At 37.0% G+C, this 72,089-nt stretch overlaps 4 protein-coding genes across 4 annotated transcripts; all 4 read left to right on the forward strand.

Annotated features, from left to right (window-relative positions):
* Window positions 1-2,695: 2,695 nt before the first annotated feature.
* LOC110288754 (olfactory receptor 4C3D-like) lies at window positions 2,696-3,637 on the forward strand. The gene has a single exon (XM_021155017.1). It carries the CDS (start codon window positions 2,696-2,698, stop codon window positions 3,635-3,637), a length of 942 nt encoding a protein of 313 aa, XP_021010676.1.
* Window positions 3,638-16,668: 13,031 nt separating this feature from the next.
* On the forward strand, window positions 16,669-17,586 carry LOC110290459 (olfactory receptor 4C6-like). The gene has a single exon (XM_021157006.1). The coding sequence runs from the start codon at window positions 16,669-16,671 to the stop codon at window positions 17,584-17,586; it is 918 nt and encodes a 305-aa protein (XP_021012665.1).
* Window positions 17,587-28,743: 11,157 nt separating this feature from the next.
* Window positions 28,744-29,679, forward strand: LOC110285797 (olfactory receptor 4C15-like). Its single transcript, XM_021152218.3, has one exon. It carries the CDS (start codon window positions 28,744-28,746, stop codon window positions 29,677-29,679), a length of 936 nt encoding a protein of 311 aa, XP_021007877.1.
* A 28,234-nt stretch (window positions 29,680-57,913) lies between these two features.
* Window positions 57,914-58,885, forward strand: LOC110289642 (olfactory receptor 4C15-like). Its single transcript, XM_021155935.2, has one exon. It carries the CDS (start codon window positions 57,914-57,916, stop codon window positions 58,883-58,885), a length of 972 nt encoding a protein of 323 aa, XP_021011594.1.
* Window positions 58,886-72,089: the final 13,204 nt, after the last annotated feature.

The raw sequence follows: 72,089 nt of genomic DNA on the forward strand, positions 1-72,089 counted from the left end.
CTTGTGATATTCCTACTTCCATACCCCAAGTGCTAGGATTGAAGATGTGCAATATCCTGGTAGGATAAAGCACCTCACTGAAAGTTATACAGTATTCCAGGTTATATACAATCTTTATACACATTTTTGCAATGTCTGATAGTTCATATGATTTCTAATTACCTCTAGTCTTTGATAATTACAAATAAAATATTTCTATAAAATATTCATTTTTAAAAATATTTATTCTATGTTTTTAAGATTAGTATTTAAAAGTTTTAGAATAAAGGTGAAACAATTTCTGTTTCTCCAAGTAAGTGGTTTTCAACCTTCCTAATGCTGTGACCCTTTAATATAGTTCAACATGTTGTAGTGACATAAAATTAGTCACTACATAAAATTAGTCCAGTCATAAAATTATTTTGTTGTTACTTCATAACTATAATTTTTACTGTTATGAATTGTAATGTAAATATTTGATGTTCAGGATATCTGATACATGATTTCACAGGGGAGATCATGACTCACAGGGTGAGAACCACTGTTTTAAACAGCTGCAAAGATCATTGTATCACTTTTAATATGTTTCTTGTCCTCTCTCTGGACCTGTGGAAGACTCTCAGTAAGAGATCCATTGATGCTCCCCCATGTCCTCACAAATATATGAAAATTTTATCTTGAATAATAAAAGCTAAAGTCTCTTATCCATTTAATATAGAAAATATGAAATTCATTTGTCATTGATATGCTTTCTTTTCACTTCTGTAGAAATCTATGTCTGCAAACTAGAATGTATTTCCTATGTTCAATGGTTAATATTGTTAATCCAGAAGTAATATATGGTGTATGATATTGATGGTTAGTGAAGAACTGAGAATGCATGAATTAAAAATACATAGAAAAAGGGGTGATAAATCTTTTCCTACATAGATGAACTGTGAAGACAGACAACATGTTAGGATAGGGACTAGTGCAGGCTTTCAATATAAACATTTATAGTCTTCATATAGACAAACACACACACACACACACACACATCTAACATACGTTTACTGAGTAACTACCTGATTGATAATTGTTTACAGTAATGTTCATTTATGTATGTTATCTTACATAGTACTCAATTTCAGTCTCTATTTTAAAGTTCTATCTTAAAAGCTTTTAATGAAGTAAAGACTTTATGAATTTAAAAACCTAAATAAAGTTGTTTTTCCCATCTATTGAAACTGTTTATTTATTGATGAAGATTATGCTAAATTGATTGTCCAATATGAAATATATATATAAACACATATGTGCATATAATGCTTTATACTTATACTTTATAGACAAAAGTGTTTGTTTATATGCTTATATATATATGTATGTATATATAGTACATGTATATATCCCATATATTTGCATATAAAATTCTGTATGTGTGTGAATGAAAAACAGCATTTAAGGCAAAGAGCCCATGATAAAAATGTTTATGGGGAAAATAAATGTTGAAGGGTAAACAATATTTATAGCCAATATTTAATTATCTGAAAAGTGAATAACACACTATTTCTTAATTTCTTAAAAAGAATTAGCATTGTTGTAACCTTTAAATATCTTAAAAATATTAAATGCATTTTGACTGTAAAAGATTCATTATATTTATCATAGAGTTTGTAGCATGGAAAAATGACTGCATGGCTGAAGGCGATTTGGTCCTTTGATCCATGGATAAAATTCTGTAAAGTATGAAGGTTCATCATGTATTTTCTCATCATGCAATATGTTGTAGACTTTAAAGATTTTATGCTCGATGCTATACTAACATAATGAGGAAATAGGTATATATAACATATGTGTATGGTTGAAGTTATGGACTAAATATTTTCTATTTTTACATCTTCCTAAAGTTCCTGCTTACCAGAGATAATTTATCATTATGTTTATAAAAACATTAGCGTTTCTTTATTCTTTAGAATTTTGTCCATCAATACAATGAAACATTATAACCCACTAGGTCCAATTAGTGTGATCATTTATGTATGATTGTAGGACCATCCACTGCAGCAAGGGAAATATTAATTTAAATGTGGCCATGCATTAAAAAATAATAATTCTCTTTCCTCTAGCTACAATTGACAATACATTCCTGATTGGAATGCCAACCTCTTTCTTGTATGGTAGTCATGTTCCTTTTTGAAATTTTGCAGGTTTTTGTAGGTAAACCTGGCTGCAGTAACTTAGTGAGTGTAATCGTCATTTAACCATGTCTTTCTTTCACTGTAGCATATTTGTGATCCGATGTAAATTCAGTAAGCAAGAATAGTATTTACATGGATGAGCACTTTTTGTTTATGAAATATGTCTCATCACATGAAAGGACACAGACTTAGGGGAGAGCTCAGACACACTGAGCATGAGAGCAACCCAGAAACATCACTTGCACTTTAGAAATGGAAATGTCTATGTATAGATCACCCTTTTCTCTATAAATTAAATAGTAATTATTGCCTTATAGATGTGTTATATCTGATAGTATTAGTATATGAAGAGACCATAATAAGGAGATAATAAAGAATGGGAGCAGCTACTGGGTTAAAGGATTACAAAGTGTGCTCCACAGTTGCCGAAAGCCCTGTTGGTGTAGTGTGAACATCAGACTACGTGCATTTAAGATTAATGGCCTGTCTTTATGTTTTTATAGGAGCTCAGTACTTGGGAAGGCTTTATATCCTGAATGGAGCTCTACAGTCCTCCCAGTAATGTGACTGAATTTGTTCTCCTGGGTCTCACACAGAATCCACGCTTGCAAAACATACTGTTCATTGTCTTCTTGTTTGTTTTCCTATTTACCGTGTTGGCGAATCTGCTCATTGTCCTCACCATCTCCTTCAGCCCCACGCTTTCAGCTCCAATGTACTTCTTTCTCACTTACTTGTCCTTTATAGATGCCTTCTACACTTCTGTTACCACCCCCAAAATGATTATTGACCTCCTCTACCAGAGGAGGACAATATCCTTGGCTGGATGTCTGACTCAGCTCTTTGTGGAGCATTTCCTGGGAGGATCAGAGATTATCCTCCTCATTGTTATGGCCTATGACCGCTACGTGGCCATATGCAAACCTCTGCATTATATGACCATTATGCGTCAAGGCCTCTGCAGACTCCTGGTGGTTGTAGCCTGGATTGGAGGGATCTTACATGCCACCATGCAAATATTTTTTATGATTAATCTGCCCTTCTGTGGCCCCAATGTCATTGACCACTTCATGTGTGATCTCTTCCCATTGTTGAAACTTGCCTGCAGAGACACACATAAGCTGGGCATCATAGTGGCCGCCAACAGTGGGGCTATGTGCTTTCTCATCTTTACCATGCTTCTCATCTCATACATAGTTATCCTGCGATCCTTGAAGTCTCATAGTTCTGAAGGGAGACGCAAAGCTCTTTCCACGTGTGGCTCTCATTTCACTGTGGTGGTTCTCTTCTTTGTCCCTTGCATATTTACTTACATGCGCCCTGTGACTACCTACCCAGTGGACAAGCTGGTGACTGTGTTTTTTGCAATTCTCACTCCCATGTTAAATCCCATCATTTACACAGCAAGAAACACGGAGGTGAAGAACGCTATTAAGAATCTACTGAAGAGGCAAGTCACTTACCCTGTCCTAAAATGACAAGAAGGTGGTGACGTGTGGAAGAGACTTAACAAATTTCACATATAGCAAAGAGAAAACTTCCCACAATTGAATTTTTTTTGAGCACTTAATGACTAGACCTTCTTTGTGTCTTCAGTACTTCTAAATGTGTGTTTTCAAGGCTTCAAATTGATGTCTACAGATTCTAGATTTCCAACAGAAAACACCAACTATAGTTTTAATGATTCTGGAGTATGTTTTTCTCTAGAGACTCACCATTACATATTTAATTGCTTCATTCATTTGTTACTTGGGTGACACTGGCTTTTCTGCAGATCTTTAAATAAATTTTCCATAGCCTGGTAATACCAAAAATAGATAAATGGAAACTAGACCTTTGAGGAATAAAAGCAACCTTGCTGCCTTTTGCCTTATTTATTAACTTCATTTGAATCTAGTATTATTTATATCACGATGATAAAAAGTAGTACAAGGAAGTATATAAGAGGAAGAAATGAGTTCTAATGTGTCTTTTCTTCCCCTAGGACAAAATCTAAAGCAGAACATTTTAAATTACTCTTAATTTCCTCTTATTTTCTTAAGTATTTTCATAGCTCATAGTTTGTCTTGAATATAAAGGATAGGTATTTGTCTTCCTTATCAGTACTGGAGTAAGTATTGTAGTGACCTGAGCAAATATTCTTCCATTTCATCATACACATTATGCCCAATAATATTTTTCATGGTATTACTCAATATGCATGATTCATATGTTTTTATTAAATATGTTATCATCTGTCAGACTCATTCACTTGGGTAGATTGTATAAGCCAGGTTCTAAACTGATTGTTTTAAAGACAGTATATCCATCTTATAAAGAAGAAAATAGAGGCTGAAAAAGCTACAAGATTTTTTTTTCTCAAATCCCACATCAAATCTGCTGCAGGATTCAAATCTAGTTTTTAACTCTCAGTTCTCCATTTGCCAATAGAGGTCAAAACATAATAATTTTTGTTTGTTAATACCTAAAAATAAGGAATTGTTACATATTCTTAGTGATTCACTTTGCCCTGGGAGGAAGATGGTTTTCTGTTTTGCATTTATTTTTGTTGTTGTCATTGTTGTATTGTCTCTCCTCACTTGTGGCAATATAGTTTAGCATCACAACTCCTTAATGCCCATGGATATCACCAGGTTGTTCCATATTACTACAAAAAAAAAAACAAACCCTCTGTGAACCCAAGATTTTTTCACTGTCACATCCCCATCCATGCTTCCCACAAATATCCCCCTCAATGAGATATTTCATACAGTAATGCTGGATCTTGCAATACATGTTTTTGGAGTATGACTATCTGGTTTATCTTAGTTTTTTAATATATCAAATTCATTAGGAAAATGACATTTTCCTACAAAAATTGAGCACTCTGGGGATATGACACAGTCAGCACTTTATGTAATAAAATACAATCTTCTAGTGAGAATTAAACATATCAACAGACTTTAAAGTAAATGACTTGTGGTTTACTTACTTAGTCTTACGATTTGATAAGAATTATGAAAACCCAGGAATAAGGAGCAGTTTTGAGAAAATATCTTGAATTCTAAGACAGATGAATGATTTCAAGTTGAAAACCAAGGTCAATGACTGTGTCATGGGAGATATATCAGTTTCTTACCAGGTAAGTGAGGGGTTGAACTGCACAAATTATAAGCACAGTCAGAAAGTAAAAAATAAAAATGAGAAACAAATAAAAAACAAACAGAAATTCAGAAGAGATGTAAGCAAGCCAGACATCCTAAGAAGACAGATTTTTGCTGACTTGAAAATAGTTTTTAAAGAATATTAAGATGTCTCTTAGTTCCTCAAGTACATTTCAAAGACTGCTGCCATATGATTATATGTAGTGAAAAAATAACATGGTCAGGTCTAGGGAGTAACGGTATGGGAAAGAGAGATCGTAACATTTGGGATACATTAAGGAATGACATTTTTTAGACAGAAAGGCCAGTTAAGAGGAATAGAGTTGCCAGGGGATAGGAGGGGAAATAACCAAAAGTAATTATGTAAATACAACCACAATGCATTTTATACAAATGTGTGTGTGTGTGTCAAAAATAAAAAAAAATAACATAAAAGAAAATGTGGTATTTTTTTGTAATTCTTCAAAGAGAAATAATATTGGCACTTGATGTATATTTCAATAATATTAAAAGGTAAAAGTATAAGTGAATAGAAAGAAAATGTTAATACTAGATACTTGCTAGGTAACTAAGGTAAAAAAAAAAGAGACAGTCATTTTCTATTATCCATTTTCATTTGGACATAATGATATGTGGACATTCTGTTCATGAGGACCATAACAGTTTTGGAATAAATAAATGAATGAGTTCTACTATGATATATCAATTTTGATTGTTTTGTTGAGTGTTAACTTGGCCTTGTTCCAGTTTATTCTGCCTCTGGGAAAGTCCTCATCAATGCAGAGGTAGATGGGAAATTAGTTATAACGTAATTAGGTCAGTGGAGACATGGCCACATAGAAATGTGATTGAAATGGAGCAAATAGGCACATCTTAGAGATCTGTGTCCTAGCAAATTACATTCTGACCTTTGTTCCCACAAGTCCATTACCTAAGAGACAATATGCTAATAATATTCCTTCTAAAATATGGTCTAGAGACAATTTACTAGGGAAGATCAAAATAGAACCAAATAGGAGGCACAGTATCATGAATGATTTTTGAAAGATATTTTGTTAGCTTCCTTTTGAAAAAAATCTACATTGAAAATTTCTGGTCCTTTCCAACCCACAAGTTTTTTCCTATGCAGGTACTGGGATACTTATGGCATCTGCCAATCTTCCCTTGAAGCCATTAGAAACTATACTGCTGACAATATCACTTCCTTGTGATGGCTGCATTGTCTGCATGCTTTTCTTTGGAAAGGTTGGTTTGATAACATCACTGCTGATGCTGGACTCTTGGTCAAAGTGGCCTTAGACAACTTACCTGCATAGTCTATGCTTTTTATGTGATTGGATCATCAAGTGAGTGGTTCTTGAAGTCACAAATTGATGACAAACTGAAGCTTGTGGTGCTTTAAAATGGCTTGATAAACATCATGACAATTACTTTGAGATGTGACACTTAAAATTATTGCAATAACTAAATTGCCAAGTATAATTATATTTGATATGTGTGAGGAATGTACCTGATTTGTTTGTTTGCATGACTGTGGTCTCAGAATGGAGAAGACTGAGCAGCAAGGTTCTTTTAAGCTAAATTTATAAAGACTGTGATGGTGGCAGTGGGTCAACATTAAACAAATAGGCCAAGGTGGGATTCAGCTCGTGAATTTTGCTACATAATGTCTATGTACTGGAGTATTAAATATGTGATGTACTAATTGAGATATCTGAAGCAAGCTAACCAGGAGATAAACAGCCAAATTCTAATGTGACACTTTTTAAATTTTTAATTTTTTAATTTTTAATTAAAATATAGTTGCATAATTTTCCCTTCTCCTCCTTAGCCTTTCTCATGTTCTTCATCTCCTTTGTTCCCTTTCGAATTCACACCTTTTCTTTAGTAGTTGTTACACATATATGGATTAAATTTAAATAATTATAATGTATATAGCACAGCATTAGACATTTAATGGAAAGTAAAATTAATCATCTTTAAACACTTTTACATGGAGATAGCATTTTAAAAATTAATTAAATATGGAATCTGTGATGGTGTATGCAACATATTCCCAGGATAACCATGATGAAGGGAGTCTTGCAGAAGAGGGGAAGAATGGAAAAAATAAGGGTAATGGATTTGTTAACAGATGACTAAATTATCAGAGGCAGCAGAAAATTGTGAAACTCACAATGGAAAAGGTCATTATGAATAATTGAATACTGATCTTGAAACATTCTTTGATATTGATGAAAGCACTAAAAAGAATGACAGGATCCTTAGAGGAGTACAGATTGTGCTATAGATTCATTCAGTAAAGGTATTTAGTTGAGTTTTATGACTTCTCAAAGTCTTATTTATTGTTTCTCAAAATCATATGATAATAACTTTTATCTCATATAACCTTTTGCTTTTTTTTTTTTTTTTGAGTAAGGTACTCACTATACATCCCAGACTTGCCTTCAACTCATAATCCTCTTGCCTCAGATTCAACAAGGCTGAAATTACATGTGTATGCCATCATCCACAGCTATCCATTACAGTTATAGAGAAATTTAAAAAATAACTATATAGATTTTAGTACTGCATCTTTAATCATCCCCTGACTCACGTTGATTCTGATGGCTATCACTGGCTCTGTTTCTGGAGGACTGACAATCGAGTTGTCAGTAAGGAGCTTCTAAGACTAGGAGAACTAAGTTTGCTCACTCTGAAATCACAGTGTTTCTCACTGCATGACGGCCAGCTGTGTGGTGCTGCAGTATGTATGTGCATATGTGTATGTATGTATATGTGTGTTATGTGTATGTATATATGTATGTGGGGACATTATAAAGGTAGAAAAGAAACTATGAAGAAGGAAAAGGGTTTTAGGGAAGTGAGATGAAAAATACAGTATAGCCCAGCCGGAGGACAGAGACCTGCCCTGCAGAGAGCGCCATCTTGGCTCAGGGACTCCGCCGAACTTAGTCTACAGGTTAGAGTGAGGACCACAGAGGCAGACAGCTTCTGGGACAGGCGGGAGCCACAGAGCCGCTGAGGCAGCACCCTTTTGGGGCCGCAGACATCCGGCACCCTCCCAGTTGGAGGACAGTGACCTGCCCTGCAGGGAACGCCATCTTGGCTCCGGGACTCCGCCGAGCTTAGTCTCTACAGGTCAGAGTGGGGACCACGGGGGCAGACGGCTTCTGGGACAGGCGGGAGCCACAGAGCTGCTGAGGCAGCACCCTTTAGGGGCCGCAGACATCCGGCACCCTCCCAGCCGGAGAACAGTGACCTGCCCTGCAGGGAGCGCCATCTTGGCTCCGGGACTCCGCCGAACTTAGTCTGTACAGGTCAGAGTGAGGACCACAGAGGCAGACAGCTTCTGGGACAGGCGGGAGCCACAGAACCGCTGAGGCAGCACCCTTTTGGGGCCGCAGACATCCGACACCCTCCCAGCCGGAGAACAGTGACCTGCCCTGCAGGGAGCGCCATCTTGGCTCCGGGACCCCGCCGAACTTAGTCTGTACAGGTCTGCTGACAGAGGATACTCAGAATCCCCAGAAGAACAACCTCTGAACAGAGACAACTATAACAACTCCAGAGATTACCAGATGGCGAGAGGTAAAGGTAAGAATCTTACTAACAGAAACCAAGACCACTCACCATCATCAGGACCCAGCACTCCCACTTCGCCCAGTCCAGGGCACCCCAACACACCTGAAAAACTAGACCTGGATTTAAAAGCATATCTCATGATGATGGTAGAGGACATCAAGAAGGACTTTAAAGAACTACAGGAGAACATGGCTAAAGAGTTACAAGTCCTTAAAGAAAAACAGGAAAACACAACCAAACTGGTAGAAGTCCTTAAAGAGAAACAGGAAAACACATCCAATCAGATGATGGAAATGAACAAAACCATACTAGACCTAAAAAGGGAAGTAGACACAATAAAGAAAACCCAAAATGAGGCAACACTGGAGATAGAAACCCTAGGAAAGAAATCTGGAACCATAGATGCAAGCATCAGCAACAGAATACAAGAGATGGAAGAGAGAATCTCAGGGGCAGAAGATTCCATAGAGAACATGGGCACAACAATCAAGGAAAATGGAAAATGCAAAAAGATCCTAACTCAAAACATCCAGGAAATACAGGACACAATGAGAAGACCAAACCTACGGATAATAGGAGTGGATGAGAATGAAGATTTTCAACTCAAAGGACCAGCAAACATCTTCAACAAAATTATAGAAGAAAACTTCCCAAATCTAAAGAAAGAGATGCCCATGAACATACAAGAAGCCTACAGAACTCCAAATAGGCTGGACCAGAAAAGAAATACCTCCCGACACATAATAATCAGAACAACAAATGCACTAAATAAAGATAGAATACTAAAAGCAGTAAGAGAAAAAGGCCAAGTAACATATAAAGGCAAGCCTATCAGAATTACACCAGATTTTTCACCAGAGACTATGAAAGCTAGAAGATCCTGGACAGATGTTATACAGACACTAAAAGAACACAAATTCCAGCCCAAGCTACTATACCCAGCCAAACTCTCAATTAACATAGATGGAGAAACCAAAGTATTCCACAACAAAGCCAAATTCACACATTATCTCTCCACGAATCCAGCCCTTCAAAGGATAATAACAGAAAAAAACCAATACAAGGACAGGAACCACGCCCTAGAAACAACAAGAAGGTAATCCCTCAACAAACCTAAAAGAAGACAGCCACAAGAACAGAATGCCAACTTTAACAACAAAAATAACAGGAAACAACAATTACTTTTCCTTAATATCTCTTAATATCAATGGACTCAACTCCCCGATAAAAAGACATAGACTAACAAACTGGCTACACAAACAAGACCCAACATTTTGCTGCTTACAAGAAACTCATCTCAGAGAAAAAGATAGACACTACCTCAGAATGAAAGGCTGGAAAACAATTTTCCAAGCAAATGGTCTGAAGAAACAAGCTGGAGTAGCCATTCTAATATCAGATAAGATTGACTTCCAACCCAAAGTCATCAAAAAAGACAGGGAGGGGCACTTCATACTCATCAAAGGTAAAATCCTCCAAGAGGAACTATCAATCCTGAATATCTATGCTCCAAATACAAAGGCAGCCTCATTCATTAAAGAAACTTTAGTAAATCTCAAAGCACACATTGCACCTCATACAATAATAGTGGGAGACTTCAACACACCACTTTCACCAATGGACAGATCATGGAAACAGAAACTAAACAGGGACACAGTGAAACTAACAGAAGTTATGGATCAAATGGATCTGGCAGATATCTACAGAACATTTTACCCTAAAACAAAAGGATACACCTTCTTCTCAGCACCTCATGGTACCTTCTCCAAAATTGACCACGTAATTGGGCACAAAACAGACCTCAACAGATACAAAAACATTGAAATTGTCCCATGCATCCTATCAGATCACCATGGACTAAGGCTGATCTTCAATAACAAAATAAATAATAGAAAGCCAACCTTCACGTGGAAACTGAACAACACTCTTCTCAATGATACCTTGGTCAAGGAAGGAATAAAGAAAGAAATTAAGGACTTTTTAGAGTTCAATGAAAATGAAGCCACAACATACCCAAACTTATGGGACGCAATGAAAGCATTTCTAAGAGGAAAACTCATAGCTCTGAGTGCCTCCAAAAGGAAACTAGAAAGAGCACACATTAGCAGCTTGACAACACACCTAAAAGCACTAGAACAAAAGGAAGCAAATTCACCCAAGAGGAGTAGACGGCAGGAAATAATCAAACTCAGGGGTGAAATCAACCAAGTGGAAACAAGAAAAACTATTCAAAGAATCAACCAATCAAGGAGCTGGTTCTTTGAGAAAATCAACAAGATAGATAAACCCTTAGCCAGACACACTAGAGGGCACAGGGAAAGCATCCTAATTAACAAAATCAGAAATGAAAAAGGAGACATAACAACAGATCCTGAATACATCCAAAACACCATCAGATCCTTCTACCAAAGGCTATACTCAACAAAACTGGAGAACCTGGATGAAATGGAGAAGTTCCTAGACAGATACCAGGTACCAAAGTTGAATCAAGATCAGGTTAATGATCTAAACAGCCCTATATCCCCCAAAGAAATAGAAGCAGTCATTAATAGTCTCCCAACCAAAAAAAGCCCAGGACCAGATGGGTTTAGTGCAGAGTTCTATCAGACCTTCAAAGAAGATCTAATCCCAGTTCTTCACAAACTATTCCACAAAATAGAAACAGAAGGTACTCTACCCAACTCATTCTATGAAGCCACAATTACTCTGATACCTAAACCACAAAAAGACCCAACAAAGATAGAAAACTTCAGACCAATATCCCTTATGAATATTGATGCAAAAATCCTCAATAAAATTCTTGCTAACCGAATCCAAGAACACATCAAAACAATCATCCATCCTGACCAAGTAGGTTTCATCCCAGGGATGCAGGGATGGTTCAATATACGGAAATCCATCAACGTAATCCAGTATATAAACAAACTCAAAGACAAAAACCACATGGTCATCTCGTTAGATGCGGAAAAAGCATTTGACAAGATCCAACACCCATTCATGATAAAAGTCTTGGAAAGATCAGGAATTCAAGGCCCATACCTAAACATGATAAAAGCAATCTACAGCAAACCAGTAGCCAACATCAAAGTAAATGGTGAGAAGCTTGAAGCAATCCCTCTAAAATCAGGGACTAGACAAGGCTGTCCACTTTCTCCATACCTATTCAACATTGTACTTGAAGTCCTAGCCAGAGCAATTCGACAACAAAAGGAGATCAAAGGGATACAAATTGGAAAAGATGAAGTCAAAATATCACTTTTTGCAGATGATATGATAGTATATATAAGTGACCCTAAAAATTCCACCAGAGAACTCCTAAGCCTGATAAACAGCTTCGGTGAAGTAGCTGGATATAAAATTAACTCAAACAAATCAATGGCCTTTCTCTACACAAAGAATAAACAGGCTGAGAAAGAAATTAGGGAAACAACACCCTTCTCAATAGTCACAAATAATATAAAATATCTTGGCGTGACTCTAACTAAGGAAGTGAAAGATCTGTATAATAAAAACTTCAAGTCTCTGAAGAAAGAAATTATAGAAGATCTCAGAAGATGGAAAGATCTCCCATGCTCATGGATTGGCAGGATCAACATTGTAAAAATGGCTATCTTGCCAAAAGCAATCTACAGATTCAATGCAATCCCCATCAAAATTCCAAATGAATTCTTCAACGAATTAGAAAGTGCAATCTGCAAATTCATCTGGAATAACAAAAAACCTAGGATAGCAAAAACTCTTCTCAAGGATAAAAGAACCTCTGGTGGAATCACCATGCCGGACCTAAAGCTCTACTACAGAGCAATTGTGATAAAAACTGCATGGTACTGGTATAGTGACAGACAAATAGACCAATGGAATAGAATTGAAGACCCAGAAATGAACCCACACACCTACGGTCACTTGATCTTCGACAAGGGAGCTAAAAACATCCAGTGGAAGAAAGACAGCATTTTCAACAAATGGTGCTGGCACAACTGGTTGTTAACATGTAGAAGAATGCGAATCGATCCATTCCTATCTCCTTGTACTAAGGTCAAGTCTAAGTGGATCAAGGAACTTCACATAAAACCAGAGACACTGAAACTTATAGAGGAGAAAGTGGGGAAAAGCCTTGAAGATATGGGCACAGGGGAAAAATTCCTGAATAGAACAGTAATGGCTTGTGCTGTAAGATCGAGAATTGACAAGTGGGACCTCATGAAACTACAAAGCTTCTGCAAGGCTAAAGACACCATCAATAAGACAAAAAAACCACCAACAGATTGGGAAAGGATCTTCACCTATCCTAAATCAGATAAGGGACTAATATCCAATATATATAAAGAACTCAAGAAGGTGGACTCCAGAAAGTCAAATAACCCCATTAAAAAATGGGGCTCAGAACTGAACAAAGAATTCTCGCCTGAGGAATACCGAATGGCAGAGAAACACCTGAAAAAAATGTTCAACATCCTTAATCATCAGGGAAATGCAAATCAAAACAACCCTGAGATTCCACCTCACACCAGTCAGAATGGCTAAGATCAAAAATTCAGGTGACAGCAGTTGCTGGCGAGGATGTGGAGAAAGAGGAACACTCCTCCATTGTTGGTGGGATTGCAAGCTTGTACAACCACTCTGGAAATCAGTCTGGCGGTTCCTCAGAAAATTGGACATAGTACTACCGGAGGATCCAGCAATACCTCTCCTGGGCATATATCCAGAAGATGTCCCAACCGGTAAAAAGGACACATGTTCCACTATGTTCATAGCAGCCCTATTTATAATAGCCAGAAGCTGGAAAGAACCCAGATGTCCCTCAACAGAGGAATGGATACAGAAATTATGGTACATTTACACAATGGAGTACTACTCAGCTATTAAAAAGAATGAATTTATGAAATTCCTAGCCAAATGGATGGACCTGGAGGGCATCATCTTGAGTGAAGTAACACAATCACAAAAGAACTCACACAATATGTATTCACTGATAAGTGGATATTAGCCCAAAACTTAGGATACCCAAGATTTAAGATACAATTTGCTAAACGCATGAAACTCAAGAAGAATGAAGACCAAAGTGTGGACACTGTGCACCTTCTCAGAATTGGGAACAAAACACCCAGGGAAGGAGTTACAGAGACAAAGTTCGTAGCGGTGATGAAAGGATGGACCATTTAGAGACTGCCGTATCCAGGGATCCATCCCATAATCAACTTCTAAACGCTGACACCATTGCATACACTAGCAAGATTTTGCTGAAAGGACCCAAATATAGCTGTCTCTTGTGAGACGATGCCGGGGCCTAGCAAACACAGGAGTGGATGTTCACAGTCAGCTATTGGATGTATCACAGGGCTCCCAATGGAGAAGCTAGAGTAAGTACCCAAGGAGCTAAAGGGATCTGCAACCCTATTGTTGGAACAACATGATGTACAAACTAGAACCCCGGAGCTCTTGTCTCTAGCTGCATATGTATCGAAAGATGGCCTAGTCAGCCATCAATGGAAAGAGAGGCCCATTTCACTTGCAAACTTTATATGTCCCAATATAGGGGAATGCCAGGGCCAAAAGAATGGGAATGGGTGGGTAGGGAAGTGGGGGGCGCTATGGGGGACTTTTGGGATAGTATTGGAAATGTAATTGAGGAAAATATGTAATAAAAATATAAAAAAAAAAAAGAAAATATTTGGAGATGTATCTTGTTATTAATGGTAGATTAAGATGTTTGTGTCCATGGTTGTGCGGTACTATGGACAACAACTTAGGAAACAATTTGTAGATCAGAAAGGAATACTCTTAGTAATTGATATATGAATTTCTTGTGGTCAGTGAAGAAGAACAATGGCAGCCCTACTAGTACTTCCTGACATGGCTCTCCTAGAACTGGACAGGTGATCAAGGTGTTCAAAAATATTTTCCATCAAATTCCTGATTGGATTTAATAAAAACATTGATGATCAGTAGACGTATACCTTGAGGATTAAAAGTAGAAATGAATTTCTTGAGTCCAGCTTCTTGAGCTCTTTGTCTATATTGGATATTAGTCCCCTATCAGATTTAGGATTGGCAAAAATCTTTTCCCAATCTGCAGGTGGCCTTTTTGTCTTATTGACAGTGTCTTTTGCCTTATTGAAGCTTTGCAATTTTATGATGTCCCATTTATCAATTCTTGATCTTACAGCACAAGTCATTGCTGTTCTGTTCAGGAATTTTTACCATGTGCCCATATCTTTGAGGCTTTTCCCACTTTCTCCTCTATAAATTTCAGTGTCTCTGGTTTTATGTGGAGTTCTTTGATCCACTTCGACTTGAGCTCGTGTCTCTAGCTGCATATGTAGCCGAAGTTGGCCTAGTCGTCCATCATTGGGAAGAGAGGCCCTTAGGTTTTGCACACTTTATATGCCCCAGTAGAGGGGAATGCCAGGGCTAAGAAGTGAGAGTGGGTGGGTAGGAGAGCAGGGCCGGGGAAGGGGGGGGAGGGTATAAGGAACTTTCAGGATAGCATTTGAAATGTAAATAAAGAAAACATCTAATAAAAAAGTAGAAATGACTGATAGATTTTTATATAAGTGATTAGATTTATGACAGTTCTAAAATTTATATAAGATTACTATTTTAAGGCTAATAATAAACTAATTGTGCTTTCTTTATTAACCACAAATAACAGCCTGTCAATAAAAAGAAAATGGCAGAGAAAATTACATGACTTTTTTTTAATAACTTCTTAATCTGTAACAAGGTGCTTACTTATGAACATATGTGGGTTCCTAGGAATGATTTGTTTTCCCCTTCATGTGTAATATGTAAATTGTATTTCAAGTAAAGGTATTTGGGAACATACATATTAAAAATAATCATTCATTAAAAGAAAGTTGAATGCAATCACATTGTAATGTTTATGTAATTTGAAATATTTTACTGGGATATATAAGCAGTGGAAGAAAAAGTAAAAAAAAAAATACAGTATAGAATTATACATAACACTAAAATAGAAAGAACACTAGTGAGGGGAAGTGAGAGAAAATGACAGTTTAGAAAGAAGCTTTTTAGTTGGACTTTATACTTATAGTCCTTAAGAAATAAAAATTCTTCAGATATGACCTTAGGATACACTCTTATAAATTTGTGTACACAATATTGTTTATTATATAATATTTATTGTTCTATATAAATATATAAGCTTTTATACTTTCTAAATTCTTGAGTGTATTTAGTGACAAATGAAGATCAACAGTCTGTCTGCAAGTTTTCCAAAAGTAGATACCTAGGGAAGAGCTGTATGGAGACAGTTGATTTTGGAAAGCAGAAAATAAAGCGGTTGAAGAGAGTGAGACAGGGAAAGAAAAATGTAAGCCTCAGATTGTGATAAACAGGTTACCTTTCATCAGTGGACTCAATTACACTACTATCAGACTTCCACAAAGGTGTTAATAGTACATTTTTTAGAACTGTGTATGCACAAGAATGATGAAGCAAGAATTCTTGTCACAGAATCAAGCATGATAACCGAAAATTAGAGTTATGCCTGGGAGAGGATGTACTGTTGTGGGATTTGGGCAAAAGCTGCCTTCAGACTTTGTTGTTAGTAGCTTAAATTTAGGCTTTGTGATAAAATCACACATGATAGTATGCATAGTCAGTTGAAAAAGAGCAAGATTAGGAAGATTAGAAACAGCACGCAGCAATGTCTATTACATACAATATTTACTAATTAAAAATAATACTCTTTCTTTTTTTTTAAATAAATTACAGATTCTCCAGTTTAGAATTCCATGTTTTTTACCAGCTCACATCAAATGGAGAATGCAAACAATGTCACTGAATTCATTCTTTTGAGCATTACCAAGATTCCAGAGCTGAGAATACTATTCTCTGCTTTGTTTCTTATCATATATGCGGCCACACTTTTGGGAAACCTACTGATCATTGTAACTGTAAAAGTGAGTCTGAATCTGAGGTCTCCCATGTATTTTTTCCTCATTTCCTTGTCCCTTTTGGATGTCATCTACTCTTCAGTCACTGCTCCCAAGTTGATTGTAGACTCTCTTTCTGAGAACACTACCATCTCCCTAGAAGGCTGCATGACCCAGCTCTTTGCTGAACACTTTTTTGGTGGGGTAGAGATCATCCTTCTCATCGTGATGGCCTATGACCGCTATGTGGCTATCTGTAAACCTCTACACTACATGACCATTGTTAGTCCTCGAGTATGCTGGCTGATGGTGGGAGGTGCTTGGGTGGGAGGATTTGCTCACGCAACCATCCAGCTGCTCTTTATGTACCAAATACCTTTCTGTGGTCCCAATGTCATTGATCATGTGATCTGTGACTTGTTCCTGTTGTTGCAACTAGCCTGCATGGACACCCATATCCTAGATCTCTTAGTTGTTCTCAACAGTGGGGTAATGTGTGTGACCATTTTCCTTATTCTCATCACTTCCTATGGAGTAATCCTCTGTTCCCTAAAGTCTTCCAGCTCTGAAGGAAGGCGGAAAGCTCTCTCCACATGTAGCTCTCACTTCACAGTGGTTGTGTTGTTCTTTGTACCTTGTATCATCTTGTACATGAGGCCTGTGGTCACTTATCCTATAGATAATGCAATGGCTCTGTGTGCTACAATCTTTGAACCAATGTTAAATCCTTTAATCTATAGCTTGAGAAATGCAGAAGTGAAACATGCTCTGAGGAAACTGTGGATGAAAAGGGGACCTTGAATGTTACTGATATGCGAAGGAACAAATATTAGTATGTTTTTATTTTCATATAAACTCTCACTTTAAAAGAGAGGTATTTCCTGATTTTCTTTAGCTGTTTATTTATTACAAATGTCTGCATTAAGTTTATATGTTTAAAATTCAGAATTAGAAATTTACTTTAGAAATGTTACTTAGAATATTAGAGTAGAACATGAAATGAGGAATTATTTTTCTGTCTGCCTGTTCTGATCTCTAACCTTGTCACAGCAGGGATTGTGTTTTCCCTTCATGCTGTAACCCAAGTAAATGGAACTAGAAGTCTAGCTACCTATTATATGCTTCCTAAATATTGCTGGGTGAATATAAATCTCAAAGAAAATTAAGGTACTAAATGTTTGAAGATAAAGAAGAAAGAAGTGAGCAGGATGAACATATACAAGCAATTTAGGACTTAGAATTTCTTAGGAGTGCATGTTTTTATATTTTGTGTTTTGAGGCAGTTTCTGTTTATTAGAAAGCTATTTTAATATAGTGACTTTGTCATTTTTGTTGTTTTTTGTTTATATATATATATATATATATATATATATATATATATATAAACAAACATGTGATATATATATCACATGTCTGTGGTATGCACATATGAACATGTATGCTTGCATGGTCAGGCATGAAGTGCCTTTCCATATGGATCTCCACCTTCCTTTTACTGAATCCAAAAGTACTGGTTTGATGACTATAGCCAGCCAGCTTTTTGGGATTCAATAGCATCCCTACCATGCTTTTTTGTAGATTCCAGAGACCTGAACTGTGGTCTTTCTCCTTGTGCAGCAGGAACTTGAACCTCTGAACAATTTCCCAAGGTTCTCTTGCCATTCTTTAGTGAAATAATTCAGGTCATTTCAAGTTTATGAAATATGTTTTAAAAGTGTGTGTTTCAGTTTTGAAATATTATATTCTCTACAAAACAAGAACAACTCTATAGAGCTATATATAAAACCTCTATAGTTTATTTGCATGGCTATGCTAGATGTAATTTTGCTATTACATTCAGAATTTTGAATTCCTAAACCAATGCAAGTTTGTTTCTTAAATATTTTTGCTATGAAAATCCCAGAAATATATTAATGGAATTTTAAACTGTCGCCCTTAAAAAGGTGAATAGTAAATCTGAGGGTTCTGACATGAGTTAAGGTTCTGTTATCCTAAAATATAAGTATAATATATGCAATAACATTAACTACAGGGTCAACTATAATATTCAAATAAACCATTTATATCATTTTTTCATTTTTAACTAATGATATTTACAGTCAACCATTATCTAGGTATAAAAAAAATCAACTCTAGTCTACAACTAAAATTTTTGCTCTTTCATTTTATTATGATTTGTTAGGTTTGAAGTTTTGGAAACTCTCCTGAGCAGCTATGTTAAAGTAGTGGCTGTGGTGATGTTCTCCTTCACTTTGGGACCTTATGTTTTAGTTAATGAAGCAGATGATTTGTAAAAATAAATAGCAGAGATGTCTTAGAGAAATAAATAGTTTTCAGATAACTTCATAGGAAGTAAATAATTAATTATAGGAATCATCTGGTCTTTCCTTAGGGAATTTTAAGCTGAGAGCCAAATAAAGAGACCACTCCTAAGCAAGCGAGTGGGAAGAGCACTCTGGACAAAACAAAAAAACAGGAAAAGTGGTTTATATTCGAGCCTGAAGTGAAGTTGGTATCAGTATTGAGTGCTAAGGAGAGGCAGCATGGGAAGGGGTGAGGCCCTGATGAATTTTTTTTTATCCTTAAGTTCAGTAAAAATCAGAGTTATCAGGGGCTGGTGAGATGGCTCAGTGGGTAAGAGCACCCGACTGCTCTTCCGAAGGTCCAGAGTTCAAATCCCAGCAACCACATGGTGGCTCACAACCATCCGCAAAGAGATCTGGCGCCCTCTTCTGGAGTGTCTGAAGACAGCTACAGTGTACTTACATATAATAAATAAATCTTTAAAAAAAAAATCAGAGTTATCAAAGATACCTTCTCAGTATACAACTGAAATCCAAACCCAACACGGACTTTGATGGCTTGAAAAGCCGGGGATCAAAATCTTTGCACATTGCTTGCCTTTTATGTATTAACAATTAGAATGGTATTTCATGTCTTGTATCAATAATTTAGCATAAATATATACATTTAAATTTCATCATCCTGATTCACTTCAAAGAGAGTGGTCTTAATAGTATGAAAACTTCATCTAGAAACAACTTTATGTAGAATATTTTTCTTGGTTCAATTATAAAATTAAAAATAGTTGAAGAAAAATAGTGAGATCCTTAACCTAACTTTTTAAAAATATTCTTTATAACTTTTACAATAACAGAGTAGGTCGAGAAATTTTCAACTATACTGTTAAGAACTGCTGGGTTACAGACATTGTAAAAGTTTAAAAATGTTTTCTTGCCAATGTTTTATAGATTTCCCTAACTTTACTCCTTCTAATAATCTTGATCCCTGAAGTAATTAATGAATTCCTTAAAAAATCATATGATTATTGTTTAGAACATGAAAAATGTAATAATATTCATGGTATTATTGGGAGATTTTTTTTGTTCTATATTATTCACATACTGATTACTGTGTCTAATATCTGGTTGCAGTCCAGATGTTGGCATTGTCAAGCATCTCCCGTGTCAATGGTGTGTAAAAATTGTTTTCCATCATCTCTGATTGGTTACTAAAGATCTGATCAGCCAATAGCTGGACAGCAGAGGAGGAGGGAAGATACCTGATCTCAGTGAGGGGGTCTCAGGTGGAAAGTGGCCAAGGCAATTCACCATGAGCAATACTGCACGAAGATTTGCCATGAGCTTCTGGCCATGAGAGAGTTGAAGAGAACACGAATTGAACAGGAACATCCAGGGAAAGATGAATATGGCAAGTAACAAGGCACATGGCTCGGTAGTAGGCAGTCTAATCAAGGTCAATTAAGGTTAGAATGGATGAGTATCTGCCAAGCTATAGTGCCTGAAGCCTTTCAATAAAAATATCTGACCTCCATGTTATTATTCAGAGTAAGGGCAGGCATATAAAAGTCCTGATGGTATAAACTGATAGTAAGTTAAGAGTACACACTCACTTTAAGTGGAAGTAGAGTGTCTATGTAACAATAACCTGCAAAGGTTAAACTTAGTAGCACCATGTAAACTTGCTTCGTAAATCACTGAGTAGTCAGCTCTAACATTTGAACCTCAGCAGGACACTCAGATATCTTTTTAATATTTTAAGTCAGACTTCAACACACATTTTTAATATGCAGTGTAAATAGCTAAAATCTTAACATTTAACCAAACTGTGACATACATAATATTGCTATCTGGTTATCTTTCTAAATGTCTCTATTACAACTTACTTCTCAATGTCTTTCTCAATACATATGGTACCTTTTACGTCCTCTTACTGGTTAAGCATGCTCTTGCTCTAGGACTTTCTAGGACTTTCTTTGGGCCATTCTCCAAACTGTCTTTGTGGTTAACTTAGTGTGTTTTAAGTGGCATGAAGACCCAACATGTCATAGATTTTTGTCCTCATACCTGAGTATGAGGAACTGTTTTCTTTGGAGAACTCTTGTATTATTTTATAAGTGCTTCTTTAGTGTGAGGAGCTGGGCAGTGTCTTCTGGAGCATTATTACTGAGTTCTAGTGCATGGGCTTTATGGTAGTTTGAACATGTTTGGACCCGGGAGTGACAATATTTTTAGGTGTGGCCTTGTTAGAATAGGTGTGGCCTTCTTGGAGGAAGTTTGTCCTTATCAGGCTAGGCAATGAGGCCCTCCTCCTAACCACATGGGAGCTATTCTTCTAGTGGCCTTCTGATGAAGATGTAGAACTCTCAGCTCTTCCTATGCCATCCCTGCCTGGACACTACCATGCTCCTGCCTTGATAATAATAGAGTGAGCTTCTGAACCTGTAAGCCAGACCCCATTAATTGAATGTTGTTCTTACAAGAGTTGCCTTGGCCATGGTGCCTGTTCACAGCAGGAAACCCTAACTAAGATAGACCTCATCAAAAAATTGTCACATTGATGGGTATTGATACACAGAAAATTGTATCAGTTCCTATAGACAGCATCTTATTTAAGGAATGTAGCTTAGTATAATGGCTTCCATTTTGCTTATTTAATTAGATATTTTATAAAATCATACTAGACCAGTAGTGAAAATGGCATCAACATGGTGATTTTCTGTGATTAAAAGATATGTTTAAAGTTCTGAGATACAAAAGTCCCCTGCTGACTGTTGGCATTGACCATGTACGTTGGACCTAGTGCAAGTCCACCTTTTAGTACTTTGACTGAAGCGCCAGATATTACAGCACAACACCTATTCTAAGTAGTGGTGTGCTTCCTTTGTCACTTGTTCTTCCATGTGATACCTATGAAGCTCATAACAATCTGTCAGAAGTCTATACTAAGTATTAGGTGGTTCTGAGGTTGTCTGGAATTATCACCTTCAAGTTCATTCAATGCTATTGCTCTGAAATTCTGACTTCCACATTTCCCACCAAATGAATGAGTATGTTTTCTTGTTTCCATTGGATGTAACGGTGTGATCACCTTCATTGATCTTAAGTTTCTGTGAAAGGTCTTAAACTGCATAGCTAAGATGACTAGATCTTCATTCTTTCTTCTATGTAAGTTTCAGGGTAGGGGAAGGCAGGGATTTGAGCTCTGCCAGAGTAAGACTCAATGTATGAGTGTTGTGATTATGGTCTAAGTTCCTGGGAAGACGTGGTCTAAAGATAGGTAGTCTATACTGTACAATGAAATTCCAAGTGATAAAATTCACAAGACTACAGAAATGTTGTTCATACTTGCTTGTATAGTTCTTACTGTTTGTAAAATAAATACTTTAATATGAAAGAATTAAATTGTCTTGTGGAGAGTCACTGAAAGCTGGTGAAGATGGCAAGCCTCATCTGAAAGCAGCATCAATAGTGATGATGTAATGTGAAAGAAACATAGGCATCAGAAGAAATGTAGGCACTGCAACAGGGAAAAGTTCTGTGGGGAAGATAACAAAGGCTTCCTAGGCCTGAAGAAAACATGTTTTGCATTCGCTGAAGGGATAGTTCATAAGTACTTATGTCATAATTTATATACACAAGTTTTTGAAAATTTGTTATTCCTCCTCTCCTTTACTTCTCTACAATGATAAAATATTTTCATATAGGAACTGATAAGGAAGTCCTAAAATTTATATAGACACCTATGTATGAAAAATATCATAGTAATAATAACATGTGAGCATAATAATGGAGGACTAGATTTGTTAATCAGCAAAGCACAACTTAAAACTCTACATGAAAATTTTTATCATTGGCTAAGTAATAAGAATTCTATATAACAAAATAAATTACAGAGGAGTGAGAATATTTCTCTGTGGAATCTTGCTATGTATTTTTTCATGACATAAATGATGGTGAGAGATTTTCAGTTAGTGGGAAAGTGTTGGTATTGGATAAAGTTTAAAATAATTAATGGCTCTCTCTTCACTTACAGTTTCTTAAAGCCTACCCATGGCTCCTTTCTTCTCTGAGTTTATATATTCTGATTTGAACTTCAAAATTCGTCTTTTTTCTATACCTGAACAAAGTAGTATTTCTTTTATTTACTTACACTACTTCTTTGTTGTTGAAATGATAATTACCACAATTCCCCTATTTTTTATATACTCTAAACCCTCCTATACACTACTCAATGTTCTCATTCAAATTCATGGTTTCTTTTTAATCATTAATTGTTATTTTTACACATATGTACACATATATGTGTATATAATAAACATATAATTATATATACATATATATGAATACATATAATACATAAATACATATATACACACATATATATGTATACATATATATATACATATGTATACATATTATACATATATTCCTAAACACACACTTCCACCAACATGACACCAATTAGTCATATATTCTGAATTCTATCAGAAAAGGTAAAAATAATTGCTAAGTTATTGCATTTTGTTTTAAATTCAAAGAGTTTCTGGGAAGAAAACCATTGCATTCTTCACAATCAATAGATATTAATGGTATAAATATGTGTTTCATTCTTTGATAAGCATTCTACTGTCTCAGAAAATCCGGTTTTTGTTGTTGTCGGTTGTGGTAGATGCAATATTCTCTCAGAATTAAGCTATTACATTTGGAAGCATCTTCAATTTAAAATCAGAGGTTCAGAGAAAAGAAAAAAGTTCTCTGATCCTATGGGAATACAGAAATAGAAATTTAGAAATAAGTGAGGAAGTAACACTCAAATTTATATCATGGAAAATCAGGGTCGTGGAAAATTTCCAACACCTGAGGTGGGTGGGGCTACTTGTTCTTAAATCCCATGGAAAAAAGTCTTTAAATTTCAGTTGAATATCAAGAAGGAAAGTTTTGTTTCTTTTGTTTCTCCTGGATACCATGTTACAGAGAGCACATGAGGGGCAGTGTTTTGCTGAAGATGCCCCTCTTTTTTGCCCAAGATGAGAAGAAAAAATTAGAAGGAGCCTTAGAGTTGGACCAGAAACTGAATAGACCCATTCATATAAAACAGGAGAGTGTCATCACTGGAATTGATTGATACAAGTGAGGCTTATAATTATTTTATTCAATTTTCAAAAAGGATTTAAAATTAGGCTATAGTGCTTAATTTGTGAGTTCTATGTTCAATGGCGTGAGTCAAAATTAAAACAACACACATGAAACTTATAGGATAGGGTGTTATGCATAATAGGCATCCAGTAAAAACTCAGTCATTAAAAAAATACTAATCATAATTTTGAAGTGCAGTGCAAACCAGCCATTCTTAGAGGATTAATGACGTTAATACTGTATTTAAATTTTATCTATAAATTAAATCCAAATCAGTTAAAATGCAATAAGCACATGCTTTATTTTACCTCACCAATAGAATTATTTTAAAATATTCTCTAACTCTTCCTCATTTTTAATGTTAAATAGTGACTTTTCAGAGAATGTCCATAAAGTCTACAGAATCCTGATGTAGAGCCACAGAATGCTGTCCTCTTTTTACTTAATACTACACAACATGGAATTTACTATACCCACAAATCAACTCCACAAGAACAGACATTAAGGTAAGAAGCATGACACATGTCCCAGAGTGGAGTATTCCAAGTTAAATGTATCTACTTACTCTCCCTAAGTGTCTTTGATGTTTGTGAATAATGCTAGGTTCTTGTCTTAGAATCCTCAGGAACACCTGAAGCCCTGCACTGTGTTAATGTTAGCCATGGCTTAGTGTTTCCCTTAAAAGAGATGAATTAACAAAACAACAAGAGAGGCAGGAGGTATCTTCTGGAATGAACAGCAGTGGAAACACAGAAATGTTATCACAGCCATCCTTTCCAGAGACAGTAAGATTATGAAGATTATAACTTTTGGGGCAATTATCAGAGCATCTGTGAAATCCAAGAGAATGTACTGAAGTTGGAAGTGGACATGTTTCCCACATAATTATATAAACATGTGTTCTTACCTGGATGAGTGAGAAATACATATTTAATATATGTGATCATCTTCCTATGCTTATTTTAGGCAGCTTTCCTTTTTACTAATATCTGTAGCATACAATTTCCTATTCTATTGTTTCCCTAACTCACCTCATGTTTTTATGACTTTAGGTCTGAGTTTATTAATATTAATATTCTTAATATATTTATGCTTCTAGAAGTATTTGCTCATAAGATTTATAAGATAATTTAACAAATTCATCAATTTTGTTGCAATTTAAGAGTTATAATTGAAGACAGCATAATTTTTAGAGAGCAAATTTTATTATATGACAATTTTATTTTTTACATAGAAGCTGCTTAAAAATCATACTGACATCAATATTTTCTATTTAATATTGATATATGTTTTGTCAAATGTGGTTACAATACCTGTCAGGATTTTACAGGTCTCTGAGCTTGATCTGTATTACTGTCTCTATTTTATATTAGAGGACATAGAATATTATAGTTTGTTCACTGACAATGGCTGCCATATAAGCAAGCTCACATTGCTAGGTATTTGATAGAAGAAACTAAAATTTTTTTAAATTAACTTTTATTTTGAATACCTTTAAATTGACTAAACATGCTAAGGAAGTAGGTGGTAAAATTATTCAATTAGTATAAGTTCTTTGTTCCTTTTACTGTCACTTTGATTTTCTTGATACAATAAAGCCATCTGGAAGAGGTGGTCTGAGGGTGTTGTCATTTATCTCTGTGTGTAAGGACAGGTATTTAGATTATTGTTTGTGAATGTGGTGGTTTAATGAAGCAGTCTTTTCCACTCCTGAAGGAAACTTCTTTTTTCAAAAGACTGAGACCAGAACAGAAAAACCACAACCAACTGAAACATTGAGTTGTGGAGACATGTATGTGTAAATATATCCATAAAACACTCACACACCTAAGGCTCAGTTAATATTTCTAAAGAGTGGGTGGAAAGATTGGAAGAACCAGAAATTCAGAGAGTTTGATGTGCAATTGTGTCTCCAAATAATTTCTGAACTAACACCCATAGGTCTCACCGACATTACTGCCTAACCATGAACTGAACAACAATGACACCAGTAGACATGCCAAAGTTGACAAAGTCCATGAGGCCTCAATCTTACATAAAGTACTGCAGACAACTAAAGAATGCTAAAAGTGGAAGAAATAGTCTTCCCCAGGGGAGAGCACACAAATACTGTTAATCAAATACCGAATGGTCAACCAGAAATGTACATGCTGCTAACATACAAAGAATGTTATATTTAGAAATATAGTTCATATACATACTTGCATATAACAACAATTAATCATTATAGTGACCATGAATTTTAAAGAGAGTAAGGAATAGTATATTGGAAAGTTTGAAAGGAGGAAAAAGGAGGGAGAGATGTTGTAATTATATTATAAATATATTATATATAATTATATATATATATATATAAACATATAAAAAGACTGGTAAATGTTTTAGCAGTAGAATGCAGTCTTTCTGATTGTAGGGTGTGTGCTCACTCCTCAACACTGTCTTCTCCTGATATTCTGACTGTATTGATGATATAACTTTTCCCATTCCCTTAAGAAAGAATTGAGCTACATTCTTATCAAGTTCATCCGAAGAAATGTGATATGAGTCTTTGAGAGGTTTAAGAACCTTAAGTAATATGCTCTAAGCCAGAGGACAATAGCAAAACCTGTATTGGGTATGCCAGCAAGAATCAGGAGCTGAACATTTCATATTTTACCCCATTCTTCTTCCTGCTTTAGCCCTATTCAGACCCTGAGTCATTTATTGGCATACTTCTCTCTATGAAAACTATCTGCCACAATTGTTTAACGTTTGTTTAATCTTCTTGTCCTTGGTGATAATTTATAAGTAGTTTTGGGATTCATAGTACAGACACCCAGAAGTGAATTGGAGATCTGAGGACAAAAGCTAATGTACAATTTACATACTTGCTGGTTTTGTTCATAGTTACATGATTTCTGTTAACTATAAGTAGAATTCATAAACTGGGGTGATTTTTAAATATTTTACATAGAATTCTTTTGTTTACTTATTTTTAACAAACAGGTACAAGCATATAATTATATTCACATGCACCTGCTTCTAAATTGATACATATCAGTAACACATATAAGGAGAACTTGATAATTATTTTCATCTCTGTGCACAAGTGGAAATGAATGGAAAAATTATTCTGTGGGTAAGGCATTTTCCTAGATTATCTGATAACTAAGTTTGAAAATGACACAGTTACCTCAGGGAATGTTGTTTTGCTTTTAAGTTTGCCATATCATTATAATCCTAGAATATGTGGACATATAACTGGATAGTCTTTTCTTGAAAATATTATTTATGTTTCATATATATGTGTTATTAGGAGTTATACATGGTCAGACCAAGCAGGATTTTACAAATCTTTGGAAAATTGTTAATAAATCCATCACTGAAATTTCATGTACTCTATCTTCAGCAATATCACAGCTGTTGGAAACTTGAGTATATAGTTTCCTGGGTCATTAACTTCTAATTCTTCATCATTTACTGTGTTGAATTTATTAAAATGTCCCATTCAAACCTGAACAACATTGAGAATCCTTAACTGTTACAGGTAGAAAGAGGCTTGAGGTTTCTAATGGAAAAGAAAAACTGCTATCTTTTCCCTGTCCTTTCAATAAACCATGCTTGAGACTGGAGGCAGAGATTCTCTCCAATATTTAAATAGGATTGGACATTTTTTTTCCTGACTTCACATTAATCTCCTGAATCATGAGTGTCTTACAAATAAAACAGGTTAAGATAGCTAGGGCCTTGTGGGCTGCTTTTTTTATTTTTTATTACTAATCATTAGAACAAAACTTAGGAGTGGCATTATTTGCTTTTATGAACTTCTATTCCAATTTCAGATGATGACTTTTAAAAACCTTGACATTAATATTTAAGTCTATATCTGTGCTTATTTATCTTTCTTTTGTATAAAAATGTGTTATTAAATCATAACAGCTGTCACATTTGGTTTTAGCCAAAAGTCTGAAGACTCATACAAATTTATAAAGGCATGTTCAATTTACATTTTTTTTAAACTTTGAAAAAGTACCTATGATGTTTGTCTCCTAAAATGCAGGTTATTTCTTCTATTTATAGATGACATTCTTTAGTTATCTAGTCATTCCTATGTGCTTCACTAACAATGGAAGATATGAATAAACACGGTCCTCACTTCCTCATAAGATGGACAAAATGTCAGAAGACTTTGCAGCAATTCATTTAGGATCTCAAATAAATTGTCAAATATAGAATTACATATAAACTACTGTCAGTCTTCTTCTATACATGCAACTGTTTCCATTTCTGTGTATAGAGAGCTCTAGATTTTAAGTATAGAATATAATTTATGGCTGCTTCAATCTGACTAATCTTTGACTATCACCTTGAAATGTTTCTGTTTTTTGTTCTCAACAAAATCAGGCACAAAATGTGATTTTGGATCTGGCCATAAAAATTCTTTGTGACATCAAAACCATAAACTGGATTGAAGCAAATGCTTATCATCATTGCCAAATTATACGTCCTCTATTGGGCATTCATCCTTTCCTTGGAAACCATGCAAAACCAGAGTTTTATAACTGAATTTGTCTTCCTGGGACTTTCCCAGAATCCAAATGTTCAAAAAATGATATTTATCATATGTTTACTTGTCTACATTGCAACTATTGCGGGCAATATGATGATTGTGGTGACTGTTGTTTCTACTCCGGCACTGCTCGGCTCACCCATGTATTTCTTCCTGGCTTTCTTGTCTCTATTGGATGCAAGCTTCTCCTCTGCCATGACACCCAAAATGATTGTAGATTCTCTCTATGAGAGAAAAACCATCTCCTTTGATGGATGCATGATACAACTTTTTGCTGAACATTTCTTTGGTGGGGCTGAGGTGATTGTCCTGTCAGCCATGGCCTATGACCGCTATGTTGCTATTTGCAAGCCCTTACACTACTCTTCCATCATGACCCTGAGGCTCTGTGGTACTCTAGTGGGAGTGGCCTGGGTAGGAGGATTCTTACACTCTATCATCCAAATTATCTTCACTTTGCAGCTGCCTTTCTGTGGACCCAATATCATTGATCACTTCATATGTGATTTGTACCCATTACTGGAGCTTGCTTGCACTGACACTCACATCTTTGGCCTTTTGGTGGTTGCCAACAGTGGCTTTATCTGCATCATAATCTTCACTTTGTTGCTTGTCTCTTATGGTTTTATCTTGCTGTCTCTGAGATCTCGTAGTTCTGAAGGACGATGGAAAGCTCTGTCTACTTGTGGATCCCATATTGCTGTTGTGGTCTTGTTCTTTGTCCCATGCATATTTACATATGCTAGGCCTCCCACTGCCTTCTCCTTTGACAAAATGGTAGCAATATTTTACACCATGCTATCCCCCTTGCTTAATCCTATGATTTATACTTTTAGGAATAAGGACATGAAAAATGCCATAAGGAAAATGTGGAAGAGATTGATAGTACATTCAGATAAAAAATAAAAAATGTTATTTTTTATCAAAATTAATATGAAAAGAAAAGAGGTCAAAACTATTTCATTCAAAAACTACGGTGTATTCATTACATGTGTGGAAGTAATGAAATTGTACAGAACTAGCATTATTTTGGAGATTAGAAGATGTTGTTTTTCCTTTTATATCTGGCATGTGTCCAGAGTAGGAAACTCAATATTAATGTGGTTAAATTTATTTTACACTTACTTAGAATCTCTTAATAAAAAAAGAATAAACCAAATTACCTGGTATAAGTTAGCTGTTAAATCCATGCTTTTAAAAAATCTGCACGAGAGTAAAAATGACTTAGACATTTGGGTGAAAATTTACTTAAACTACCTATTATAAGTAAAAGGAAATTTCAATTTATGGTAGTGATGTCAATAACAGTCAGAGTTTAGGAAGAACAGTAGGAAAATCTTCACAAAATTACTGTAGGCTTCCTTTCTTTTGTGACTCCATTATTTCATGGGATTCCTATGCGATCTGCTATAGAGTCTGGATCATATCTTGATATTTTGGGAGATAATATGAAGTTAGGCCCTTCCTGCCAGTGCATGCTTATTTCTTGGGTTGAGATACATCTTATGTCAGCCAGTCCTTGGAACAGAGATGGGAGGAGCCCATAATTGTTTGTAAATGATCATCTCTTAGAAAACAACAATTCTAGAGATTCAACAAAATGAAAACAGCTAAGATAAACTAACTGGCCCCTAAAGTGCAATAAAATATAGGGTCACTATAGAATTAAAATAAAAGTTTTTGAAAGAGGATTATATTTCAATTTATATATTGACTTTAATTTTTTGAATTTTATATCCTAATGAAAAATTGTTGTATTTGAATTTAACAATAATGAAGCCATTCAAATTTAGATAAACCTGCTTGTTGTAGTTTTGAAGAACTGTCCTATTGATTTTCACTATGGCCGAACACATTATCATTTATATTGAATAATTCTTTTGTCCTCTGTCAGAAAAAAAATTTGGAGTTACAAACAAGGAAAGGCATGTATAGAAAATGATGGAGAATAAATAGAGGGGTTTCTGATCCACACAACTTCCTAGGATAGAGCCATGCACATTTATGTAAAACAAAGTTTTACTAGGTTGGGAGTATTAAAACATTTATTTAAAAGATGAGGGAGATAAACATATTATAATTCTTTGTCCTAACCACAAATTTTATAGTACTCAATAGAAAACACCTCATATTTAATATTCCTTATACTGCTTGCCTTCCTTTGATTTGCCATTGCTTTGTGCTTTTTCCTTTCTTGATGACAGTCATTTTAATAGTTGCAAAATAGGATTTCGGTACAGTTTTTATTTGAATGTAATGATTCACTAAATATATTTTTAATTCAAATTTCAACTCATTGTTGTACTTCATAAAATAGTCTACTTTATCTGATGATAGTGGTATGTGTGGGACTAGGATGTTGACAATATCAAAGGATTTTATAATTCAGGAATTAATGATTATGCTTTAAGAAGAAAAGGAAGACACTATCAGACACATGTAGCTCTTTATCTTTTCTATAAAATTTCAAATAAACAATAACCTGCTTAGAAGTCCAGCCCACTGCTATAATAGTAGCATATATGTTGTTAAAGGAATCATCCACTTTTTTTTCCTTTCTTTTTTTTTTTTTTTCTTTTCTTAAACATTTTTTTTAAGGCTAACTTCATGAGATAGAACCAATATATTACATAATACTTTTATTTTGTTCAAAAACCTGAAACCAGGTAGGTCATGGGATACAGAAAAACTAATACCATTGTTTGGCATATTATGGGGTTAGCAATAAAATTATCCATAATCAATGATCATCGCATTGACTAACACGATTCAGAAAAGCTTCTTGCTGTAAGTGGTAATTAACAAAAAGACTCAATGCTGGACAATGTGTAGACAGTGAGAAGATTTCAAAATTCAGTCTTATATGGGCAGTCTTTATCAAACCTTTACCCTTGATTTTCAGGTATATATGTGGAAAAGAAGACAGGGTGAATTTATGGAAACAATATTTTCTAGAATCAAGAGGACAGTGTTGGGGCAGGCCTGTGGCTCTCATGTCTGGGTTCAAGCCTAGGATGAATCTTGGAACTGAAAGAAAAGAGGGGATCTAGGCGGGTAAAGAAAGAAATGGAATCAAGACTGTATTCTGATCAAGATTCAACTTTAATGTCCGCAAACACGCTTTATAAAGAAGAGGGGAGGCCCATTCCTAGTCAAGCAAAGTTCCTTTGAAGTTGTCAGATAAGTCTTTTAGTAGGAACTCAGGAAGATCACACTTTGGTGCTAACCCCAGAAAATCTCGAAGAACTGGTTTGGCCTCAGGCAGGTAGCAGGTAGTGGCACATCAAAGGAGAGTGATGAGAAGCAGCACAGCAGGTGGCTCAGCCTAAGTGGCAGATGGTCACAGCCAGCCTTGCTAGACTGAAAGGAGGTAACAGGACAGGTTCACATAGAAACTCAGACAGCATGCACAGGACCAGCCCAAGCAGAAACCAGACAAAATCCTAACACCATGCGGGGGAAGTAGGCATATAGGCCCACCCCTAACTAAGAAGCTATTTGTAATTGATAGTTTCTGGGAGAAGGAAACATTTTTCCTCTCCCAACAGAGCAGAACTAAGCATATCAACTACTTGTCAGAGAAGGCCCATGCTGAGAAATAGGTAATTCATACAAAATAGGATTCCATATATTTTTATGTTTTTATGGTAATTTTTTATTAGTTATTTGTTGGTTGGTTTTGGTTTTTCTTTTTCTTTTCTTTACAGAGAAAGAGAAAGGGGAAAGAAAGAACATTGGGTGGATAAGGAGAAAGGAGAATCTGAGAGGTGTTAGGCCAAGAGGAATTATATGATCAAAATATATTGCATAATTCTTAGACAAATGAATGGATGGATCTGTAGGATATCATGCTAAGTGAGGTAACCCAATCACAAAAGGACACACATGATATGCATTCACTGATAAGTGGATATTAGCCCAGAAGCTCAGAATACCCAAGATACAATTTGAAAAACACATGAAACTCGAGAAGGAAGACCAAAGTGTAGATACTTTGATCCTTCTTAGAAGGGCGAAAAATTCCCATGGAAGGAGTTACAGACACAAAGTTCGGAATAGAGACTGAAGAAATGACCATCCAGAACTGCCCCACCTGGGGATTCATCCCATATGCAACCACCAAACCCAGACTCTATTGTGGATACCTACAAGAGCTTGCTGACAGGAGCCTGATATAGCTGTCTCCTGAGAAGCTCTACCAGTGCCTGACAAATACAAAAGTGGATGCTCACAGCCATCCATTGGATGGAGCACACAGTTCCCAATGAAGGAGCTAGAGAAAGTAACCAAGAAGTTGAAAGACTCCATATCCTGTTACAGCATAGATGACTCCCTGCACTCAGAGCAGTAGGACACACTACACTCAGAGCACTTGAGAAGTTGAGGAGTTGAGGACCCTCTGCACTCAGAGCAATTGAGGATCCTCTGCTCTCAGAGTAGTTGAGGATTGGCTGCACTCAGCACAGTTGGACAACAGTTTGACTGTTCCATGGCATACACAATGGTCTGAAGGCCTCCCACAAGATCTACTGCAACCAGGGCAACAGATAAGCAGTGTCTCTGACTCTGTGAAGAGCCTCCAGTTGGAAGGCCCCAAGTGTATTCTGAAACAGCCAGGGCTGCAGCAAGCCTAACAGGAGACCTGAAGCAACCCAGGGACAAAAGAGACAGACTCCAAATAATCACCCAGATCAACAAACACCAGGGGTATCCAGATGGTGAAAGGAAAGCTCAAGACCATAAGCAGCTGAAGTTAAGATATGTGGGCATCATCAGAACCCAGTTCTCCCACCACAGCAAGCCCTGAATATACCAACAGACCTGAAAAACAGGAATCTACCCTAAAATCCTATCTCATGAAGATAATAGAGTCCTTTAAGGAGCATATCAATAAGTTACTGAAAGAAATACAGGAAAACACAGGCAAACAAATATTTCAGGACAAAACCAAATTCAAACAGTATCTATTTTCCAACCCAGCCTTACATAAGACCCTGGAAGGAAAAAAAAAATCCAACACAAGGAAAATACGTATACCAAAGAAAGGACAAGATATTAAGCATCTCACAACAAAGTCAGAAACAGAGAGCCACAAGTACATAAAACCACCTACAAAACCAAACATATCATAAACAACACTTATCTCTCTTTAATATCTCGCAATATTAGTTGATACAACTCACCTATAAAAAGACATATGCTAATAGACTGGATATGCAAACAAGATCCAGCATTTTAGTGCATACAAGAAACATACGTCAACAACAAAGACAAGCACTGTATCAGAGTAAAAGGATGGAAAAAGTCTTCTAAGCAAATGGCCCAAGGAAACAAGCAAGAGTCACCATCCTAATATCCAATAAAATAGTCTTTCAACCAAAAGTTATCAAGCATGATGAAGAAGGACACTTCATATTCATCAAGGGGAAAATCCACCAAAAAAACCATTAGATCCTACTATAAAAGCCAATACCACAAGCCTCTTCCAGTCAGAAAAGCACCGGGGCAGCTAGGGCACAGGATCGGCTGACACTCGCCAGCTACCCACAACACCCACCACAGGATCTTAAGACTTCTGGTGAGTGGAACACAGCTTCTGCTCCAATCCAATTGCACGCAGGACCAGAGACTGCATTAGTTAGGGAAGCAGAAAACCGGCCTGAGTAGGACCACAGGCCTCTTCCGGCTGGACCAGCACCGGGGTACCACCAGCTTCCCACGACCCCCGCTGCAGGATTTTGAGACTGCTGGTGAGTGGAACACAGCTTCTGCTCCAATCTTTAAACAGTGACAAAGATAACAACTAACCCCAGAGATTACCAGATGGCGAAAGGTAAACGTAATAATCTTACTAACAGAAACCAAGACCACTCACCATCATCAGAACCCAGCACCCCCACTTCGCCCAGTCCAGGGCACCCCAACACACCGGAAAAGCTAGACACGGATCTAAAAGCATATCTCATGATGATGGTAGAGGACATCAAGAAGGACTTTAATAACTCACTTAAAGAATTACAGGAGAACATGGCTAAAGAGTTACAAGTCCTTAAAGAAAAACAGGATAACACAATCAAACAGGTAGAAGTCCTTAAAGAAAAACAGGATAACACAATCAAACAGGTAGAAGTCCTTAAAGAAAAACAGGAAAACACATCCAAACAGATGATGGAAATGAACAAAACCATACTAGACCTAAAAAGGGAAGTAGACACAATAAAGAAAACCCAAAATGAGGCAACACTGGAGATAGAAACCCTAGGAAAGAAATCTGGAACCATAGATGCGAGCATCAGCAACAGAATACAAGAGATGGAAGAGAGAATCTCAGGTGCAGAAGATTCCATAGAGAACATCGGCACAACAATCAAGGAAAATGTAAAATGCAAAAAGATCCTAACTCAAAACATCCAAGAAATACAGGACACAATGAGAAGACCAAACCTACGGATAATAGGAGTGGATGAGAATGAAGATTTTCAACTCAAAGGACCAGCAAACATCTTCAACAAAATTATAGAAGAAAACTTCCCAAATCTAAAGAAAGAGATGCCCATGAACATACAAGAAGCCTACAGAACTCCAAATAGACTGGACCAGAAAAGAAATACCTCCCGACACATATTAATCAGAACAACAGATGCTCTAAATAAAGATAGAATACTAAAAGCAGTAAGAGAAAAAGGCCAAGTAACATATAAAGGCAAGCCTATCAGAATTACACCAGATTTTTCACCAGAGACTATGAAAGCCAGAAGATCCTGGACGGATGTTATACAGACACTAAAAGAACACAAATTCCAGCCCAGGCTACTATACCCAGCCAAACTCTCAATTAACATAGATGGAGAAACCAAAGTATTCCACGACAAAACCAAATTCACACATTATCTCTCCACGAATCCAGCCCTTCAAAGGATAATAACAGAAAAAAAACAATACAAGGACAGGAACCACACCCTAGAAACAACAAGAAGGTAATCCCTCAACAAACCTAAAAGAAGACAGCCACAAGAACAGAATGCCAACTTTAACAACAAAAATAACAGGAAACAACAATTACTTTTCCTTAATATCTCTTAATATCAATGGACTCAACTCCCCGATAAAAAGACATAGACTAACAAACTGGCTACACAAACAAGACCCAACATTTTGCTGCTTACAGGAGACTCATCTCAGAGAAAAAGATAGACACTACCTCAGAATGAAAGGCTGGAAAACAATTTTCCAAGCAAATGGTATGAAGAAACAAGCTGGAGTAGCCATTCTAATATCAGATAAGATTGACTTCCAACCCAAAGTCATTAAAAAAGACAGGGAGGGACACTTCATACTCATCAAAGGTAAAATCCTCCAAGAGGAAATATCAATCCTGAATATCTATGCTCCAAATACAAAGGCAGCCACATTCATTAAAGAAACTTTAGTTAATCTCAAAGCACACATTGCACCTCATACAATAATAGTGGGAGACTTCAACACACCACTTTCACCAATGGACAGATCATGGAAACAGAAACTAAATAGGGACACAGAGAAACTAAGAGAAATTATGAATCAAATGGATCTGGCAGATATCTACAGAACATTCTATCCTAAAACAAAAGGATATACCTTCTTCTCAGCACCTCATGGCACCTTCTCCAAAATTGACCACATAATTGGTCACAAAACAGACCTCAACAGATACAAAAATATTGAAATTGTCCCATGCATCCTATCAGATCACCATGGACTAAAGCTGATCTTCAATAACAAAATAAATAATAGAAAGCCAACCTTCACGTGGAAACTGAACAACACTCTTCTCAATGATACCTTGGTCAAGGAAGGAATAAAGAAAGAAATTAAGGACTTTTTAGAGTTCAATGAAAATGAAGCCACAACATACCCAAACTTATGGGACGCAATGAAAGCATTTCTAAGAGGAAAACTCATAGCTCTGAGTGCCTCCAAAAGGACACTAGAGAGAGCACACATTAGCAGCTTGACAACACACCTAAAAGCACTAGAACAAAAAGAAGCAAATTCACCCAAGAGGAGTAGACGGCAGGAAATAATCAAACTCAGGGGGGAAATCATCCAAGTGGAAACAAGAAAAACTATTCAAAGAATCAACCAATCAAGGAGCTGGTTCTTTGAGAAAATCAACAAGATAGATAAACCCTTAGCCAGACTCACTAGAGGGCACAGGGAAAGCATCCTAATTAACAAAATCAGAAATGAAAAAGGAGACATAACAACAGATCCTGAAGACATCCAAAACACCATCAGATCCTTCTACCAAAGGCTATACTCAACAAAACTGGAGAACCTGGATGAAATGGAGAAGTTCCTAGACAGATACCAGGTACCAAAGTTGAATCAAGATCAGGTTAATGATCTAAACAGCCCTATATCCCCCAAAGAAATAGAAGCAGTCATTAATAGTCTCCCAACTAAAAAAAGCCCAGGACCAGATGGGTTTAGTGCAAAGTTCTATCAGACCTTCAAAGAAGATCTAATCCCAGTTCTTCACAAACTTTTCCACAAAATAGAAACAGAAGGTACTCTACCCAACTCATTCTATGAAGCCACAATTACTCTGATACCTAAACCACAAAAAGACCCAACAAAGATAGAAAACTTCAGACCAATATCCCTTATGAATATTGATGCAAAAATCCTCAATAAAGTTCTTGCTAACCGAATCCAAGAACACATCAAAACAATCATCCATCCTGACCAAGTAGGTTTCATCCCAGAGATGCAGGGATGGTTCAATATACGGAAATCCATCAACGTAATCCAGTATATAAACAAACTCAAAGACAAAAACCACATGGTCATCTCGTTACATGCGGAAAAAGCATTTGACAAGGTCCAACACCCATTCATGATAAAAGTCTTGGAAAGATCAGGAATTCAAGGCCCATACCTAAACATGATAAAAGCAATCTACAGCAAACCAGTAGCCAACATCAAAGTAAATGGTGAGAAGCTTGAAGCAATCCCTTTAAAATCAGGGACTAGACAAGGCTGTCCACTTTCTCCATACCTATTCAACATTGTACTTGAAGTCCTAGCCAGAGCAATTCGACAACAAAAGGAGATCAAAGGGATACAAATTGGAAAAGATGAAGTCAAAATATCACTTTTTGCAGATGATATGATAGTATATATAAGTGACCCTAAAAATTCCACCAGAGAACTCCTAAGCCTGATAAACACTTCGGTGAAGTAGCTGGATATAAAATTAACTCAAACAAATCAATGGCCTTTCTCTACACAAAGAATAAACAGGCTGAGAAAGAAATTAGGGAAATAACACCCTTCTCAATAGTCACAAATAATATAAAATATCTTGGCATGACTCTAACTAAGGAAGTGAAAGATCTGTATAATAAAAACTTCAAGTCTCTGAAGAAAGAAATTATAGAAGATCTCAGAAGATGGAAAGATCTCCCATGCTCATGGATTGGCAGGATCAACATTGTAAAAATGGCTATCTTGCCAAAAGCAATCTACAGATTCAATGCAATCCCCATCAAAATTCCAACTCAATTCTTCAACGAATTAGAAAGTGCAATCTGCAAATTCATCTGGAATAACAAAAAACCTAGGATAGCAAACTCTTCTCAAGGATAAAAGAACCTCTGGTGGAATCACCATGCCGGACCTAAAGCTTTACTACAGAGCAATTGTGATAAAAACTGCATGGTACTGGTATAGTGACAGACAAATAGACCAATGGAATAGAATTGAAGACCCAGAAATGAACCCACACACCTATGGTCACTTGATCTTCGACAAGGGAGCTAAAACCATCCAGTGGAAGAAAGACAGCATTTTCAACAAATGGTGCTGGCACAACTGGTTGTTAATATGTAGAAGAATGCGAATTGATCCATTCCTATCTCCTTGTACTAAGGTCAAGTCTAAGTGGATCAAGGAACTTCACATAAAACCAGAGACACTGAAACTTATAGAGGAGAAAGTGGGGAAAAGCCTTGAAGATATGGGCACAGGGGAAAAATTCCTGAATAGAACAGTAATGGCTTGTGCTGTAAGATCGAGAATTGACAAGTGGGACCTCATGAAACTACAAAGTTTCTGCAAGGCTAAAGACACCATCAATAAGACAAAAAAACCACCAACAGATTGGGAAAGGATCTTCACCTATCCTAAATCAGATAAGGGACTAATATCCAATATATATAAAGAACTCAAGAAGGTGGACTCCAGAAAGTCAAATAACCCCATTAAAAAATGGGGCTCAGAACTGAACAAAGAATTCTCACCTGAGGAATACCGAATGGCAGAGAAACACCTGAAAAAATGTTCAACATCCTTAATCATCAGGGAAATGCAAATCAAAACAACCCTCAGATTCCACCTCACACCAGTCAGAATGGCTAAGATCAAAAATTCAGGTGACAGCAGATGCTGGCGAGGATGTGGAGAAAGAGGAACACTCCTCCATTGTTGGTGGGATTGCAAGCTTGTACAACCACTCTGGAAATCAGTCTGGCGGTTCCTCCGAAAATTGGACATAGTACTACCGGAGGATCCAGCAATACCTCTCCTGGGCATATATCCAGAAGATGTCCCAACCGGTAAAAAGGACACATGCTCCACTATGTTCATAGCAGCCCTTTTTATAATAGCCAGAAGCTGGAAAGAACCCAGATGTCCCTCAACAGAGGATTGGATACAGATATTATGGTACATTTACACAATGGAGTACTACTCAGCTATTAAAAAGAATGAATTTATGAAATTCCTAGCCAAATGGATGGACCTGGAGGGCATCATCTTGAGTGAAGTAACACAATCACAAAAGAACTCACACAATATGTGTTCACTGATAAGTGGATATTAGCCCAAAACTTAGGATACCCAAGATATAAGATACAATTTGCTAAACGCATGAAACTCAAGAAGAATGAAGACCAAAGTGTGGACACTGTGCCCCTTCTTAGAATTGGGAACAAAACACCCAGGGAAGGAGTTACAGAGACAAAGTTCGTAGCTGTGATGAAAGAATGGACCATTTAGAGACTGCCGTATCCAGGGATCCATCCCATAATCAGCTTCTAAACGCTGACACCATTGCATACACTAGCAAGATTTTGCTGAAAGGACCCAAATATAGCTGTCTCTTGTGAGACGATGCCGGGGCCTAGCAAACACAGGAGTGGATGTTCACAGTCAGCTATTGGATGTATCACAGGGCTCCCAATGGAGAAGCTAGAGAAAGTACCCAAGGAGCTAAAGGGATCTGCAACCCTATTGTTGGAACAACATGATGTACTAACCAGAACCCCGGAGCTCTTGTCTCTAGCTGCATATGTATCGAAAGATGGCCTAGTCGGTCATCAATGGAAAGAGAGGCCCATTGGACTTGCAAACTTTATATGCCCCAATATAGGGGAATGCCAGGGCCAAAAGAATGGGAATGGGTGGGTAGGGAAGTGGGGGGCGCCATGGGGGACTTTTGGGATAGCATTGGAAATGTAATTGAGGAAAATATGTAATAAAAATAAAAAAAATAAAAAAGCCAATACCAATTATTATCCCCCTGTTCTCTTTTTGTTGTCTTATTGTTCTAGCTAAAAATTTGAGTACTATATTGAATAGATATGGGAAGAATAGGCATCCTCGTCTTGTCCCTGATTTTAGTAAGATTCCTTCCAGTATGTCTCCATTTAATTTGATATTATGTTTAGGTATGGGCCTTCAATTCCTGATCTCTCCAATACATGAGTGGGTGTTATATTTTGTCAAATGCTTTTTCAGCATCTAATTAGATGACCATGTTCCCCCCCCCCCTCTGAGTTGGTTTATATAGCGGACTCTGTTGATGAATTTCCATATATTAAACCATCCTTGCTTCACTGGGATGAAGCCTACTTGATCATGATGGATAATCATTTTGATGTGTTCCTGGATAAAGTTTGTGAGAATTTTATTGAGTATTTTTGCATCGATATTCATAAGCAAGATTGGTCTGAAGTTCTCTTTTTTGGTTGGGTTCTTGTGTGGTTTAGGTATCAGAGTAATTGTGGCTTCATAGAATGAGTTAGGTGGCATACCTTCTGTTTCTATCTTATGTAATCCTCATTAAATCCCAACACAATTCTTCAAATACATGAAAAGAGCAGTTCTCAAATTCATCTGGAAAGGCAAAAAACCCAGAATAGCGAAAACAATTTTTAACAATAAGAGAAGAGATGGGGAAATCACCATCCCTGCCCTCAAGCTTTACTATAGAGCAATAGTGATAAAAACTGCATGGTATTGGTACAGAGACAGACATGTTGATCAATGGAATAGAATTGAAGACCCAGAAATAAAACAACACACTTACTGTCACTTAATTTTTGACAAAGGTGCCAAAAATATACAATCGAAAAAAGAAAGCATCTTTAATAAATGGTGCTGGTCTACCTATCTGTCTGTATGTAGAAGAAGGAAAATAGACCCATATTTGGCACCTTGTACAAAGCTCAAGTCCAACTGGATCAAGGACCTCAACATAAAACCAGATACACTGAATCTGATAGAAGAGAAAGTGGATAAGAGCCTTGAACTCATTGGCACAGGGGGAAATTTCCAAAACAGAACTCTAATGGCTCATGCCCTAAGATCAAGAATTGATAAATGTGACCTCATAAAACTGGAAAACTTTTGTAAGCCAAAGAATATAGTCAATAAGACAAACTGACAACCTACAGATTGGGAAAAAGTCTTCACTAACCCCACAACCAATAGAGGGCTAATATCCAAAATATATAAAGAACTCAAGAAGTTAATCACCAAAAAATCAAACAACCCAATAAAAAAATGGGGTATAGAACTAAACGGAGAATTCACAACTGAGGAATCTCGAATGGTTGAGAAGCACCTAAAGAAATGTTGAAAGTCCTTAGTGATAAGAGAAATGCAAATCAAATCGATCCTGAGAGTCCACCTTACACCAGTCAGAATGGCTAAGATCAAAACCACCCCTGACAACACATGTTGGAGAGGATGTGGAGAAAAAGGAACACTGCTCCATTGCTCGTGGGATTGCAAACTGGTGTAATCACTCTGAAAATCAATCTGGAGGTTCTTCAGAAAATTGGAAATAGAAACTTGAAGACCCAGCTATACCACTCTTGTGAATATACTCAAAAGATGGCCCACCACACCACAGGGGTATGTGTTTCATTATTTTCATAGCAGCCTTGTTTATCATAGCTAGAATCTGGAAACAACCTATATCTCCCATGACAGAAGAATGGATACAGAAAATGTGGTTCTTCACACAATGGAATACTACTCAGCTATTAAGAATGAGGATGTCCTGACTTATGCAGGCAAATGGATGGAACTAGAAAATATCATCCTAAGTGAGGTAACTCAGACACTAAAGGACATGCATGGTATATACTCACTAACAAGTGGATATTCACCAAAAAAACAAAACCAAAAAATAATAAAACAAAAAACATATAGAATACACAAGATACACTCCACAAAATTCAAAAGGCTCAACAAGCTGAAGTTCCCAAGTGAGCACACCTCAGTCACACTTGGGAGAGAGAAGAAAGCGATCATAAGTGTGGAGGGAGGGAGAGATTTTGTAGGGTAAGCAGTTGTGGGGGGTGCGGGTGGGGACCTGATCTTGTATTGGATGAGGGAAAAGAACTGAAGCCCTGAGGGCCTGCAGAAAGAATGTAAACAGGCAAGCTCAGGAAATAGAAGATTGGGGGGACCTCCAGAGTACATCAGAGAGGTAAGAGACTTCCAGGACTCACAGGGAGGGATCTTTGATGAAATGCCCAACAGAAGGGAGACGGAACTTATAGAGCCCACCTCCAGCAGGAAGATAGGACATCAAGTAAAGAATGGGGTTGCTATCCCACAATCATAACTCTGATCCATAACTGTTTCTGTTTGAAAGAATTACAGGGATGGAAATGGAGAGGAGCCTAAGGAAAAGAAAGTCCAGTGACAGGCCCAAAGTGGGATCCAGCTCAAGGGAGGTCCCAAGGCCTGACACTATTACTGAGGCTATGGAGCACTCACAAAAAGGGATCTATCATGACTGCCCTCCAAAAGATCCAAGAAGCAGCTGAAAGTGTCAGGTACAGACATTTGCACCCAAACAATAGACTGAAGCAGCTGACTCCTATTGTTGAATTAGGGACGGCTGAAAGAATGTGAGAAAGGCAATTCTATAGGAGGACCAGAAATCTTAATTAATCTGGACCCCCAAGCTGGATCACCAAACAGACAGCATACACCAGCTGATATGAGGCCCCCAACACACATACAGTAGAGGACTTCCAGGTCTATGTTCATTCAGAGATGATGCACCTAACCCTGGACTAGAGGCCCCAGGAAGTTTAGAGGTCAGATGGGGTGGAGGGTGGAGACATCTATGTGGAGATAGGGTGTGGTAGAGAGGAGGTAGAAGGTCTGGGATGTACTGCAGTTGGATGGTGGGAGGGGAGGGACAAGGAATGGAATATGGAGTATAAAAAAATGAATTACAGACAAAATTAAATTTAAAAAATGGAAAGAAAAAGCAAGAAAGTGATCTTTCAACAAACCTAAAAGAAGATACCCACACGAACAGAATTCCAACTCTAACAATAAAAATAACAGAACTCAACAACTGTTTTCCATAATATATCTTAATATCAATGGACTCAATTCCCCAATAAACAGACATACTAACAGGCTGGCTAAATAAGCAGGACCCAACATTTTGCTGCACGCAGGAAACCCACCTCAGGGACAAAGACAAACACTACCTCAGAGTAAAAGGCTGGAAATCAGCCTATCAGATCATCAAAGCCTAAGGCTATTCTTAATCATCATAAATAATAGAATGGCCACATACACATGGAAGCTAAACAACACACTACTCAAGGAAGAAAAAAAGAAATCTAACACTTTTTAGAGTTTAATGAAAATGAAGTCACACATACCCAAACTTATTGGATGCAATGAAAGCAGTCCTAAGAGGAAAACTCATAGCTCTGAGTGCCTCCAAAAAGAAACTAGAGAGAGCATACACTAGCAACTTGACAGCACACCTGAAAGCTCTAGAACAAAAGGAAGAAAAGTCACCCAAGAGGAGTACACAGTAGGAAATAATCAAACTCAGGGCTGAAATCAGCCAAGTGGAAACAAAAAGAACTATACAAACAATCAACCAAACCAGGAGCTGTTTTTTTGAGAAAATAAACAAAATGGATAAACCCTTAGCCAGACAAACTAGAGGACACAGGGACATTATTCTAATCAACAAAATCAGTAATGAAAAGGGAGACCTAATAGAAAGTGAGAAAATCCAAACAGTCATCAGATCCTACTACAAAAGCCTATAACTCAAAAACAAAACAAAACAAAACAAACAAACAAACAAACAAAAAGCCTAGAAAACCTGGATGAAATGGAAAATTTTCTAGACAGATATTAGGTACCAAAGTCAAATCAGGATAAGATTAATGATCTAAACAGTCCCATATCCCCTAAATAAATAGAAACAGTCATTAATAGTCTCTCAATAAAGAAAAGCCCAGGACCAGAGGGGTTTAGTGCAGAGTTCTACAAGGCCTTCAAAGAAGACCTAATACCAATACTCCTCAAACTATTCCACAAAATAGAAACAAAAGGTACTCTACCCAATTCATTTTCTGAAGCCACAATTATTCTGATACCAAAACCACACAAACCCAAGAAAGAAAGAGAACTTCAGACCAATTTCCCTTATGAATAGCAAAGCAAAAATACTCAATAAAATTCTCACAAACTGAATCCAAGAACACATCAAAACTATCATCCATCATGACAAAGTAGGCTTCATCCCAGTGAAGCATGGATGGATCAATGTACAGAAATTCATCAACAGAATCCACTGTATAAACAAACTCAAAGGAAAAAAAAAAGCACATGATCATCTAATTAGATGCTGAGAAAGCATTTGACAAAATCCAACACCCCTTCATGATAAAAGTCTTGGGAAGATCAGGAATTCAAGGCCCATACCTAACCATAATAGAAGCAATATACTCTTGTGCGCCCAACTCGCCAGCAAGAAAGACGCTGCAACAGGATCCTTCCGCACACGTTTATTGGGAGAGTTTGATTGCAGAGGCAAAGAGACCCCAAGCCCAGAACTGGTGCTGCTTATATAGACCTAGGAGAGGCACATCTCACACCTGGATTGGTTGTGCTTGGGTTATGCTTACCTACATTTGCATGTCTACATCTGATTGGTTAACTTGTCTCTCATCTGATTGGTTAACTTGTCTCTCATCTGATTGGTTAATTTTGGTTAATTCTCAAAACCTCATCTTGGCAAAAAAAAACTTTACTGCCTATGTATGTGTGGTGGTCAGTGGTAGCCAGCACCACCCTGCAACGGCACATGTGGCTTCCCACAATATACAGCAAACTAGTAACCAACATCAAACTAAATGGAGAGAAACTTGAAACAATCCCACTAAAATGAGGAATTAGACAAGCTGGCCACTCTCTCCCTACCTATTCAATATAGTAGTTGAGGTACTAGGCAGAGCAATTAGAAAACCAAAGGAGATCAAAGGAATATGAATTGAAAAGGAAGAAGTCAAAATATCACTTTTTGCAGATGATATGATAGTATACATAATTGAGCCCAAAATTCCACCAGAGAACTCCTAATTCTGATAAACAACTTCAGCAAAGTAGCTGGTTATAAAATTAATTCAAACAAATCAGTGGCCTTTTTTACACAAAGGATAAACAGACTGAGAAAGGAATTAGGGGAACCACACCATTCTGAATAGTTACAAATAATGTAAAATACCTTGGTGTGACTCTAACTAAGGAAGTTAAAGATCTGTATGATAAGAAATTCAAGTCTCTAAAGAGAGAAATCGCAAAAGATCTCAGAAGATGTAAAGATCTCCCATGCTCATGGATTGGCAGGATTAATATAGTAAAAATGGCCATCTTGCCAAAAGCAATCTACAGATTCAGTGCAATCCCCACCAAATTCCCATTCAACTCTTCACAGAGTTTGAAAGGTAATTTGCAAATTCATCTGGAATAACAAAAGACCTAGGATTACAAAAACTATTCTCAACAATAAAAGAAGTGGTGGAATCACCATCCCTGAAATCAATCTGTACTACAGAGAAATTGTGACAAAACCTTCATGTTACTGATGCCATGACAGACAATTAGATCAATGGAATAGAATTGAAGATCCAGAAATGAACCCACACACCTATGGTCACTTGATCTTTGACAAAGTAGCTAAAACCATCCAGTGGAAAGAAGACAGAATCTTCAACAAATGGTTCTGGCTCAACTGGCAGTTAGCATGTACAAGAATGTGAATTGATCCATTCTTTTCTCCTTGTACAAAGCTCAAGTCTAAGTGGATCAAGGAACTCCACATAAAATCAGCAACACTGAAACTTATAGAAACTTATAGAAACGTATAGGAGAAAGTGGGGGAAAGCCTCGAAGCTACGGGCACAGGAGAATATACCAGCTATACAACTCCTGGGCATATACCCAGAAGATGCTCCAGCATGTAATAAGGACACATGCTCCACTATGTTCATAGCAGCCTTATTTTATAATAGCCAGAAGGTGGAAAGAACCCAGATGTCCCTCTACAGAAGAATGGATACAGAAAATGTGGCACATTTACACAATGGAGTACTACACAGCTATTAAAAAAATGAATTTATGAAATTCTCAGACAAATGGTTGAATCTGAAGGATGTCATCCTAAGTGAGGTAAGCCAATCACAAAAGAACACACATGATATGCACTCACTGATAAGTGGATATTAGCCCAGAAACCAATATACAATTTCCAAAATACATGAAACTCAAGAAGGAAGACCAACGTATAGATGCTTTGAACCTTTTTTGAATTGGGAATAAAATACCCATTGAAGGAGTTACAGACACAAAGTTCAGAGTAGAGACTGAAGGAATGACCATCGAGAAACTGCCTCACCTGGGGATCCATCCCTAATACAACCTCCTAACCCAGACTCTATTGTGGATGCCAACAAGACCTTGCTGACAGGAGTCTAATATAGCTGCTTCATGAGAAGCTCTGTCAGTGCCTGACAAATACAGATGTGGATGCTCACAGCCATCCATTGGACAGAGCACAGGGTCCCTAATGAAGGAGCTAGAGAAATTACTGAAGGAACTGAAGGGTTTCACAGCCCCACAGGAGGAACAACAATATGAACTAACCAGTACCCCCACAGCTCCCTGAGACTAAACCTCTAACCTAAGAAAACACATGGTGGGAATCACGGCTCTAGCTACATATGAAGCAGAGGATGGCCTAGTTGGTCATCAGTGGGAGGAGAGGCCCTTGGTCTTGTGAAGGGTCTATGCTCCAGTATAGAGGAATACCAGGGTCAGGAAGCAGGAGTGGGTGGGTTAGGGATCAGGGGGAAGGGGAAGGGCGTAGGAGATTTTCGGAGGGGAAAAAAGGAAATGGGATAATATTTGAAATGTAAATAAAGAAAATATCTAAAAAAAAGTTTAAAAAATCATTATTTATTATTATACTCTACTGCTTTTTATACATTTTTCATAATTTTGTATTCAATTAACGGACCTTGATATAGTATTTTCAAGACATTTCATTCACCTTACTTGCAGAATGATAGAAGGATTCATTATGAGAGAGCTCAGCTCACACCATTTTGCTTAAATCCTGCAGAGAAGCTGATTATATGGCAATGCTCTACCCTGAAGATGATGCCATATTAAAATATTATCAAACAGAAATCCAAGAACACTTAAAAATAAAGAGTTAATATTTGAATAACATAAAAAAAATTCGTGTGGGGGCATCCACGTGGAAAGGTATTAGGCAGAGGTGTGGGTTGTGGAGCAGATGGAGGGTAGATGGGGAGGCAAGGTAATGGGATATTGAGTGAAAAAAATAAATTAATATAAAAATGCTTATTTTTAAAAAAGAATGTTCCACATTGGGGGGGGGGGGAGAAAATCCCACTTAGTAGAATAATTTAATATTTTGTGAAAAAATGTGGAAACAGTGAGTAAGATGAACCTCTGAGAACAGGGAGACACACTTCCCAGGTCACTGCTTCAAGGGACCAGAGGTCCTCCTGTGAGGCATTTCTGGACTAGATCAGGAGCATAACTTTGGTACTTGGACTGAGAGGCTGGAGGGTGAAGAGGTTAGAATTATGTTAGGCTGCATCAGGTGATGTGATGGCATTCAAATCCACCGGGATAAAACAAAGAGTTAAAATTGGTTCAAATTTAGAGTAAATAAATATATTCTTACTGCTAGCATAAAGATGGCAGCCTTAGAGCCAGACACCATGCTGTGCAGAATCAGGGGTGGAGATTAAAGGATTGAAGCAGACATCAGAAGGGAAGTATTACAACCATTCATGGAATCCACACTGGGCAAGAAAATTATTTTACTTCCCCCAGTTGTTTCCTACTTTCCTGTTCTATAGTAATAAAAGGACCATTTCATTATTTACCCATAGTGACAAGCGGGCTTTACAGAAGCAAAGGGAACTGTTAATACCTCAGAGACTATCACATTATTTTTCTCTCACCTGTAGGCCACTTAGTATCTCCCTGGTATTCTGGAGCAAAAGGTCAACCGTCCTAAGGAATGTCTGCCTCCATATTAAGTTTCTTTAGTCTTCACAGGAGACCTGAGTAAGTTATTACTCAGGTCTGCAGGTCTGAGCACTCTAATGACTGGGATCGTGAAGCTCATTCTGGGCAGACAAAAGCAGAGTGCCACCAGGTTAGGGCTAGCTGTCATAGCCCCAAAGTGAGTTTGAAGCCAATGTTGGCTGTACCAACCTTGTCAATCTCCAACAAAGTACTGTTGAATTTTTGTGTATTGGACCTAAAAGCTTATAGTTCATTGAGCAAATGACTATTAGATATAAAGCTGCTTTGCTACCTTTTTTGAGGCAGCAGAAAATGAACATCATTGATTTTATATTTAATGGTTTTATTTGCACTAATCTAAAATTAATGCAAATAAGATAGTATAGAAGGTTCCCATATCACATCATAGATTCACTTGATACTACCACATTGCTTTACTGGAGTGCATCTGCTGAAATTAGGAAATTATGTAGATGTATTATCCTTAGCTACAAAAGAGGACTTATTTATGTTCCCCTGGAGTTCCCAGCTTGCTGCTACCCAACATGGTACAGCAATTCCATTCCTCCTTTTCCTTCCAACCCTACCCACCAGGGAAAGCTTCCTAGCAGAAAAACCAAGTCTCTAATAACTGATACATATCCCAATCTGAAGTCAACAGCCCCGACAAGTACCCTACCCACCAACCCCCTACCCCAATTCTGGTGGAACTGCAGACTCTACAAAAACATTGAAAATCAATTTGGCAATTTCTGGGAATATTGTGAATAAATATATCTCAAGACCCTGCCATATTACTATGGGAACATACCCAAAATATGCTCCATCATACCACAAGGACACTTGCTCAACTATGTTCATAGCAGCCAGAAGCTGGAAACAACCTAGATTGCCTCTTAACAAAATGTGAGATGGATAAAGAAACGTTGATACATTTACACAGTGGATTATTACTCAGCTATTAAAAACAATGATATGAAATTTGCAGGCACATGTGTGGAACAAGAAAAGATCATCCTAAGTAAAACAACCCAGAAAAACAAACATAGTATGTACTCATTTATAAGTGGATACCAACTGTAAAGTTGATAACAATACAAAGAAGCTACTGTCAAGGAGGGCTCAAGGGCAGATGCATCAATCTTATTGAGAAGGAGAAATAGAATAGATGTGGTATGTGGATTAGGTGAGGGAACTGGATACAGGAGGGATTGGGATAGGAACAGGAGGGATCACGTTGGGAAAGAAAGAAGAGGAAAGTACTGGGAAAGACAACTATAATTGATGGGTGGTGCATCTCTGGGACAAACTAGAAAGCTAGGGCAATGAAAATTCCCAAGAATCTATAAGAATGACCATAGCTAACTAAGACTTCTAACAGTGAGGGATATGGAAACTGAAAGGGCTATCTCCAATATCCAGGCAACACTTCTAATATAGGGATTGGAACACCAACCCAACAACAAAACCTTCGACTAACCATTTGTCCAGTCTACAAGATGTACAAGGATAAAGACAATGGAAATTGAGGGAATGATAAATCAATGACTAGCTGAATTTGAGTCTCATGCCATGAGAGGGAGCCTACCCTTGATACTGTTAACAACATTCTGCTATATTGTCAGACAGGAACCTAACAGAGAAGCTTCACAGAACAATTGATGGATACAGTTGCATAGATCCACAGCAAAACATTAGGAGGAACTCAGGGAATCTTGTGAAAGAGGAAGGAGACAGAGGATGAAGGACACCACAAGAAAGCTTATAAATCAACTAACCTGGGCTCATAAGGACTCACAGAGATAGAACTGCCAATGAGAGAGCATGCATGGACTAGTGTAGGTTCTCTGCAATATATAACAGTTGTGAACCTTGGTTTTCATGTGGGACTCCTAACTCTGGGAGCAGGAGCTGTCTCTAACCATTGCCTGCCTTTGAGGCTCATTTGCCCCACTAGGGTGCTTGTTCTAACCTTAATAGAAGAAAATTCACCCAGTCTTACTACAACTTGGTATGTCAAGGCTGGTTGATATACATGGGAGGAGGCCTCCTCTTTTCTGAAGAGAAAGGGAGAAAGAATTGATGGGGAGGGGAAAATGTATGTGTATAGGGGGTGAAGGAGAGGAGGAAGGAGAGACTGTGGTCAGGATGTAAATTAAATAAATTTACTGACTAACTAAAATATCAAAACCAATAATATCAAATAATGACAATATTTTACAAATTCTTTTAAATTTGAAGAAAACATTTCTACATTTAATTGTGTACTGAATACAATTTTGTAAAACAGTATTATCATGCTATAAATTCCAACTAAACACAATATAGTCAAATAAAAATCAATATTTCTAATGAATATAGATGCAAAACTCAACAAAATTCTAACAAATCCAATCAAAATGTATGTTAAAGGAATTAAATCCTGTGATCATCAGAAATTACTTCCTGAGTTGCAATGTGTCTACATATATAAGTAACTTATAACAGTGAGGGATATGGAAACTGAAAGGGCTATCTCCAATATCCAGGCAACACTTCTAATATAGGGATTGGAACACCAACCCAACAACAAAACCTTCGACTAACCATTTGTCCAGTCTACAAGATGTACAAGATGTACAACTCATTGTACTGACAAAAAGAAAGACAACAAATTATCTTCATAAATACACAGAAAATATTAACAAATTAACTGTTTCATAATTTAAAAAAACCCAACACAAACCATGTACAGAAGGAATTTATATTAAAATAGTAAACATGATTTATCAGCATATGAAGCAGGCACCATACTCAATGATAAATGAAGAATGTCTGTCTTAACCTGTTCCACATAGTATTAGAGGTAAGCCATAACAGTTAGGTAATGAAAACATCATTCAGTGTAAAAACAGATATAATATTTTTTGAGGAGAACTTGTGTAAAGCCATAACATTTTCTTGAGAACATTAGAACCAGAAAAAAAATGTTAATAAAGTGATAGGATACAAAACATTAAACATAAGATATGTTGTTTTAAACATATTTGAAACCAATTAGGTGACACATATGCATGTGTACTCATGCATGTACATGCACACTGTCACATAATACGTACTACAAAAAATTGAGTTAGGGGAACTGGAAATCTCCCAGACAGTAGAAATATCTTGGAAAAATACAAATGCCTGAGATTGAAAGAACCTGCCCTGCCCTTCTGCCATTTGAAGATACAACAATTGCCAGCTACTGAGCAGAGTGTCAAGTTGCACCAGACACGGAACTAGCTGATACTTCCATCTCAAACTTTGCAGCTTATAAGATATGAGAAATTGCTGTTTTTATTTATACATTACCTAATCCGAAGTATATCTATAACAGCTGAATACACTGTAAAATTATTTTTAACAGTATGCTTTACAATTGCTTTTTTGTTCTTCATTTACCCTGACTATAAAAGTGTGAGAGACAAGAGAGCCCTTTGAAACTTTTTTTTTCAGAAGTGAATAAGCAAATTTATTTACTTAGACGAAAAGGCTCTTACAAAATTATTAAATTTTATTATTAAAGCTTTAAGGAAAAAAATTCTTAAGCCGAAACTTTTATCTATTTAGAAAAAAAATGATGAGGTCATTCTTAGCTCCATGATTCCAATATAAAAAAGCCAACTAAACAAGAAAGAAAATTATTCTAAAATTTACGATAATGTGCTTAGAGGAAACAAAAATACTCTCCTTGAACTAAGTTAAGCCCTGTAGTTGATTGGTTTGATTGATCATATTACAGCTACAGCAGGTAAAAACAGAATTAACAACTTTCCTAGAGTCATTAATAATAGCTGCCACAGAGAAAAAAATTTGCTGAGCAAGAATCAAGAAAGTATATGTGTAAAAATGAAAATGCCTCTGACATGGAGGAGCAGATGGGTTAGTGTTATCATGTGAGGCAGGGAACTGTAGGGGCAAACTCCTATTTTAACACACCTTCAAAAATCCCTTCTTTTATTTTCCATTACAGCTTTAAGATGCATGATGAGCATGTCAAGAGTCTCTTCTGTCTGTCATTGCAACCTTTGGACATATGCTCCATGTCCATGAAATATGTAATCTCTGAAATATGCCAGTCATCTTCCTTCTTAAGCTATGGTGTTAGCATGTGCATTCTAAGTAACATACTCATCACATACACAATTTTCTTAATGAATTTATGTACCACCCAAATAAAATGACTACATTTCTTTAAAAAATTAAGAGCTCTTTAACCATAATAATATAAGTTCTTTTAACATTCAAGCCAATATAAAAACATAAGCAAGGTGTCACAAACATATGGCAAAAGAAATCTTAAAAATTCAGATGATTCTGTAGGTTTTCTTGTGGTATCCTAAAAGCTTTCCTTTCTCCCTGTCTTCCACAAGATTCTCCAAGCTCCCCTTCCTGTTTGACTGCATTTGTTTCCATCAGCTGCTGGGTGAGCCTCTCAGAGGATTGTTATTCTAGGTTCCTCTTTGCAAGTATAGAACAATAACATTAAAGTGTCAGGGGTTGGATCTTTCTCACAGCTGGGGTCTCAGGTTGGGCCAGTCCTTGGTTGGCCATTTTCTCAATTTTTACTCCATCTTTATCCCTGCACTTCTTGTAGGCAGGACACATTGTGGGTTGAATGTTTTATGGGTGGGTTAGTGTCCCAATCCCTCCATTGGAAGTCTTGCCTGGTTATATAGAATGTAGTTGTTTCAGGTTCTATATCCCCTATTGCAAGGAGTTTTAGCTCAGGTCACTCAAAGGTTTCTGGGAGTTTTCCTTGTCCTAGGTTTCTAGCTCATCCCAGAGATACCTCCCTCAATTCCAGTTCTCTCTCCCTCTGTCTATCCTTTCCACATTGATCCCTTCTGTTTTCATCCATACCCGCTAGTACACAAAGGTCCCTTCCTATATGCACCCCCATTCCTATTTTATTTTGCTTTCTCAATTAAGCTGGGGCACATAGGAGCTCACCAAGTCTGAGCTACCAACCAAACAGCTTGCATGAGAGAGACATAAGCTCCCTAAATGTATGTAAAAGATGTCCAGCTTGGTCTTCATGTGTGACCCTTAACAACTAGAGCTGTCTCTGACTTTGTTGTCTGTCTTTGCATCCCTTTCACTTAACTAGGTTGCCTTTGCCTAGGCTCAGTAGGAAAAAAATGTGCCTAGTCTTACTGCAACTTGACATGCCAAATTAGGTTGATATCTGCAGGAGTCCTTCCCTTTTTTTAAGCGAATGGGAATAGAAAATGGGATGAGTGAGCTGAGAGGAAGGGACTTGGAGGAGGACAGTGAGGAGAAGCTTCAATTAGGATGTAAAGTCAATAAACAAATTAATAAAAAGTAAATTTAGCAAAAGAAAACACCCAGGAGAATAAGAATCAGTCTGATGACATCTCAGAGACACCTCTATAAACTTCAGTGACAACAAAGGAGGGAGCTTTCTTTGGCTTCTTTGGTTTTTTTGCATCCTGAGACAAAGCTGATGGCTGGATCAGAGTGGCATTGCATCAACCTCCCGAATCACTATTCTCTCTCTCAGATATGGACTGGAGTTGGATACAAACAGAAGTATGGTCACCACTGAATAAGGCTACTCCATAAAGAATAGGAGATTCCTATTTTCAGATTTTTCACAGAAGCAATTCAATGATCTCTTTAAGGTACATTTCCACATTTTCAGAGATGATTTTGAATTATAACAGAGTACTTTAAATATGGATGCTGTTTATCAGGCTATGTAAACCATGTGTGCTTAAGTTAAACCTCAGTGTTTGGAGTTTTATATACTCGCTGCTCAGAGTCCACATCATTACTGTGGATACTAAAGTTATGAGTAAATCAGTAAATCAGTAAACGAGTAATAAATTAAGATAATATACTCAGAGCTCAGAGGACAACACATGAAAACTAATAACTGCTCACTTGTCTACTCAGAATATTTCCTTCCTACTTTTCTTTTCCCCTCCCTCATTCTTTCTTTCTTTCTTTCTTCCACTTGAGCATCTGCTTCTTTAAGTCTAATGAAATTAAACACATTTTCAACTTGTCATCTTGAAGATGACACATAACAGAAATGGCACAAGTGCTAGTTTTCTATGGTCTTTCCAGCAGAGGTTTATTTGTTCTTTGTAAAAACATTTTCAGTGGGTAATAATGCACTTTTACTGTTCTGATATCATAGATTAGGAAGCAGTATATTTTGAAGCTGTGTAGAAAGTGACACAGAAGCTTGATTGGTTGGGGGGATTATCTATATTATATTGCTATTAATAAATAATATAAAATGTATTCCCATAAATGGACCCTAGGTATGACACAGAGGACAGTAAATCAGGAAGAGCAGCATAAGGCAAAGTGAAATCTGCTCTTTTTAGCATGTTCACATAACTTTCTCTAGTTGGTAGAGACTGCCTCTGAACTGTTAAGAAAATCCAATTAGTTAAAGATCTGAACTGCTTCAGGACTCACAATTATGAATTGGCCTCTCTTAAAATAAACAGAATCACCCAGACACTAAAAGAAAAAATTCAGAAATCCACTAGCAAGATAGGAAAAGGGGCTAGGAAAAGTTGTTTTCTCTGTGCCAGAAACAGTAAAAGAAGCAAAGCCCAGGCATTTTGAGAAAGTGAGTGTGAGAAATGGATTATGAAGAGTAGTGGGGTTTTCCTCCCTTCACATATATTTTTGGTTATTTCATTGTTCATTTATTCATTCAACAAATATATTCTCCCACTACTTTGTACCAATTTCTGTTCTAGAATATGAAACATGACCAAAATTAAATGTGCACTTTTGTAAAATTATGATCAAGTGGAAGGCAACATTATAATAAAAGTAAGATAGATATAGTCAGAAGGCAAGCACTATAAATATAGTTAATTCACAAAGGAATAGAGCAATATCAGGGCTCTGATTTGTGATCTTTCTGATTTAATGAAAACTGGAAAGGACTGAGTGTAAATGAAGGAGTTACCCAGGTGACAAGCTGAGGGAACTGCTTCATAGAAAAGCAATTATAAGTTTACTGGTCCTGTAGATGATCAAGATGTGTGAAGCCCATGTGCAGCTAGAATGACTGCAGACAAGGCTGAGAACTCAAAACAGCACTTGAGAAGCTGGAAGATCTGAGTGGAAGTTGGTTGCACACATTAAGATGAGGAACCACAAAGCATTTTGATAGAGAAAATACAGTTTCTATCTGACTTCTGCTAATACATTGCACTGTGGCTTTGGTGTGGAAAAAATACTGCAGAGTTAGAGAGGACACCAGGAGAATGGCTGACTAGGAGACAAATGAAATATTTCAGGCTTAAGTTGGAAGTAATTTGTATTAGGACAATTACTACTGAGTAGGTTAAGGATCAATGAAGATGTTGGGAATAGACAAAGGAAGAATTGACAGTCAAGTCAAGACTTGGTCCTGAGCAATAGAACTATTTAGGAATACACTGCTGATACAGAGAAGTAAAGGAAGATAGAAATTCAGAAATACATTAACTGAACAGAACACTAAAATTTAATGTTAATCCTTGCAAAATACCTATCCATAAATGTATATTACACACAGAGAAATGCATAGGAATATGCACGAACACATAACTATGCATTTCTCCCTTCACATTTTTATTGGGTAAAATGCTGTTTCATTCTGACATGCCTGGGCATCATACCTTGCTGTCTTCTTACTAACATTCTTTGTCCATTCTCCTTCGGTTCTGAATGACAACTGGTAAACTGAGTAGAGAACATCTTCATATATTGTAAAGATTATTACTCTCTGATCTAGTGACTTGATAGGGTTTTTCTCAGAACACTGTTTCCTTGGATACAGCATGTGAGTAGCTAGAGTTCATATTATACATGCTAGTGAGGAACTGATTTTAAAAAATCATGACTTGTAAAATAAATGAATTGTCTCATGATAGATTTAAAAACATGTGAAGTAATTTCTACTTCCTTTAGATATCCATCATTGAAACATACAATTTTCTTTTCAGAGCAAACATATTATTATTATACACACATTGATTTGTATGCATAAAAATACATACACATGAATATGTATAGACACACATATATGCATACATAAAATACTTTATAGGAAAAGAGATAGGTGCCTTTTGAGTTGTGACGGCCTACAGAAAATGAATCAGAAAGCTAGAATATTTACACAAAAGGTTTGTGAAAATACATTCAGTGGGAAACAGACTTGAGTTTTCTTATGAATTAATTACATCTAGGGTTGTAAAGGAATGCTACACTGAGTAACATTTTGTTATTTTTGAATTTGACAGTATAATGGAGATGAGCAGGTAAGATGTCATAGCCATGTTTTACAGTGAATTATTATAAAATTCAAAGCATGTAACTTTGCAAATAATTGAGTCAGAATAGTCTAATTTATATTTGAGGAGAGTTTCACTTTCTCAGTTATGAGTTGTCATTCATAGCTGATTGGTGGTCATCTGATTCTTCATAATTGACTCTGTTGCCTTTTTCAGGATGTCTGATTTGCACAAGGACAAAGGAAGAAGATGCTTTAAGCTTTACAGAAAGAAAGAGACTATACAGAGCATCCTTTTCCTACAGCTTTTACAAAGGAAAAAATATCTCTTTACTCTGTTGATTGTGTAGAAGCATCATGCATGTAGGAGCTTGGATTTCTAAAGTCCCAGGTTGAGTGAGTTTTGTTTGTTTGAGCATAATATTTTTGACAATAACTTTTGCAAAAATAAAATACAGAAACCCTTGTAAGATACTCCTAACTCTGACTAGAATTTCAAGTCTGGCGCAATTGCTTTTTAATTCTATTTGTAATATTTCACTTAGCCATTATAAAAAAAAAAAAACAGAATAGCTTTTTTTTTTTTTACAAAGTTTGTACTTATGCTATAAAATGATTCAGTGAAATTTTCACACTTTCAACATATGCATCATATAGAGTGCTACATTCTTTCCCACAGAAATTTTTGTTTTATGAAAACCAGACTAAGTCATTGGATATTCCAATAAATTCAGAGTTTTACATACATTTGAGATGCGTTGATGATTTTGAAGCATTCTATAAAGAGTCTTTCGCCCCTTTTTGCTGGTTGATAAGGCAGTGAGTGCTCTTGTCAGTCAACGAAGACTTAACTTCTGGTCTTCATTTACATCCTGAATAGTTTAAAATGCATTTCAAGCCTTCTTTTCAGGAAGTCCATAAAGACTGATAGAAGTTGATCATTCAAATATAGTCTATTCCTCTCTTGTCACCCAAGTAGATGCTTTTATCTCCAATATTCTAGATGTGGCTTTTTAGATTACCTAATACTTTATCTCAGCTAAATGTTACATATTATAAAATTATACACTTAAAAAGTTACAGTATTCTGTTTTACTGGCAAAATAAACAAAGACCGTCTTCTACATGATAATTAAATAAATTTGAATGAGTATTCTTTTCTCATAATTGCAGATTTACATGAACAGGTTTTACTTTAACATTCTCTTGAAAACAATGCAAAATCAAAGCTTTGTCACTGAGTTCATTCTCCTTGGACTTTCACAGAGCCCAAATGTTGAGAACATATTGTGTGTTGTATTTTTGTTTATCTACCTTGCAACTATTGGGGGCAACATGATGATTGTGGTGACCATCATCTACAGCCCTGCACTGCTGAGCTCTCCCATGTACTTCTTCTTGATATTCCTGTCCTTACTGGATGCATGCACTTCTTCCACTGTCACCCCCAAGATGATGGTAGACCTCTTCTATGAGAGGAAGACCATCTCCTTTGAATGTTGCATGACACAACTGTTTGCTATTCACTTTTTCACTGGAATAGAGGTGATTATTTTGTCAGCCATGGCCTATGACCGCTATGTGGCCATTTGCAAGCCCCTTCACTACTCCTCCATTATGACCAGAAGACTCTGTGGCATTTTGGTGATGGTATCTTGGACAGGAGGATTCTTACATTCTCTCATACAAATTATCTTCACTTTGCAGCTGCCCTTCTGTGGACCCAATGTCATTGATCATTATCTGTGTGACTTGTTCCCATTACTGAAGCTTGCCTGCACTGACACACACATATTTGTCATATTGGTGTTTTCTAACAGTGGGTCTATCAGCGTCATAATCTTCTCTATTTTGCTTGTCTCCTATGGTGTCATCTTGTTTTCTCTGAGAGCTCACAGCTCTGAAGGGCGACGTAAAGCTCTCTCCACCTGTGGGTCCCACATTACAGTTGTTCTTTTGTTCTTTGTCCCATGCTTTTTAATATATGCACGACCTCCTTCTGCTTTCTCTTCTGAAAAAAATGCATTTGTATTTGCCACCATCATAACACCACTTCTGAATCCTATGGTTTACACTTTTAGGAATAAGGAAATGAAGAATGCCATTAGAAAAATGTGGAAGAAACTAATAGTGGTTTCTCATGATTTTTAACATATTATGCTTACAATGCTGGGAAGGTAGACAAGTGGGTAAGAACATTTGTTATGCAAATATAAGCTATCATTTATGATTCACAGCACCCATTAAGAAGTCATTCATTGTAGCACAGTTTTAATAAAATACTGGGGAAGTAAGGTATTATATAGCCAAGGTCTCTTTCCAAAACCAGTTAGGCCAAGGTTCATATGATCCAGCCAGAATGCAGACCTTCTGATACAGTGAAATCTGCTTGGAATGTAAACATACCCTTAATACACACCTTTAATTCCTAACAGTAAAGGTAATGTTAGTTTGTAGAAGGGAGCATCCATGTTTGAAAATGACATCTAATTAAGGGATAGACAAAGTGATGAATCAGAGAAAGATTTAACAGAATGAATCAGAGATAGGATACCCATCTTCCAGAAAAACAGCACAGGAAAGAGAATTACAATTTGTTTTAAAATTAATATATGAACAATGTGTATGAATCTTATCAAAACAAATCTGTAAAACAACACTAGATATGCTATGATACCTCCCCACTAAATTTATGTGTCTATCTTTCTCATAACCGATGTATCTTTTTTTTAATTTTTATTTTTTTTAATATTTTTTATTATTTTCCTCATTTACATTTCCAATGCTATCCCAAAAGTCTCCCATACCCTCTGCCCCACTCTCCTACCCACCCACTCTCACTTTTTGGCCCTGGTGTTCCCCTGTACTGGGGCATATAAAGTTTCCAAGTCCAATGGTCCTCTCTTTCAAGTGATGGCCGACTAGGCCATCTTTTCATACATATGCAGCTAGAGTCAAGAGCTCCGGGGTACTGGTTAGTTCATAATGTTGTTCCACCTATAGGGTTGCAGATCCCTTTAGCTCCTTGGGTACTTTCTCTAGCTCCTCCATTGGGGGCCCTGTGATCCATCCAGTAGCTGACTGTGAACATCCACTTCTGTGTTTGCTAGGCCCCGGCATAGTCTCACAAGAGACAGCTCTATCTGGGTCCTTTCAGCAAACTCTTGCTAGTGTATGCAATAGTGTCAGCATTTGGAAGCTGATTATAGAATGGATAATGTCCTTCTTTACCATATGGTTTCTACATATTTAGTTCATATGTCCCTACAAATTAGCTTAACATATAATTATCTGATATTAGTGTACTAATTGCTTTAGATGGAATTTAGATGAATTTTGTGGAATACAATGATTGAAATAAAACTATGAAATAAAATACTGAGCACATTATCCAAAACATATTCATTTTGTTTCATTATACAACACAAACATTATTTTACATTTTCTTGACTTCAGTTGTATAGGTCTAGATTCTAGTAATACTATAATATGAGAAATGAAGTTACAATTTTTAGCTGTGAAATAAAAACTAGATGCTATTTAACCTTTATTTTTATTCTTACAACGTTAAAAATTGAAACTGATAAGCTTTTCTTATACTTTACTGATATACCTGCAAACTCACAGAGACTGTGACACACCCACATATTAAAATAAGACCGTGTATGAAAATGGTAAATTGCCACAAAGTCCGACTCCTAACTAAGAACCTGCTTGGAGTTGATGCCTGCTGGGAAGAAAGGCCATTTTCTGCAATGGAGTGTCACTGTTATATAACTCGTACCCCAAAACAGGACCTATGCCTATGAGTAGTTTGCCAACAGAAAATGGAAATCAAGTGTTTGGTGGATTGTTTGTTTTGTTTTGGTTTTTTCTTTTATAATGTTTTTGCAATATTTGATATTATATCATTTGTTTATTCTCTTTCTACATCCAAGCACCCCAGTGTTCTTTCAAAATTATGCTGGACGTGGTGGCGTACGCCTTTAATCCCACTGCTTGGGAGGCAGAGACAGGCAGATTTCTGAGTTCAAGGCCAGCCTGGTCTACAGAGTGAGTTCCAGGACAGCCAGGACTACACAGAGAAACCCTGTCTCGAAAAAAACAAAACACCAAAAAAGCAAATCAAAATTATGGGCTCCTTTTTTTATTGATTATTGTTACACACACACACACACACACATATATATGTTTATAAGGCTTAATATTTGGTGTTAGAAAAGCAGTTGGTCAATATTTCCTGGGGAAGATAATTTCTTATATTCTCAATATTCCATAATTGCCCAATTCTTTGTGTAGTGTTGAGGCCCCATAGTCTTTCCCCCACCCACTTTTGCATATCTATTGTTGTGTCCTTATTTAGCTCATGTTTTAGTGGTCATGCTTGTATGATTTTATGGGTATGTATTTTGACGTTATTACAACTCACAGTCTCATAGCAAACTCCCTGTTCCTCTATCACTTACAATTTTTTGTCCCCTCTTTTACATTGTTCCATGAACTATAAGTATAGGAAATTGCTTTGTAAATGTATCTATTGGACTGGGCTCCACAACTGTTCATTTTGATTGTATTTGGTTTTCTATAATTATTTGCATATGTTGTAAAAAGGGGAGCTCCTTGAGAGGAGTCAGGGATAATTTTATTTGTGAGTGCATTCACAGAGTATAGTTAGAGATTATGCCAGTTTTCATAAAGCTGTATTGTAGGTTATCTTTCTAGAACAATGACCTTAATAGCTATGGTAATTTGGGCAGGTTTCTCATACCAGCCATGATTATCTCTTGTTGAGCAGGTCTTCAGTCTGGTTAGAGATTTTCAGTTTACTGCAAATTTGTGCACAGCACTATTATGCCCTTACTCTTATATTGCCATGCTGGTAACTGTGGTTCATAGGCTTTATAGCTATGAATTTTTAGCTTTTTAGACTTTTGGTTGCATCCCTCTTTTGTATGCTTGCTTGCTGCCTTCTGGTACCATTAAACTTAGTCCTAAGTGAAAAGGCATACAGGTAAGTTCCCTTCAGCAGTCTCTGGGCCATGCATCTGAAGTTCAAGGTGTTTTCAGCAATAGAGACTTAACTTTACACCAACTGGGGTAACCAAGGACAATAGCAATATACTGGATGGTTGGAAGTCTCTTGGACAACTCTGACCAACATCCCAAAATAGTACTTCCCATGTGTGATGTTGGGGATTTGTTTGGTGTTCTTTGGCTGTAGGAAAAGACATTGTTAGCTAAAGTTTGAAATTTTTCATTTAAACTACATTTATTTATATACAGATGTATGTATATTAGATTTTTAGATAAATAGTATGATGTCTTGTGATTTTTTTCAGACATCATTATTGTTGTTTAACTCTCTCCATCTTCATTGTGTACTTATCACCTTGGTAGATCCCTATATTTGATTCTTTACTCATTCCCTCATCAGTTCATTTGTATCCTGCTATTCCTCTTGCTATTTTCCCATTACAACACAAATGGTTCTTTTTTGCCTCCCATATTTCTGAAGGTATTCCAGGGTATTTTTTCACATTTGAAGATTTGAAGCTAGAATCTTCCAATTACATTTGTCTTTGTGGGACTAGGCTACCTAACTCACTTTGGTAGTTCTGCCTAATTAACTGCATATTCCATGACAATGTTTTGCTCTATAGCTGAATGTATGTACTACATAGTATGTATGTACCACATTTTCATTATCTGTTTAGTCTCAGGTTATTTTTATTTCCTAGTTATTGTTATTTTAATTTACTAGTTATTGTGAACAGAACAGTAATAAACATGACTGAGCAGGAATCTGGAGTTTGTAGTGTGTTGAGACATTGTGACATGTAACAAGATGTGGTAGAGCTGGATCCTAGGGTAGAATTATTTTTAGTCTTTTGAAAATTCTCCAGACAATTTCCTACTGGTAGAATGACTTTGCAATCTTACAAATGAGATTTTATTTTGTTTTATTATCGAGACAGGGTTTTTTCTTTGTGTATTACTGGCTTTCCTAGTACCTACTTTGTATACCAGGCTGGTCTTGAATTCACAGAGTTCTGGGATTGAAGGGGTGTACCACCACTGTTCAGCCAACAATGATATTTTTGTCTTAACCCCAGCATTTGTTTGAAGTTGTCTCATTGATTTTGACATTTTGACTGAAGTAAGATGAAATTAAAATATGTTGTTTCACTTTGAACTTTCCAAATTACTAGAAATAATGAAACATTTCAATATAAATATGCAGAGGATTTATTGAAAGGCTTACTGTAGGAAAGGTAACTAGGTTTACAAGAAAGTGGACTAGACCTAGAATTATAATGACAGTGCTATCAATGAAATTTTGACAAAGTTCAATTTAACTGTCTATATAATACTTAGATATGAGAAAGTAAGCTCCTTGTGAACATGCGTTATAGTAAATGTATATCAATATAAAGCCATGTTTGTAGTAGAAATCTATTTCCTCAAAGTTGCATTGTAAAAATTATTTAAAAATACTTGTCTCAAGACTCCTTTTTTCTTTGTAAATATTCTATGAGATTTTCATACCACATATATACATATATGTATATGTATGTATATATATGTATGTATATAAATTTTTTTCTACATTCTCATTTTTTTCTCTTCTTCATCTGTGTAGTTTTCACATATAGATGATTGGTCTCTCAGGCTTTTATTATCATCATTTAATAGTACTTTTATCAAGATCCCTCATTGACATCAGGATAAAGGAAATGATTCTTTAAAATAAACTTTTGCAGAATCATGCAAAACCAGAGCTTTGTCACTGAGTTTCTACTGTGAGGCTTTCAAAGATTTTAAAGAATCTAGAAGCTGTGACAATATCGTTTTTTATACTTTTAAAGGTCTATCTTGTAAGTATTAGAAACATCACATACACCTACACACACATATTGAGAGAGAAAGTGTGTGTGTGTTTTCCGGGGGGGGGGGGGGTTCCAGTCTTGTACTGCTGGGCTTTCCCATTTAATTCTTATCCCTCCAGGATGGACGTACTTCTTTTGTTATCAATCACACCAAGATTCGTACAGAGTTCTTCTAGGAGAGGAAGACCATCTCCTTTGAATAATGCACAACATTATTATTTGCTGCACATTCCTTTACTGTGTTAAAGGTAAGTGTCTCAACAGTCATAGCACAGGACCTCTAAGTGGACATTTGAAAATCCTAGCACTACTGTTCAATCAGGATCCAAAAGTTCTTTGGCTTCCTGGTAGGGGTCTTGGGCAGGCATCTTCTTGTATTCTATCATACAGATTAATTTGACTCCGGTCTTCTTTGGACTCAGTATCTGTGATCATTACATGTGTGACTTGTTACCATTACTGAACATATCCTGCACTGAACTACATTATTTTGGCATTTTGACTAATGCCACCAGCAGCTTTATCTGCATCTTAATCTTCTTGCTGCTTGTTTCCCATCATGTTATCTTGTTCAGAAGGCAGATAGAAGTTCTCTCCACTTGTGGTCCCCACAATACTGTTGTAGTTTTGTTTTTATTTTTGTTTGTTCTGTACTAATTTATGTTATATTATATTTATAGCCCCATTATCTTTGAGATAATATGTTTATGATGCTCACTCCTATGGTTTACAATTTTAGATATAAAGATATGAAGAATGCCATCAGGAGAATATGGAAGATATTGGTAATGGTTCTGATAAATATTAAAATGCTATAGAGAGCTGATGAGATGTCTCACTAGGTAAGAGAACATGCCGTACCAGTATGTAGGATTTAATTTGGATTCCTTGAATCCAAGTCAAAGACCGACATGGCAGCATATCATTAATGTAGGACTGTACTCAGGAGACCACTGATCAGCTAATTTGTTAGAACCAAAACCAGCTCAAGTTTCATACAGACATCTTGTCTCAAGAACATATTGTCCATGTGAACATATATAATGTGAACAGATGAACACAGTAAATGCCCTTGTGTGGACTTTGCTGACTTGTGCCTGTGCATATAGACCAATTATCAAACACACACAAACACACACACACACACACACACACACACACACACACACACACACACACACAATGAGTGGACTTATTGTCAAGAATAAAGAGTCAGTATCTATTTAGATAACCACTGTATGCTTTTCCCATTATTTAGAAGCAGTGTACATTATTGTACACGAAAAAAAAAAACTTATATTGGGAGTTATTAGAATCAAATTGCAAACACAAACATAAATTCTTATAGACACTTGATTTTTGCTAATAAGACAGAAATACACAATAGAAAGAAGACAGCATCTTCTGAAAATTGTGCTGGTCAAACTATATTGCTGCATATAGACAAATGCAAATAGATATATGCTTATCACTCTGCAAAAAAATAATCAAGTTGAAATGTGTAGAGAACATCTTATGTCTGTATGAATATGGTAACTATCAATAATAAATCTGATGGACTATGGCTTAGGCAGGAAATGGGAGATGAGATATCTGATAGGTAGAAAGAATTATGAGGTAGGGTCAGGCACAGGAGATTCACCTGGGGAAGATGTGATGAGATGAACACATGATACCTAAACATAGGTAACCAGCCATGTGACAGAATGTAAGTTAAAGTAAATGGGTTATCTTAAGTTATGATCTAGTCAGAGAAGATCCTAGCTATATGGCCAAATAAGTGTAAATATATTTTGAATCTGAGTCTTATTTCTGAGAGCATTGGACTGGAAGAAAGAACCAGGACCAATCTTCTACAAAATTGGACTCCATATTGGGCAAAATAAGTAAAAAATTTATCTTTATTACAAATGTAAAGCAGTGAATTAACCTGGTAACTATTTACCTTATGTTAACCTACAATAGCCACATATAAAAACCAAGATTTATTTAAAACTGCACCTCAATATCTGAGCAATTAAATGATCTATCTTAACCTCCTATGCTAATCTGGCTAGCTCCCAACTCCATCCTATGATACTTGCATATTAGTATTGATGTGGTTCTTTGGGCTTCAGGTATGTTTTCAGGATCTCTGTTTAAACCACTTTCTAGTTTTTCCAATTCCTCCATCCTCATAGCTACTTTGAAACTTCCTCCCTCCCTCTGTCCCTCTCGCCAACTCTCTTCCCTCTGATTGGCAGACATTCCACCATATCTTTATTTGGCCCCACGACTGGATGATCAGCTTTTATTGACAAGGCAGAGAATAAATGATAAGAATTGTTTATACAAACTTGAGATAGGATATTCCTGGTATAAGCATTATAATACCATGTACGGATTGAAATAAGATATGAGATCAGAAAAATCGGCATTTCTATATTACAAGGGTAGATTTTCCACAATTTATAGAAACATTATGCCTACATAAATGGGTCAAATATCTTAACATAAAAGCAGATACTCTGATCCTGACAGAAGAAAAAGTTTGAGTAGCCTTGAACTCATTGGCACAGGAAATGATTTTCTGAACAGAACACCATTCACACAGGTGCTAAGAGCATGAATTATTGAACAGAACCTCAGGGAACTGAAGGGATTCTGCATGGCAAACAACATCATCTTTAGGACAAAGCTGAAGCCTACAGAATAGGAAAGATTTTTTGCAAATATAATTTCAATAGACAGATAATATCCAAAATCTACTAAGATCTCAAAAAGTAGATATTAAGAAAACAACCTAATTTTTTAAATGGGTAGAAATATAAACAGAGAATTCTCAATAGAAGGAACTCAAAGGAATGTGAAAACCTTAAAGAATCTGTAGATTGCTTTTAGCAGGATAGCCATGTTGACTATATTAATCCTGCCAATCCATGAGCATGGAAGATCTTTCCATCTTCTGAAATCTTTGTTTTCTTTCTTCAAAGACTTGAAGTTCTTATCATACAGATCTTTCACATCCTTAGTTAGAGTCACACCAAGGTATTTTATATTATTTGTGACTATTGTGAAGGGTGTTGTTTACCTAATTTCTTTCTCAGCCTGTTTATCCTTTGTGTACAGAAAGGCCACTGATTTGTTTGAGTTAATTTTATATCCAGCTACTACACTGAAGCTGTTTATCAGGTTTAGGTGTTTTTTAGTGGAATTTTCATGGTCACTTATATATACCATCATATCATCTGCAAATAGTGATATTTTGACTTCTTCCTTTCCAACTTGTATCCCTTTGATCTCCTTTTGTTACCTAATTGCTCTGGCTAGGACTTCAACTACTATATTGAATAGGTAGGGAGAAAGTGGGCAGCCTTATATAGTCCCTGATCTTAGTGGGATTGCTTCAAGTTTCTCTCCATTTAGTTTGATGTTGGCTACTGGTTTGCTGTATATTGCATTTATTATGTTTAGGTATAGGCCTTGAATTCCTGGTCTTTCCAAGACTTTTATCATAAATGGGTATTGGACTTTGTCAAATGCTTTCTCTGCATCTAAAGAAATGATCATGTGGTTTTTGTCTTTGAGTTTGTTGATATAGTGGATTACGTTGATGGATTTCCTTATATTGAACTAACCTTACTTCACTGAGAAGAAGACTACTTGATCATGATGGATGATTGTTTTGATGTGTTCTTAGATTCAGTTTGCAAGGATTTTATTGAGTATTTTTGCATCTTCCAACTCAATTTTTTCACAGAGTTAGAAAGAGCAATTTTGCAAATTCATCTGGAATAACAAAAAAACCTAGGATATCTAAAACTATTCTCAACAATAAAAGATCCTCTGGGTGAATCACCATCCCTAACCACAAGCTGTACTACAGAGCAATTGTGATAAAAACTGGATGGTACTGGTACAGTGCCAGACAGGTAGATCAGTGGAATAGAATTGAAGACCCAGAAATGAACCCACGCACCTATGGTCACTTATCTTTGAGAAAAGAGCTAAAACCAACCAGTGGAAAAAAGACAGCATTTTCAACAAATGGTGCTGGCTTAACTGGTGGTTATCATGTAGAAGAATGAGAATTGATCTTTTCTTATCTCCTTGTACTAAGGTCAAGTCTAAGTGGATCAAGGAACTCTACATAAAGCCAGAGACACTAAAACTTATTGTGATGGTTTGTGTATACCTGGACCAGGGAGTGGCATAATTTGGAGGGGTAGGTGTGTCACTGTGAGGGTTGGGCATAGGATCCTCACCCTAGCTGCCTGGAAGTCAGTCTTCCACTAGCAGCCTTTGGATGAAGATGTAGAACTCTTAGCTCTGCCTGTGCCATGCCTGCCTGGATACTGCCATGCTCCCACCTTGATGATAGTGGACTGAACCTCTGAACTTGTAAGCCAGCTCCAATTAAATGTTGTTTTTATAAGACTTGCCTTGGTCATGGTGTCTGTTCACAGCAGCAAAACCCTAACTAAGACAGAAGTTGGTACCAGGGACTGAGGTATTGCTGTGATAGGCCTGACCATGATTTTATTTGAAAGAATGTGGATTTTGGGACTTTGGATTTGGAAAACAGTGGAATGCTTTAAATGTGGCTTAATGGGTCATCCTAGTAGAAATGTGGAAGACTTTGTTACTGGGAGTAATTTGAACTGTTTTGACCTTGCCCAAGAGATTCCAAAGGAGAAGAATTTCAGAATGTGGCATAAAGACTCTTTTTGTGGTATTTTGGTGAAGAATGTGGCTACTTTTTGCCCTTGCCTGAAAAGTCTGCCTGAGGCTAAGGTGAAGAGACTCAGATTAATTGCACTGACAAAGGTCTTGCGTGTGCGTCCAACTCAACCAGCAAGAACGATGCTGCAACAGGATCCTTCTGCACACGTTTATTGGGAGAGCTTGATTGTAGAGGCGAATAGACTCCGAGCCCAGAACTGGTGCTGCTTTATATAGTCCTAGGAGAGGCGTGTCTCACACCTGGATTGGTTGTGCTTGGTTGATGCTTCCCACCTCATTTGCATGCCTACATCTGATTGGTCAATTTCTCTCTCATCTGATTGGTTAACTTCTCTCTCATCTGATTGGTTAACTTTTCTCTCATCTGATTGGTCAACTTCTCTCTCATCTGATTGGTCAATTTTGGTTAATTCTCAAAACCTCATCTTGGCAAAAAAAACTTTACTGCCTATGTATGCATGGTGGCCAGCAGAAGCCAGTGCCACCCTGCAACGGCACATGTGGCTTCCCACAAAAGGAAGTTTCAAAAAAGCTCAGCAAAGACTTTGTTCTCTGGTTTAGTCTTATGAAGAGAAGTTTGAACAAGCATAGCAAGCTTAGAAAGGAAAAATATAAAATATATGGTTCGAGTATTAAAGGGGTACCAGGAAGTGAAATGGAGCAAAATCCTGTGTTCTAGGAAGTAACAGAGTAAGGGAGTGGGACCTTGGGGCAAGATTCTATCCAACTAAATTTAGATCCAAGCATGGTGGTACACACCTTTAATCCCAGGAGACAGGCATGCTGATCTCTGCATTCAAGGCCAATCTACAGAGCAAGACCCAGGATAGCCAAGCTTAGGCAATGAAGGATTTGAAAAACAGAAAGCCAGTGACGATGTAATAGTACAAGCAGGTCATGTTCTAATTCCTGCAAGCAGCAGAACTCCACAGCTTCAGCCATGTGTTTCTGGCTCTAGAGTTAAGAATGGAAGGAACTACTGGGACAATTGATGCTGGTTAGCTGGATCTAAGAAATTAGCAGTGATTGTGAAGAGACCAGCATCAGTAAGGTGAAATGTTCTAGGAAGTGTTTTCTGGGAGCACAAAGAAGCTATGTTCCAGAGATAGCCAAGGTTGTACCTCATGCTGCAGCTGAACTTGGTAATGTGTAAGAATCACCCAGGTGATACTGGTTTTGAATGCATGAAGGTGTCATGAAGAAAAGCTGAGGCTTGGCACTTTGAGAGGTCATGGATGGCCATTGGAGAAGGTATAGCCTCAGCTATAGTTGGTGGCCCAGGACTTAAGGGGTCATGCAAATGATTTGAGACTTGGCACCATGAAGAGAGCCTATGAGAGGCTATTGGTGAAGCCTAGTTGGAGTGGAACACCCCAGTGTATTGGAGATGTTAGTACCATGGGATGATCACCAAGAACAGCAGCCATAGTGGAGTGGATCAACCTGAGTAGAGTGCTAGAGAGGGCAGAGCTGAAGTGATGCCAGCCCTTAGGAGGAGACCAAAAGATCAAGTGGAATTCCAGACACTGAAACAAGAAGCTGTAACATTGAAATTGCCTTGGAGACCCAAAGATGTTAAAGATGTCAGGGCCATGTGATACATGCTAATTCCATAACTGCTAACAGGGAATGGAACCAGCCCAGGAGAAAGAAGCCTGTTGCAGTCAACAAATATGAAAATGGAATGGAGATCTGAAGACTGCTTTGACATTAGCCATGGAGATAAAGAGTTTAGAGTTTGCCCAGCTGTTTTCCCATCTTTCTTTGGGGATTACAGTTAAGTGATTGGATGAATCTCAGAAGAAACCTTGAACTTTGGATTTTTAACATTGTTGAGACCGCTATAGACTATGAGGACTTTAAAAGTTGGATTAAAAAATGCAAAATATTGTTATGGAAAGTGCACTGTTCTACTCAGAATTTTGTTTCAGAGTAAGTTTTGGAAGCCTTGAAATTGGTTAACACTTCTTAAGTTGTATCATTTTGCTGCTCAGAATTGTAGATGTAGTCTCAGAAAAAGGATATTGTATCCCATGGCAAAGACTATAGAATGCAATGCAAATTTGTCAAACAGCAGCTGGAGACAATTGAAAACAGAGTGAGATTAAATTCTCTTTATATCCTTTTTTTTCTTTTTTTCATTAAAATTTTTAATTTATTTTTTTAATTAGGTATTTTCTTCATTTACATTTCAAATGCTATCCCCAAATACCCCAGACCCTCTCCCCCCCACCCCCACTATCCTACCCAACCACTCCCACTTCTTGGCCCTGGCGTTCCCCCATACTGAGGCATATAAAGTTTGCAAGACCAAGGGGGTCTCTCTTCCCAATGATGGCTGACTAGGCCATCTTCTGATACATATGCAGCTAGAGACACAAGCTCTGGGGGTACTGGTTAGTTCATATTGTTGTTCCACCTATAGGGTTGCAGACCTCTTTAGCTCCTTGTGTACTTTCTCTAGTTCCTCCATTGGGGGCCCTGTGTTTAAGTATTGTATTACTTTCAACCTTCAGAATTGAGATAAATAAATATTTTTAATTTTGTATACAAAAAAAGTTGGATTAAATGCATTTTGCATTAAGTATGTCCCCCCCCCCCCATAGACTCATATGTTTGAACAAGTCTATGGGGGCCAGGGAGTGGAATGTGATAGTTTGTATATTCTTAGACCAGGGAGTGGCACCATTTGGACGTATGATCTGGTTGGAGTAGGTTTGTCACTGTGGGTATGGGCATAAGATCCTCACCCTAGTTGCCTGGAAGTCAGTCTTCTACTAGCAGCCTTTGTGTGAAGATGTAGAACTCTTAGCTCTGCCTGTGCCATGCCTGCCTGGATACTGCCATGCTCCCACCTTGATGATAGTGGACTGAACCTCTGAACCTGTAAGCTAGCCCCAATTAAATGTTGTTTTTATAAGATTTGCCTTGGTCATGGTGTCTGTTCACAGCAGTAAAACCCTAACTAAGACACTTATAGAGGAGAAAATGGGTAAAAGCCTCGAAGACATGGGCACAGGGGAAAAATTCCTGAACAGAACACCAATGGCTTGTACTGTAAGATTGAGAATCGAGAAATGGGACCTCATAAAATTGCAAAGCTTCTGCAAGGCAAAAGACACTGTCAATAAGACAAAAGGCCAACAACCAATTGGGAAAGGATTTTAACCAATCCTAAAAAAAAAAAAAAAATAGGGGACTAATATCCAATATATACAAAGAATTCAAGAAGCTGGACTTCAGAAAATCAAATCACCCCATTATAAATGGGGTATAGAGCTAAACAAAGAATTCTCAACTGAGGAATAATGAATGGCTGAGAAGCACCTGAAAAAAGGTTCAAAATTCTTAATCATGAGGGAAATTCAAATCAAAACAAGCCCGAGATTCCACCTCACACCAGTCAGAATGGCTAAGATCAAATATTCAGGTGACAGCAGATGCTGACGAGGATGTGGAGAAAGAGGAACACTCCTCCATTGCTGCTGGGATTGCAAGCTTGTACAACCACTCTGGAAATCAGTCTGGTGGTTCCTCAGAAAACTGGACATAGTACTACCAGAAGATCCAGCAATACCTCTCCTGGGCATATACCCAGAAGATGTTCCAACTGGTAATAAGGACACATGTTCCACTATGTTCATAGCAGCCTTATTTATAATAGCCAGAAGCTAGAAAGAATCCAGATGCCCCTCAACAGAGGAATGGATACAGAAAATGTGGTACATTTACACAATGGAGTACTA

This window comes from Mus caroli, unplaced genomic scaffold (genome assembly GCF_978045245.1).
Source record: "Mus caroli unplaced genomic scaffold, Mus_caroli_1 scaffold_2, whole genome shotgun sequence".
Classification (NCBI taxonomy): Eukaryota; Metazoa; Chordata; class Mammalia; order Rodentia; family Muridae; genus Mus; species Mus caroli.

Excerpts from the sequence above, each read along its gene's own strand:
- LOC110285797 (XM_021152218.3), top strand. The coding sequence starts at position 28,744 with ATGCAAAACCAGAGTTTTATAACTGAATTTGTCTTCCTGGGACTTTCC.
- LOC110290459 (XM_021157006.1), top strand. The coding sequence starts at position 16,669 with ATGGAGAATGCAAACAATGTCACTGAATTCATTCTTTTGAGCATTACC.
- LOC110289642 (XM_021155935.2), top strand. The coding sequence starts at position 57,914 with ATGAACAGGTTTTACTTTAACATTCTCTTGAAAACAATGCAAAATCAA.
- LOC110288754 (XM_021155017.1), top strand. The coding sequence starts at position 2,696 with ATGGAGCTCTACAGTCCTCCCAGTAATGTGACTGAATTTGTTCTCCTG.